The sequence below is a fragment of the Takifugu rubripes genome, chromosome 15, assembly GCF_901000725.2.
Source record: "Takifugu rubripes chromosome 15, fTakRub1.2, whole genome shotgun sequence".
In the NCBI taxonomy this organism is placed as follows: Eukaryota; Metazoa; Chordata; class Actinopteri; order Tetraodontiformes; family Tetraodontidae; genus Takifugu; species Takifugu rubripes.
Window position 1 is genome coordinate 13369170 of NC_042299.1, and position 66328 is coordinate 13435497.

The window sequence follows — 66328 nt, forward strand, 5'->3', positions numbered from 1 at the left end:
TCAAGCAGCACGTTGTCAGCCTGAGGCCTGAGGCCGCTGTCTAAATCCTTGGTTACTTGATGACATTAGAGCTCATGCAAATGATCTGTCCTTTGACTTTGACTTATAGATGCAAATTTATAATCCAACAGTCTTGTCCACAGCACGGTGCAAGAAGTTCATATAGGTACAGGAATATAATCTGGAACGGAGGAACGAGTGTTCAGACATTCTAAATGGGCCAAAACGTCCTGCGTAAGGCCTTCCAGACGTACAGTGGCCTGACAGATGTGTCTGGGGAGTTAAGATGTGAACTCTGGGAGGATCATTCCAGAATACTTAAAAAAAAGAAAGCTCATCTTCTAGAATTAGTGATAGCTGGGGACTCTAGATACGACCTTCAGAGCCTTTAATTTTGCATCTGCTCCTGCAGCCCCACCAGGATATTTGTGATGAGCTGCTCACTGGAGGGCTTCACTTTTATCCCACTGAAGAACAATGAATCTGCCACCCCCCCACTCCTGAACACACACACAGGCACACACACATACACAGTTGGCTGCTTCATCCCCTACCACTGTAAACACGGGGCAACCTTTGACACGCTTGACAGAGCTGCAGTCGACCCACGATGACCATCAAAGAGTTCCTGGTCTCCTTTTTAATGCCAGAGAAATGTTACGAGACATTTTTTGTCGAGTTCCATCCACACGGTGAGACTTTTTACTGGGAAATATTGCTGTGGTATGAGTGAAATGTCCTTGCTGGTGAAAGACACCTAGATGCCGAAGATTGAGCGTTGTGACTAAAAACATTCCAGTAAGCTGGGTGATTGTAGCGGAGGGGCCGAGCATGTGTTGGTTTTTACATCACGCTGTACAAGCAAACATACAAGCCAAAAATGTGCTCTGACGCATGTAAATAGTACAAATGTTCTGTAAATGTAGGTAATAACTGTCTTTCACCTCACTGAAGGTTAAAGTTGATTACCACCAACACTGTATGTTTTAAAATCACTGATCGCATTAGCTTAGCTGTTAGCATTTAACCAGAATTTACCAGCACCTCGAACATCTGTGTTTGTGTCAGTTACAGATGGTGTAATAAATGTGGTACTGATGAATGTGTACATATGAATCCGTATCTTCTTCCTTCATTTTAGGGTTTTAACAGTAATGCTAATTATGGCATCAATTTTCAGAGTCCACAGGGAAATGCTAAATATTGAATGCGCGTGATCGTTTGGTGTGATCCCGTCTCTCTTGTGTCTCAGTGGCCTGCTTTGTGTTTGTGCTGAACAAGATATTTGGATTCTGGATCTTACTGGACGCTCTACTGGGTGAGACGTCTGCAAACCTCTTCACCCCTGACAGCATTTCACAGCACGGATCTTGAAATGCTTGAGTCTATCATGAAAGTCCTTCTTGACCCCCCTCCCCCCGCAGAACAGCTGCCTCAGCTGCTGAAGATCCTGTGGAGAAGAAGCGCTGCGGGTCTGAGTCTGACCTCTGCCCTCCTGCAGCTGTATGCCTGCTCCTGTCCCGTCCTGTACGCCGCAGCCAACAGCTTCCCGCTCTAGTACGCATGTGATGAGCATTCAGTGTTGCTAGTGGCTCATTTTGATGGCTAACTTTGTTTCACTGGTCCTGCTCTCCAGTTCCTGGGGTGAGAGGCTCCTCACGTTGGTCCAGAGCGTAGCTATCGTCTTCCTCATCGTGCACTATCGTGGCAAAACCATGAAAGGTATTTGGATGTGACGAGAACTTGCTTATTTTGACTGTCTCCACTCAGAGGTTTTCCTGATTCATCTCTGCTGCTTTGCTGTAGCGCCACCCTGTGGCGATTATACGTAATTGAGGATTACATAGAAAAGAACCTGCTGAAGGTCTCTGGGGTGTCATGTTCCATCTTGTTTTCTTCTTCACTGGATTTTCTTTTGCAGGATTGTGGCTCCTCTCGGCCTACACCGCTGCCATGTTCCTTCTGGGTTCCTACGCAGCTGCAGCAGTCGTCTCACTGCTGCACGAGTCCAGGTTGGCTGCAGCAATTGCCAGCAAGGTAATAATTTAACCTGTCGTGCCCTAATTACTCTATCAGTAGCAGGTCCTGAGTAATTATATCTGGATGGACTGGTTTCATTTCCAGGGTTTCCAGGCGAGAATGAACCACATTAACGGCCACACGGGCCAGCTTTCCAGTGCGTCTGTGCTCCTGTCATGTGCGGGGTCTCTGGGTCTCACCTTTGTGACCCTACAGGTAGTACACACGGTTTTGCACACCACTCCAATCCCCACATCCTGAGGGGTGTGAGGGTGATGTTTGGTCACCCGCGCTGTTCGTTCACTAGACTCAGATCAACCACACAAACAACAGGAGGCCTTGCAAGGGAGAGCTGACGAGCAGTTCAAGCTTCCTCTCTCAACTCCGTCCGTCTGCTGCTCGCTCTCCTCTTTTATTTGGTGCACACAAGATTTGTATCAATCTGACCTCATGATTCCTTCTCCTCCTATCTCTACGACTTCCTCGTGTCCTTGAACATGATACCTCCCAGTGCTGGGTACATAACAGCTACAATACTTGATTCAAACACTCATACATTCCTTTTGATTAAACATTCTAAATCTACTTACTATACTTACTATAGCATTGAAACGATAATAGTAATAACAACAATAATTCTTCTCACAGGGGTAACAGGCTTCCCTTTATTTACTTTATCTGTTTTTGAAGGAGAGAGAAAGCTTCTTTCTCACTGCGGCTCACATACTGTCGACCTGCGTGAGCTGCGTCCTCCTGGCTCAGATCTGCTGCTACAGGAGCAGGAAAACCATCCTTAAAAACCGGAACAGATAGACGTCTACAAAACCTTCCCAGTCAACTCTGGAGTCGAGGGGGAAAGCCGACAGCTCCTTTTGTGGATTCACTTCAGTTTAAAAAGGCGTCAGGATGTGTAAAAATCAAAGTTTAGTGAAAAAGATCGGTGTTCTGATGTTGGTGACGGAGGCGGACCCAGGCACCACCAACAAGCTGTCCAGTGTTGCCTGGCAACACCTGAGCCTGGATGCAGGAACTCCGCCAGGACAAACTGAAAGGCGTCTAACACCGTCCACCGGCACCGGCCGCCTGTTTTTCTGCCACCCTGATGTAAAAGTGCCTGTCTGTCAAACTGAATGATATCACTAGTTGAGTGTTTAACTACTTTCATCAATTCTAAAATGTCTCTAAGGGCATGAATTCAGAATTGACTCCCCTCTAGAGCGACCGGGGTAACTCCAAATAAGTGAACATTTCCTCAGCACAAACCAAGATCCTCCTCATTTAGTGGGTGGGCCATCTTTACAGCACCATTTCAGGCAAAAACACTTTTTAAAAATGTTCTTAATGATCTAAGTCAATGTAAAAATGTCAGAAAAGATATAAAAGCTGAAGATGTTAGTTTGGCTTTTTCATCAGTTGGTGGAAACCAGCAGAAATATTTCCTACTGATTTGTTCCAACAACATAATGTTGCAACAACATAGTTCTGAACAACATCTTTAAGAAGGTAAGGAAGCTTCGGGTGTGTTGATGCAACTCTGCCTCCAACGGGCAGCACAGGGAACCATCAGAGTCCACCAGAAATTGCTTGGAAAGTTTATTTGCTTTTTCAGCGCAGTGCAGAAAATAATGCTCAAGATTTGGAGTGTATTACATGATCATTACTTCAAAAATTAAAACTCTATTAATTAGAATCTAAGATTAACAGCCACCGTTTATCGTGCAACCAGGTTGTTGTAGCTACCATCACAAAGCAACATTTGTTTTCCCTTCCGAGTTAAACTCTGAATGAGAATAACCAACGTATGTGACCTGTCAGCGTCTGAACACAGTTCGGACCCATTTTGACCATTGGACATTGCAAAAACAAAGCAGAAACATGAACAATCGCTCACAGGCATTTTAGACCAAATAAACATGCTAAATAAAACTGGCATAAAATATGAAAATACACTAAGGAAATTACATGTGGAAGAATAGATGGCTATTTGGAAGCATGATCCTTAGGCACCAGATCCTCAAAAGTAGGTCTTAGCTGACTGCAGAGTTCTGTGTACTTAACAAAAAAAAGTCCCTCATTGGCCCATAATTACTTTTTTGGTGTGCTACCAACACACTTTCCACAACCATGATACGTTTTAGTGTCTCACACACTCAGAGTTCGTTTGAAGGTCATACGGGTTTTTCCCCTGTCTAAGTGATGCTGAAGACGGCAGTAAAGTTGTTAAAAATTAGTTTAAAGTCAAACAGATCTCCACTACAGTTTATTGTGGATGAGTGATTAAGGCACACAGATACAAACTAGAGTGTTTTCAGCCAGGACGTCACGCTCGCTGACCAACTGCTGCGTTAGTCCAGTGTCAGTGTAAAACATAATAAAATAAAGGCATTTTAAATAGGCAAGCTAACCATCAAATGGCTAAAAAGGGTCGCAGCCTTTGGCGTTTTTTAGCGGCATGACAGAATGGCAGTAAAATTTAGAGTAATAAAATAAGCATCAATGAAGTTTTTAAACTACTGTACAACTGGAGCTGTGTCCCTTGTTCCCTGTGTTATAAATGAAGAGTTAATACTCAGGCGGAGGTAGTTTTATCCACCAGAAACACAATCACAACATGTCGTTGCCTCTTATTTTTGAAACCACCAAACACATCACTTCATTCACCCTTCACTTCTTGAGCAGTTTCACTGCATGAGCGGCTCTTTACAGTGATGCTAAAGAAGGAAACCTTTCCTTTATCTTTTTGGTTTGTTCCCCAAGAGGAACTGTTGAAAAAGCAACAGAATAACCTGCCGTAATAATTCCGTTCATTAAGAAAAGTCTTTCTTTTCTTCTTAAATATCTGCCCTGAAACACGCCTGGCTTACCTCAGTTTGGAGTGTAATTCATAACTCAGTAACCGTGATAAATGGTCTGTTGCATCGACTATTGACATTAAAAAGCTATGTAACGTTTCTAAACTTCAGTTAAATAAATAGAGGTCAGTAAAGGTCATTAATAGGACTTCACAAAGTTAGGTTTTACTTTGCTAGCCTAGTCAGTGATCCTCAGTTTGCTTCATTTACATTTCTATCCTTTAAATACTTGACACTTTCTCTTGTTTGGAATGGCATAAACGATTGAACGTCTGTGTCTGCGCGACCTGTTCAGGCACCATTTCATATCACATCTGAATTAAAGTCCATTAAACAAATCCTGAAGCACGTCTGTCAAACAGAGGACAGAACTTCTCCCACTGCATCTATCCCATAATAATAATTAGGGTCTCCTTCACAACAAGACCTTTCGCTTACACTCTTCAAACCTACCGAGTTACCCATTTTTGACCGTGGTGATCCCAGGTGCTATCTGACCTGCTGGTACATCTTACGAAGCTCGTGCCAGAAGAACAAGGACAGGATGGTGTGAGGGCCGAGCCGGAAATACGAGGCCCCCAGGCCTTTGTAGAGCCCCACCACGCCCTCCTTCCTCAGCGTCTTCGAGAAGCAGTCGACGAAACCTTTATAAAGCTGCCCCTGAAATCCAAGTTCAAGACCCATCAGACAAAAATAAATAGAAAAACATCGCCCATTTAAAACAAAAACAACCAAAAAAACTGCTTGCCTTTCCCAAGTGATCCACGGGCTGGTTGTAGAGTCGCGTGCTGACCACATCGAAGGGTGTCATGGCCATCACCACCACCACGCTGCTGATCATGCCGGCGGTCAACCCCACCAACCAGCTGTCCTTCGGGAACACCTGAGCAGAACCAACGGCGTGAGAACAACAGTGCACGTGCTCCAGCCGCACACGTATCCTGAGAGGTCACTTATGTGGGTCGGGGGCGTTGGAAAAGGTGCTTAAAAATGAAACATTACGCACGCGTATCCTGCTCCTGAACTGATGTTACAGCTTTCTAAGTTATGTAACCCACATGTTTTCAGGGGGCCCAGCGAAAGGTGTCGAAATTCAATTCCAGAACAATGTCTGGTGCTTTGTCAGTGTCACAAGTACTGCCCTGTAGCCCACCCACTCACTCGAACAGCCAACCAAATTACTGTATTTACATATAAAAACTCTTGCGTCATGGTGCGCCCTCCAGCGTTCATTCACATGATCCTGTAAATGTTTCCACCAGGAGCGAGCAAGAGTGGAATGTGTGGTTATTTGACCCTGCTTTAAGTCAGATTCCACTAAGAGGCCCTGACTACAAACCTACACACGCAACTAGCACCAAATAAGTGTTTTAATTTGAAAGATGGCCTCGCTGTCCCGGATTGGTTGCTTGTGAATATCTAGAAGGTCAGACCATTCTAACCTGAAAGTCAACCACCATCTCCTTGGAGGAGGAGAACGTGGAGAGCTGTGCCGCTGACCCCACGCTGACCCTGGCGACGGCCGCACTGGAGCCTCTCCACAGCCCGATGACGCCGTGTTCCTTGTAGATGGCTCTTAAAGCGTGGATCATGCCCTATCCCAAAGTGGAAGAACTGGTTATTTTTGCGGGCCATTCCTTCTTGAAATCCTCTGTGTTCCTGTACCTGATGTTTATACTGATGTCCCACTGCTATGGATGAGGTCGCCTGGCTCTGGAGATGAGTTTTCACCTGACAAAAGTTACATTTGGGGTTAATTCATCTGCAAGTACTTAAAGAAGCCGCAGAAATAGGCCACTGACCAAATATATGGGGCTGCCCATCACGGCTCCCACCACACCAGCCACCGACCCAGCGACGGTGCTCTTCGCCGCGCTGACCCGGCCATTGGTGTGGATGTACCCGGACGACTCGATGATGGCGTACGAGCCCAGCCGAACCCCGTTCATGAAGAACTGGTAGACTAAGCCCGGTGCCAGTCCCTTCTGTAAGGCTGCCAGTCCGTCCACTTTCCCGATGGTGTAAAAAGCGTGGAACACGTTGCGGTAGTAAACCTGGTAGGAGCCGCGGCTCTGCAGCTCTCCCTGCAGCTGCATGCGGGTTTTGACGACCTCCAGCGGGTTGGTGAACAGACACGCTCCGCATGCCGCCACCCCGCTTAGAATGAAATCCATCGCGGTGGGTGGGGAGGACAAATGCGGGGGAATTCAGGCCTTCTTCCAGACACGACTGCGATTCATAGCGGGGGAAAGTCGGGAGGGCGGCAGCTGTGTTGGCCGGGGTCGGTGGCGGCACTGAAGACAGCCGCGGTGTCCTATTTCCGTCTGCTGGCTCCTCAGTGGTCAAACAGCAGCGCATCAAGGTGTGGACGTGGTTACTTCATGACGTAACGTGAACTTGGTATTCAGAAAGATTTCAACTTCTTTACTGTACAACAGAACAGAGAGCGGGGGTATAATCAACGTTAAGGTCGTTTATTTGTTTATTTTGCTATTTTAACATCTAATGGCTGTACATTTTTATTATTCTTTCGTTCCGGGGATCTTGTCCGATGTCATTTAACTTTGAATTATTTTGTGCTTATAACGTCTTCAATATTAACTTTATACTATTATGTATACCATTTTACAGGAGAAAAACAATAATTCATAATAAACATCACTGTAAGGCCCAAAAATGAAAAGCCGGAACGAGTGGAAATCAAATTTCCCTACACTCTAAGGGTGCCGTAAATGTCCCACATTCAGCCTGGTGCTGACACCGGAAGCATCGCGTGTGACGTGTCCTCCTGTCAGCCAATAGAAAGTCTTTGCGCCGTCAAGCCCATCAGCGCCGTCATTCATTGGGTAGATCTGCTGTCCCCTTGGGTTCGATTCATATTCCTACAGATGCAGTAACGACATTTTGGATTTCCTGGCAACAATATAAAAATAAGCCTCAGGTGTTGAGCAGTTGTGCTGAACACCAACAGTTGTTCAGATGATCACTTGGACCGGAAGTGGCGTCATTCTCAGCCTCATCACCGCAACCTTTATTTAAAGAGAGATAAAATCATGAAATAAATGACAAAACTAATCAATGCAATCGACAATTTGAGATTAATTCGTTATTAAAGCTGAAGGTCTCCAACAAGGTATCTAACATAACCTACGTAAATATGCTGCTCTTATGGCCAGAACAAATATGCATTTTAGTCCGCCTCCAAAAAGAGAATTTGTTTTTCTAAGCGTGGCCACAAGATGGCGCCGATTTGTATATTTCCAGTCCCGGTACAGCAAATCTCGTTTATCAAAATTAAAAAATGTTTCCCAAATAGAATTTCAAAGGGAGAAAGAGAAAATTCCATAACAAAATGTCCGTTAAAACTTCTCCCGTCTGTAGTTGAAAACGCAAATTTCCCTCTTTTATATAATTAACTTATTCCCTGAGCGTCCTTTATTGCGCCCCAGTGTGCCCCCTCGTGCATGTTTAAGGATTGAGAGCAAGGGTCAGCTCACCCGTCCATAAGTTGTTGAAGAAACTCCTCATTTACGATGACAACATGAAATCTGATCTTACGTTCAGAGCGTCACCTGCTTCAGATGTGATAATGCAACTTTAGCGTTGGCACCGCAATGACAGCTGATCTTCTCCAAGCAGTGGAACTGAAGTATAGTAGGTCAGCAGAGCATTGCTGTCACAGTCAATTACAGAGTAAAGGATTCCCAGCACTGCTTCTACCCACGTCTGCGTAATCATCTGAGCTTCACTTATATCCTGCACTAATAAGGCCAGCAAATAACACATTTCTATCTGAACAAACTAAACCACACAGAAATGTATCTAAAAACCCTGACGCATCACTCATCAGGCTATTGTGGAAAATGAGGAACTGCGGAGGAGGAATGACTCCAACACAGATCATTTTTAATGTTTTCTGAGGTGTTGTCGTTATTTCTGAGGGATAATAAACTCCCTGTCTGGATGGGTGGGTTTGCTCTTGGCCACTGAGCTGGATTAGACTTGAAAGAATCTGTTTCACCTCCAGCTCCTTTAAATAGGATTTTAGCTTGTGATCCCTTTAGGTTTAAATAGACCTAAGCTAAATTACTTTTTCTTTCATTTTTAAAGGGTTCTTGCATTACTTTTGTTAAATAAAACCATTTTAAAATGTGACTTTCACCATTAAGGTTGTTGCTGTGCTACTCTGATTATCTCCTATTAAGGTCTGTTGACCTACTGTGAGTTTTTTGTGGCCACAAAATGCAGTTTTCAATTCTTTCTGGTTAATAGAGAGCCTATTTAAACATAAAAATAAGAACCACAATGAGCTACAGTTAACTTGGTCATTCCCTCCAGCCCCCTTTTAACTCATTACATGGTCCATTTTTTGCAAAAAACTTCTTGTATACTTTGATTCATCACTATCATTTTTTATTTTATTCTTCTAATATGACAATAAAGGTATGATGTCTTGCAGAACCACTGTCAGGAGCATTTCTGTGGTGTTGGTCACAATTATTCTCTGCAGTTTGACACAGTTTCTGTCTGCTTAAGCTACGTGATCCACAGTAAATCCTTCTCTTTCCACCAGTCGTCTCACCTTAAATGTAGCTACAGATTTAATTTATCCCCACCCACAGTAATGAATCTTATAGGGTGTATATATTTCTCTTTTTCTCCTCCAGACAACAGCATTGAAGTATTAGCACATCTTAGAAGTTTCGCGTGTCACCAGACAATAAAGATGACTCAGCGCTGCAGTTGCCCACGAGACACACTCACGCTCTGCATGTGGTCAACCATCATTCAAAGCCCTGTCGTGAATATTTCTGCCCATTTCCTTTGTCAAAATGCAAATGTGAGCAGATGTGGATTTCAGTGTGAGCGGTCGGAGCTGCCCTCTCTGTTAGTGCAGGAGTCCTCATTCAGTCATCCTGCTGTCCAGTTACACTAATAGCCTCGCCCAGGTTACTCCCTCCAATAATGTTAGGGTGTAATCCTCACCAGCTAATGACCTGCCAGGGATTTCATGTGATATCACAACCTTTTCAGGAGACCACACTGTAGGTAGAAGGGGGAGAGGAAGGACAGACGGAGAGAAATGCCACGACGTGGACAGGACACGTGTTTGCTTTGATTAATGGAGGGAAAACACAACAAGATCTGATTTGGACGCTTCTGCAGGGTTTAACTTAATGCCACTGGATTTCCATTTGTCTTTTTAATGCAGTAAGAAACTACGGTAAGTGCTATTTTATCAAGGCTGTGTGCAGCTTTGGTTCCTAAATGTCAAAGATTCTGCAGTTGCAGATGTTAGTTCGGACCACTCCACCTAACTGGGCCAGTGGGCACATTTGACAGATTCTATTAATCAGGAAGCTTTTTGCTCATTTGACACAATCTAAACAGCCAGATTAGATTTTTCAAACTAATAGTAGATTGTTAATTGTGTTTTAGTCTTAGCACAGCTCTAAAATTAATTACCGGTAGTTAGCATTAAATTAATTAGTTAGCGTTGATGTCCTCTCAGATTAGTCTTCAGGTATCAACAGTCAGTGTTAATTGGGTTATGTAAATCAGGAAAGCCTGAGCAACCAGGAGTATCAGCTTCAGCACCGGGCATACCAGGTAAAGACGTAGCAGCTTATTCACATGAAATAATTACACAGACTTAACATACTAATCCTTAGATCCACTTTGCATTTCCTGTCCCATTTTTTTTTAAAGCAGCTGCCATTTTTCTACACCTTTCACTACACTTAAGAGATCTATAGCTATTGTCTCTTAAGTTATTTAAAAAAAATCGGTGTTTTAAACTACAGGAGAGGTCGTTTATCCATTATAGTTGAGCAGGAATCCAGCAGCTGCGGTCAAAACGTCTTGGAAGTCAACACCTTACGCGGCAGTTATAGTTCTGGCCACCGGGGTGCAGTATAACAGCTTTAATCTTCTCACGTGGAACGTTTATCTCTTATCACAAATATTACTTCAATAAAGGCAAATGAGTGGAAGTAAATAAAATAAAAATAGTATGATAGTCATCATTTTACTGTGGCTTAAATAAATCATTTAAAGAAGGATTTTCCTGCATTATAAAAAGATTTAGTAATAATCAGGGACTTCGCTCACTCAGGGTCACAGTGATGGAAAAACTTTGAGAGACCAGTTAATTAAGTTGACTGCTTTGCTGTTATAACCTGACAACTAAAAAACAATGACTAAAAATGGATCTGCCTGAGTTTCCCATTTAGTTTATTGCATGGCTCTACAATATTGCGAGCTCTATGAAAGCCTTCACTCTGTTTACCATCCATTCCTTCTTTCGTGCATCACAGGTGCAGCCATGGACATCGGAGGTTTAGAGACGGTGGTGGCAAACTCTGCCTATGTTTCAGCCCGTGGAAGCATGGATGGAGCTGCCGCGGCCACCATGCGTGACAAGAAGATGCGCGCCAGGCTGAATCTCCCCCACATCAGAGATTGTCAAGCCATGAAGTCCACCATAGACACGACCTTTGACAGCATCTGTATCAAGCAGCCAATCGGCAAGCGCCTCTTCCAGCAGTTTCTGAACAGCGACGCGGCCCATAAAAATGTCGGCGAGCTGTGGAAAGACATAGAAGACTACAACGTCTGCCAGGAGAAGGAAAGAGGTCAGAAGGCCCAAAAACTTTTCAATAAATACTACGAGTCCTCGTCAAAGAGTTTTTGCAGCTTTCTGGAAGAAAAGGCCGTAGCTCGAGTGAAAGAAGATCTTAAGAACGCCCGCAGCGATCTGTTCAAGGAGAGTGAGGTGCAGGTGCTGAAACACCTGGAGAAGACCTCCGTGGCCTCCTACAAGAACAGCATGTACTTCCTGAGATTCGTTCAGTTTAAATGGCTGGAGAGTCAACCTATCGACGAGGAGTGGTTCATGGACTTCAGGGTCCTGGGCAAAGGGGGCTTTGGGGAGGTTTTTGCATGTCAGGCCAAGGCAACGGGCAAAATGTACGCCAACAAGAAACTGGATAAAAAGAGGCTGAAGAAACGCAAAGGCTATGAGGTAAAGTGGATTTTGTTGCAACAGGTTCCAAATGATCCAAGTTCTACTGACTGTGACTCCATGAAGAAAGGTTTACCTGCATTTTTTGCACTTTATGTCTGCAAAATGCTACATTTCCTCTCTTAGCTGGACTAGATGCTACCTGACGGACCATGTCCCGCTGTGACTTGTGCTCATCACGTCTCTTGTTCAGGGGGCCATCGTGGAGAAGCGCATCCTCGCCAAAGTCCACAGTCGCTTCATCGTGTCGCTGGCGTACGCCTTCCAGACCAAGACCGACCTGTGCCTCGTTATGACCATCATGAATGGCGGCGATCTCAGGTGCTCACAGCTACATATTTGTTTCTGTGCTTCGCAGTTCCAGAACTCTATCTAATCTCTCCTAAGCGGCCTCAGGTAGATAAACCTCACAACTAACATATGAACAAGGCCCTCAGGAGTAACACATGTGGCTATCCCTTGATAACTCGCTGCCACCTTTCATACAGGTTTCACATGTACAACGTGGATGAAAAAAACCCAGGCTTTGATGAGAAGAGAGCGTGCTTCTACACCGCCCAGATCATCTGCGGGCTGGAGCACCTCCACCAACACAGAATCGTCTACAGAGACCTGAAACCAGAGAACGTTCTGCTGGATGATGCAGGTGAACAGCTCCCCCTGCAGATATTTAGCCACTGTGATGTCGTCAGGGCCAGAATATGCTGTGAACCTTTCTGATCAGCACTTGCATCCACTTGTGCACCTCTGATTGGTGGAAATATGTCTCCTGAAATCATCTGTCAGAACTTCCTGTGCAGGCATGTTCGCTAATAACGTTGGATCTTAATAAAGGGGGTAAAGCACCAGCTCCGGGTTTGGGGCAAAGCACAGTACTACCTTGAAAAATAACTCCCAAGAATGAAAGAAGAATTGTTTGGGTCAAGTCACAAAGATCTCTGTATGGAATCCTCCACTGGGGTGTGATTAGAATCAGTCTCATGCCTCTTTCCCCACAGGACATGTCCGCCTGTCAGATTTGGGTCTGGCTGTAGAACTTCCACCAGGCAAAGACAAAACCTCTGGATATGCTGGAACCCCAGGTGAGTGGAACACTCCGGCATTTCAGGACCACCTTCTCAAGTCGACACATTGTATGTTTAAAACTACGTGGCTGCAGGTTTCATGGCTCCAGAACTGCTGGAGAAGAAGGAGTACGACTACACAGTGGACTACTTCACTCTGGGAGTTACTCTGTACGAGATGATCGCTGCCAAAGGCCCCTTCCGAGTGCGAGGAGAGAAGGTACCGGATATATGTCCACGACCAACCGCTGTCCTTCACATGATGGAAATGTTGTGTCCCTTTGTTTTCATCCAGGTTGAGAATACGGAGGTAGCTCGCAGGATCCTCAACGATGCAGTTTCCTACGACCCAAAGTTCACCAAAGAGTGCAAGGACCTCTGCGAGGGCCTGATGGAGAAGGACCCGGCCAAACGCCTCGGCTTCAGCAACAACACCTGCGACGTGCTGAAGAGCCAGGCATTCTTCAAGGAGATCACCTGGGGCCGCCTGGAAGCAGGTGAGCAACCAAAGAAATCCGCTCCTCCACCATCTGCAGTCTGATTGCATTAAAATCCTCCCGGTTCTCTGAAGGAATGCTCCCGCCGCCGTTTGTCCCGGATCCTAAGATGGTCTACGCCAAAGACATCGACGACGTGGGCGCCTTCAGCACCATCAAAGGCGTGGTCTTGGACAACAAAGACACCGAGTTCTACGCTGATTTTGCCTCTGGCAAAATCCCGATCCCCTGGCAGGAGGAGATGATTGAGACGGGCGTCTTTGGAGAGCTGAACATCTGGGGAGAGAACGGCAAACTGCCCAACGACCTGGACCCAAACTACGTGGAGGCCAAAGGTGGAGGATGTGCGATTCTGTGAGCGGTAGCAGAGAAAATAATCCAGATTAGACAGTGCGTGCGCTCAATTTTTATTCTGTGAAACCTGTCAACCCTGTAATTAGTGGGTATTTATTATTTATCTATGGTTGTGCATGTTATTACCTGTACATAGATGTATTTATAGTGTTCCTGGTGAAAACATAATATACATGCAGACCTGGTCAACATGGTACCATGGTAACTGATATCAGATCTATATGTTCATATTTTTCTATAGCAGCCACATATTAAACAAACACACGTACTGTTTATCAGGCAATAAAACCCCTGCTGGCATTGTTACATTATGCAACACAATGAATCTTATAATATTTGCTGCACGTGTTATAAAGGACATCATGTTATTACTGTTTAACAATGTAGATGTAAACATGAATAAAGTACTGCAAATATGAATCTCTGAAGTTCCTCTGTTCACAAATAAAAGAAATATTAATAGAATTATTCTCAAAATGCTGACTGAAAATGTCCTTCCTGAGAGTGGTAAAAGGTTTGAGTACACTATCAGCCAGACTAATAGCTGTCAATAAACTGTCAATAAACTTTCAATAATTAGGTAAATGAGGCAGTAAATCAAGATCAACAAGAAGCTGGATTTAGCTGGCAGAGCCAGTGGATACAGGCTGAGCCTCTGACCTATGACCCTGAGCCAGGCGCGGCCAACCGATCTTTCATTTACACATCTCGAGCTTATCCGTCCACCTCTTGGTGCGTGTAAATCCATCAATGTCAAACGTCTTGACGTGGCCTCTCTTTCTAATTCCAACCCCTGCAATTATGGATAAAATATCCCATAATTACACCTGCCAACTACTCAGCAGGTGAACCATTTTCAAAGACCTGTGTGATTAAGAGAGATACACGGATCATTAATCTGGTTATCAGTCCTAATGATTAATGGAAACATAATGAGGCATCGACTTCACCGAAACTCCATCAGTCATAGAACAAACACCCACGCCGACTGTACAAAGTTGATCAAATACGTTGTTGTTTGAACAGCTTTCACTGAGAACACATTACTGAACCCAAAATGGGAACTAAGGTCTAAATTTAGCTTATAGCCTGAAAGGCTGCATAAAGTTATTTTTCCAGTGATGCAATATTTAACTTTATTTATTGATTATTGACCAATAACAATAATGCAAAACTACATTATTGAGAAACCGCAGCTGAATAATAGTTAGTATATATTTATCATTTTATCTGAGTGATAACAATTATCTACTGCTACAACAGCAACAACAACAACAACAACAACAACAATAATGAGCAGCATATTGAATGACTGGAGATTAAATCTGTAGGATCTGGTCCCTTCTGGGGTTTCACTGCCTGTTTCGTCCCACTGTTTAAACTCTCTTTTCTTTTTACATTTAAAAAAATAAATCAACATTCTATTATTTTCTGTTAAATTGTCCTTAATTCTTCCTTTCATTGGTTCATCTCTCTGCTAATTAACAGGTTCCGTTTGGTCCCTGTGAGCACGTTTTATGTCACCGAGCTGTTGCATTGTTGTTGTGGTGTAAACACGGCTGCCTTCTTACATATATAGATATAATATACATATTCTAAGTTTCTATTCCCATGTTGTACACTTTAATTTAATTTAATTTTAATTCTTGTCCAGTGTTGCTGCAATAATAGTTCAATTAAATTCTGTGTAGGAGCCTTTTCTAATGTTCATTTCTGTGTGGTAACGAACAATGAACGCAGTGAAAACTGTAAACCCGGGAGGGGGTCAGAGTTAACAACGCGGCCATCTTTGCTCATTGACATCAATGTTGTATCTATCTACGATTTTTCCAAGACTTTGTTTCCAACATTCACCGTATATTGAAAGTGAAAACAGCAGTATTGACATCTGGATGCAGATGGAACCAGGAAACCACTTCAGGCGTGTTTATCACAAAGCTTCTCTCTGAGCAGGAAGGTCAGCGCGGACACCAGAGAAAAGGAGGGAAGGGCACAGGAATAAAATATTAACAAAGGATTATGGGCTCAAACCACAACAGCGCTTTAGTACCGATAAGTTCATGACAGTACTTTGAACCATGCTCGTGATTACAGTCGAGAATGCGCATTTGATAAGATTTCTGGAGAGGTTCTCAAACACACATCTGCAATATGAATACACACAGCTGCACAGTCTATGTGCATGTGATGGTCATCCATTAGAAGAGCAGCCAGATGTTTGTCCAACTTGTCTTGGTTGACAGCTCTGTACAAAGTCAACGCCTCTCCTAAGAGCAGCCGTCGGCGTTAATGTACGCGGCATAAAAAATGGACTTGCAAAGAAAGGGGATTTCAAGGCATCTTTTGTTTCACCTTTAATGCCTAACCTGCACTAAAGCAGAGCCTCTCGGCCTTCAATCAGTCACCCTCCTGCAGCGTTTGCTCACGGAACTCGAGATGACCTCAAAGTCTGAGGCTACCAGTTCCTCAGAAGATGACACAGGCCAGGCAGGAGGATGAGGTGACAGTCGTGGCAGGATTACACCCCCATGATCTGTGTCATCCTCATCTTTCAGGGATGGGTGGACAATTAAACTCCAATAAATCGAGTTAGATTGGAAGGTGCTGACTCAGCAGTTAATTCATCCGCGACAACTCAGGCTACATCTGCCTCCAGTGCCAATCAAAAAAAGAGGGAAAGGGGGAGGCTCATTGTACACTTTCATCTCTATGGCAACGTGTCAGCCATGTGAAATCGATTTTGGGCGGGAATAGCCGACATAATAAAGCTGCAGCCTTTAAAACAATATTCAAATTGATGCAGGTTTACGTTTAACAGGTAAAAGGGAAGCTGGGAACCTGCAAGTGATTAGATAGCAGAGGTTGCAGGCAGAGCTGCACAGGCAGGGATCACAATCATCTGTAGATGACTTGCACAATGAAAGATGTCCTAGAGGTGACAGCACTTTTCCTCGGATTTGCAGCGTGGATCATGATTTTTGTGTCGCTGCAGGACCAGTACTGGAAAGAATCCACCACGGACGGCAGTGTCATAACCACCTCCACAATCTACGAGAATCTTTGGATGTCGTGTGCGAGCGATTCAACGGGAATCTATAACTGTCGGGATTTTCCGTCCCTTTTTGCTCTCCCAGGTGGGTTAAAACAGAGTTAATTATCGTCAACTAGCCTATTTGTAAGGAAAAAAATGTTTAAAAGATTAAAAACTATGGTAAGGTAATTATAATATAAATACAATTAAAAGGTATAATAATGACTTAATTACTTTAGTTCTTTGCACAAAATTTGGTTATGTTTAATAAGACAGCTTTTTTTTAAAAAAATCTCTAATTTATCATTAGAGGGAGAAAAACACCTTTGACTGATATTTGCATGGCATTTCTAACTTTATTTTCTGAATATAACTGCAGCTTATTCTAAAAAAATACACATGAAAATCCAGTACAGACGAGAGATGAATGCAAGAAAGGTGCAATTGCACGCGACAAAATAAGTGAAACAGTGATTGAAAGGCTGTTTTTTTTGGGTGTAGTTTTTTTTTAAGAGTATAAAACCAGTTTTTGATGTTCGAAAAGACAAAATTCTCTTATAATTCAAGGAAAATAGTTTTTATTTAAACACCACTGAACTCACCAAGAACTGTGCAAAAAAACAAAAAACAAAAACCCCAACTAACCCCTCAAAACATCACACAAAAGGTGACAAAAAAGGTGCTTGTGTAGGTGCGACCCGAACGTTGAGGTGGTCCTTCACCGGGGAGATAAAGCCCTGATATCAGCCTCATTTGTTAAAGCGGTGACGTCTTCTCAGGCTCAGGTGTTGGACGAGCAAACAGCTTTTACTGATAGGACGGCGGAGAATGGTCCTCTGTGGGTCAGTGTGATGCTCCCTCGCCACCCCCTCCCCGTTAGGCCGCTCCATCCACCATCCCTGGGGCGAAGCGAGAGACTTGAGGGCCATCAATCATAGTTTGATGTTATTGATACAGCGTTCAAAGCGCAGGTGTCAAGTGGTGACGGATGGCTGGAGGTCGGCGGTCATTAGCGAGCTGGAGGGTTGGACCTCACCTCAGTTTGTTTAACACTCCCAGAAAATAGAATTGAGAATAATGGGGGGGAAATCACGAGTAGGTGCTCAGGAATTAATCATTAATTCGTAGATTTCTATAGCATCAGAGCGTTAGAGTTGGCCACGAGTGTTCCGGGACGTTGAACCTCTGGCGCTGACGGTCCAGGACGCCAAAGTCTTCATTCTTGGGAGAAAAGCTCAAAGGAAGCATGAATGCGATAGTGGAAGCCCTCGCCTTCTTTTTGGGGTTTATTGCCTGGCTGATGGTTGGAGTGGCCCTCCCAAACCGATACTGGAAAGTCTCCACGGTGGACGGTAACGTCATCACCACCTCCACCATCTATGAAAACCTGTGGATGTCCTGCGCCACGGACTCTACGGGGGTCCACAACTGCCGCGACTTCCCCTCTCTGCTTGCACTTAATGGTATGTGGCCAACGCCGAGACGGGTTAGACTATTTATGGATGATGGGACGCAGGCTAATACACCTGCTTTGTAGTTTATTTAGTATTGAGAGCTTCTTACCTGGCGGAAGCCCATGCTGGATCCATACAAACAACCGAGGGAACGGATTTTAAAACCAAAACTAGCTCAATGTTAGTTTCTCTGTAAACACACTGTTTACAGAGTTTGAGTGTTGGCTCAAATGTGGTGTTTATCTTGATGGGATCCTGTTTAAAAGGCCTGCAGCAGTAAAACAGAGAAAGTTACAGATAAGAGAAGTAAACTCAGTGAACCCAGACAAGTACTGTATCATTTATATTCCAACAATAAATCTGAAGAACAGGCCAAAAAAAGATGGACATCTTTTGGGACTAGTTGAGGTGGAGGGAGCGTCTGCTTGTCGTTTCAAAGGGAGTGAAGCATTTTTAACTAAAGACTTGAGCCGATTTGATTCAAAGCTCGCTGAAACCATCCTGACTGGTGTAAGAGAGACCTGCCAGGGTGGACAGGCGTATCTTTCAATCTCATTTCCCCCCACAGGGTACATTCAAGCCTCCCGGGCACTCATGATCGCTTCGATCGTGTTTGGGTCTTTCGGGATCGTGGCCACCCTCTCTGGGATGCAGTGCTCCAAGATCGGAGGGGAAAATTACCTTCTGAAGGGGAGGATCGCTGCGATTGGAGGCGTGTTCTTTCTACTACAAGGTAATGGCGCAGGACCGGGCGGAGCGCAGGGCAAACATGTTTTTAGAACGTCTGGGAAAGGAGAACAGCCTGTCTGTAACACTAAACACCTCGAGAGGTGGATCAGGTGTTGCTCACAGGTCTGGGTGGGCTCCATGAACCGGAAGACCACTTCTTTGCATCTGCATAGTGTTTTATAGGTCATAGAATCGACTTTACAGTGAAAACAGAGACCCCAGCAGCATCTCTCTGAAGATGCCTTGTGTTGCAGGCATCTGCACCATGATCGCCGTGTCTTGGTATGCAGCCAACATCACGCAGCAGTTCTTCGACCAGTTTTACCCCGGGACAAAGTAAGTCTGCACAAACCAGACGGCACATGCTGCCTTCGGCCGCGAGCTCACGTGTAACCGTGCCGCAGGTACGAGATCGGCGAGGGCCTGTACATCGGCTGGTCTTCAGCCACGCTGGCCATCTGCGGAGGGTCGTGCCTGGTGTGTGCGTGCAAGCTCACGACACCCCAAGAAAAAATGTAGGCATCGCCTTTACCGATCCCCTGTCAACGAAGCCAACGGTCTAACCTGACCTCTTGTGTTCTAGATCGTACCCATATCAACCATCATCTCGAGGACGCGTGCTGACAGCCACACCGACATCGTTCTCCATCCCCAGCAACTACGGGAGAAACGCTTACGTCTGACAGTCACGTGCACGTTCACAATGGTTTATTATTGCAAATGGAATATGAGAGCGCAGCAATAACGATGAAACACACTATTGTAGACTAGATAAGAGCTTTTACTCTAGTAAAAAGCTCTTAACTCGACCCAGTTTGAACTTTAGTCTTTCGTTTTCATTATATTATATATAAAGGCTTTATTTTTATTGTGTAACGACACTAAACTTCTTATTGACTTAGCAAGGAAAAACTGCAAGATAATAAAGAGCAGAAACAGTGTATCTATTATAAACTGAATACTTACATGGTTACATTTACAGTGATTACATATATACTCCCTTTTTCCAGCAGCAATACGAGCTGGCTAATCAATCACCTGACCTGGAACAACAACTACGAACACACAAAACTATGTTTTTCAGTTAGGACACAACATTGTTATCTTTTACTGTACATTTGGTGCGTGTGGATTTTTAATGTCATTCAGGTTTTACCTGGAAGGCCTTGTGTGTCTTTATATGTTTTTTTACACAAATTAATAAGAGAAATTTATTATAATTTCATTGTCTTGCTCTTTATTTTATCATTAGAACCTCTGGCCGTTACCATGGGAAATAACCTTAAAGGTGGAGCAGCTCCGTAACAGAAATAAAACTAAGAGTTTGACAGCAGCTGACACACACACACACACACACACACACACACACACCATATTTTATATCTTGCCATGTTTGAACTATAGGCCCAAGGGATCCAAATATAGAATAATGATCGCTGCGACCTGGAATGATGCTGAATACCTGGAAATAGGAAAATGGCTTCAAACTTTCTGAGACAGTTTTTAATGGACAGAGTTGCCTGAAATCTCCTGGAAATGTGCAATGAGTAACACAATTATGGAGATGAATAAGTAACAGGATACACAGGTTACGCCCTTCCAAGAGGAACAAGAAAGATCCCCAAACATCTGGTCGGGTTTGTGTTTCATCAAACTATTCGGGTCTGGTCTGTAACTGTTGACCAGTTATTGTTTGTCAAACACCGTTTATCTCCCCTCTCATTGAACTACTGAGATATGAACTCTGTACCCCCCCTCCCCACACACACACACACACACACACACACACACACACACACACTTTTATTCTACATGATCGCAAAAAAACATTTAACATTTATTAAAATTGATTGTGTCTTATTAGCTTTGACTCTCTGGCTGCCAAAAGGAAAGAGCAATGTGTTGTATTTACATACTCATTTTGATACTGTGCACAGTCTTGACAAAACTTAACCACTTTGAGTTCTACATTATACACTTTAAAAAAGGGGACACACAACAGTCGATGAATCAGAAACGTAAAGTTTATCTACATTCTGTGCGCCACACGTGCGTCATAAGGTGCATCGAATGAGCAAAGCTGCCCCCAAGTGGCGCTAAATAGTACTAAAGCAGGAACTTTCAGGTCAAATCAGTTCAAAATATTCAGAAAACTGGTTGGATTAGGTACATTTTAAAACCATAAAATGAGGAGAAACATTTAATGACCTGACATTTCCAAGACAGATCTGTTCTATGGGAAACATTCCACTTCAAATAAATGTAGGACAGATTTTAAATACATTTTGAATTTTACAAAAAAGGATTTTAAAGGACTGGAAAGGGTTATTTCTGAAAATTCAATATCGATTATCTTGGGTCACTCTTTAGGTGCTTCACCAGCTAAATTATCCAGGTGTTGTCCTTCGAACCGCATAGCGTGCCAGCCCTCGCTGACGGTCAGATCCTGCGCTCCCTTAGATGCGTACAAATTCTGTGCTTTAGTATTCCATTCCAACACAGACATCTGCAGCCGTGCACACCCCTTCTTTTTAACCACCTGAAGAAATATTAACCACTCATAAAGACAATGATCTGTCTTGATGTTTAACATTAAGGGGATTAAAACCCGTTCTTACCTCAGCGACTTTGGACAACAAACCCTTGCCAATGCCCTTCCCTGCACAAGGTTGGGATTATTTGACTTGGGAATCAATTTCTGCCTTCACATTCATTAAGTGCTGTATCAATTTACCTCTGAATTCTGGCATCACGTAGAGGTCTTCTAGATATGCTGAGGGTCCTTTCCATGTGCTGTAGGTGTAGAAATAAAGAGCATATCCGACGACTGCAAAGCCTGAAAGAGAGACAGCAGACGACAGTGTTGAACAGAGATCTGTGGACTGAAAGTGAGGCATAAGAAAAGACACCTGACCTCTGGATTGATGCTCCTCTGGCACTTCTGCAACGATGCATTCAAACAAGGGATTCTGGCAGAATCCGTCCCGCTCCAACTCTTAACAAAACAAAAGAGACTACTTACTTACAGTATGTGCAAAGATATAGTTGCAAAATTCAGAGCAGAATTTGTAATCAGCAAAACAATGAAAAATCTTCAGTTCTAAATAACCGTTCAAATGGATCAGCAGCTCTCCAGCAGCACCTGGTTAAAACTAGTTTCATGATTAAATATTTATTTTCCCTGCAGCGCATCATGGATGACGCACCACGTGACTACTGTGCTGCACGATGGTGCTTTAACTTCCATTATAATGAGATGTTGAAATTAAATATTTATTATACACATTTTTATAGCATTGGAAAACATTAAGAATGTTTGTCATGTTTTTCCCCCTACAGAAATTATATTAAAACAAAATATATTCACACCATCTTTTTCCAGGGGAGCCACTAGGGCGGCTCTAGGGCCGCCGACCCGTGTCAGTATAATGTTGACTCATTATGTAAAGTTTCTTCCTTTGTTTGCTTTTTTTCCCCCATCACAACAATGAAAACCTAAGCTGTCTTTAATCGTTAATTAAATACAGAAAATAAATCAGCGCATTCAAGTTACTAATAACACACATTCTGCAGTTGTTCATTGAATCAAAACGTGGATATTTTTGTGGAAGTTTTGACGCAGCATGAAGTGAGCAGTTACATTTCAGTGTAAATGTGACAATACCTTCGTGAGAGATTTTCACTTGATCTGGCATTTTTTCAAACACCGCCAGCTCCTGAGAAGTGCACAAAACAGGCCACAAAGTGGTCAGAGCGTGCACTTAAACGTTGAGCAGCATGAGGAACCTCTAGAACCCGCTCACCATGACCATCCTGCAGATCTCCCTGCAGTCCTCTTTCCTCGCCGCTCGCAGTTTGACATCCATGTGTGCGGAGGAAACGTGAACGCTGCACTTCCGGTTTTTACGGTCACTTTCACGGGAGGGCCCGCCCCCGCCCCCCTCACGCGCCAATCATGCAGTTTTAACAGGGAAAACTGTCCGATAAGAAAATATCTCACAGAACAAAATTTTTTTTTAAAAATGAATCATGTAAGTTAATAATGGCTTTTCTGTTTTCACACACGCTGTTTGCATGTCATCAATGTGAAATAGTTCAAACTGCTGATTACAAACGGGATCCATTGCAGTCATTGAAGCCTTTAATACATTTTAATACATATATTTTACCAGGGATCACTTAAATGCAGTTTTCCCCAAGAATTATAAAAGAGCACGAGCCAATGAACAGATGTCATAAAAAATGGGATTTATTTTAGAGTACAAAAGCACATGGTATCAATAAGAATATAAGCTGAACATTACAGTTTTTACCGACAGACTTCCTCTCTCATTGGGCATTAATATATTTACATCACATTTGCGCTTTGTCACTAAAATGTTTCGATTCCTTGATACCTCCTCCTGAGATTACTGCTTAGAGTTCAGCCCAAACACTCTTGTTCAGCTTCAGAACCATGATTTTAAAAAAAGAAAAAAAACAACCACCGTTTCTGCTCAGTCTCAGTGTGGCGACTGTGTGCTGGCTCCGGGGGACTCGGACCTCTCCAGCTTCATCCCCGTTTCCACCGGGGTTGAAACTGAGTTTGGTAACACAGAGCTCTTTGACTCTAAAGAGGAGGAGGCAGACGAGGGGAGAGATACGACGATGCACTTCTGCATCGGCCGGGAGGCCGTCAGTCCGGGGCCACTGGACTCCAGTTTCACCAAAGGCTGCAGGGTTGACGTGGCACTGGGAACAGTGCTGGTGACTGGTGAGGCAGACTGGGAGGAGCTGATGGTGATCACCTGGAGGACAATTTAAATGACCCCAAATAAGTGCAATTTCTGAATAAAGGGCGCCATCTGCAGTGTAATTAATGTACCTGTTGAGTGGAGGCGGGCCCTGCACTTGTTGCCATGACGATGTATTTTGTTGCTGGCGGGGAGGGCTGCGACGGGGTCCCAGGACGTGGCGACATCAGGGTGAGGAAGCTGGGAACTTTAATGATGCTTGGCGTGCGTGGCCCTGATGAACCGCTCAGCCCACTCTGTGAGACTGTGAGGGTGGGACGAGGCTGTGACAGAGAGATCATTGATAACTGATCAGCTATCTGGTCAATTCCACCCAGCAGATGATTGACAGATGATGTACCTGGGTGATCGTTAACGTGGTTCTATTGACTTGCTGCGCCTGCAGAGCCGCTTGGGTCCTGGCCTTGATTACATGGGAGCAAAGCATGGGTCCCAGATAACCGTAGTCTGTCCGATACTGTTCTACGCTGTCAGGTGGGGATCGGACCTTGGCAATAACACTTGCACAGTGTTTCTACGACAGGTAAAGACATTTCGAATAGTAGAATCCTCAGCACCACTGTAGAAAAATGGTTTCTTTAAATCCAGTTCCTTTATTACCAGTAAGAGGCTTTGAACATGTTCTGCTCCTATCTTATCAATATTGGAGACCACCTGTCCCTCCGTCACTGCTTTGATGCGAGCACCCTCTACAGTAAGCCGAGGAAGGATCAATGTCTTAATCACCTGAAAAAAAGCAGAAAAACAAGAGGTTGGTGAAGATCCCAACGATACAGCCGATGAGGGCTGGGATATAAAGACAGCAGCAAACTCACGTCAGGTCCGAGTTCAGCAAGTCCAGCGATGCAGCCGTAACGTGTCGTCCACTGGGTTTTGTCATCCAGTAAACTCTGCAAATTAGGATTAGTGACATATAACAAAGGATATCATCAGATCACTGACGATTTAAACGCAACATTTGCTTCTGAATTCCTTAACAAGGAAAGCCCACCTTAGTAAAAGTTTTGGTGATTCGGGACTGGATGTTGTTGGTTGTGGTACTGAAGGTTTTGCAGCTCTGGGCCATGAGGCGAGCAGCAAAGTCGCGCAGAGCCCAGTGGTTGTCGACATCTGGCCGCAGGCACAGCTGCTTACTGACGATGCACGTCACCACAGCTGGGATGAGCTCATGCAGCTGTGATTAAAACAGAAAAATCAAAGATGGAAGTGAGCTCCGTTAACAAGGAGCACATTTTGATTGCAGCACTCACATATTTCTCCAAATACAGGGTGGGGTTGTCCATCAGAGCTTTGACCATCCGCATCAGATAGATGAGTAGAGCCAGGTTGTTTTGCACCACATTAACACGAACCTTTGAGGAGAAAAAAGGCAGGACCTTCAGCTTATACTATTATGTATTAATGAAGCGGAAAAAGAAAATGAAGCTCACCCCTTCAGATATAAAGGTGCTGAATCTTGGGAGCATCTGATACAATCCAGGATCTGTAGCAATACTCTGTAGAGCTTCCTAAATAAAGCAGGTATGCACACTAGTTAAACACGTATCACACCGATAACAATGCTTTTTTTTTTTTAACAGTTTTTCTGTTATGTTTTCATTGTACTGATATGTTATTTTGATAAGAAGGTACATTACACCGGTACACTGAGCACAGTATCCAACACAATGGAAGCAGCCAGACAGGCATGACTTACAGCTCTCTTGGCTTCACAGGAACCAACACACGCTTCCGTGATTTCCTTGTAGTAGAGCTGCTGTTCTACAGAAAGCTCGTGAGTGCTGCGTGGCTTCAACCGTATCAGCCCCTTATCCTTTCCTGTATGAAGGAGGGAAAGTCAAAAAAGAAAAGAAGGATGTATGGTAGCAGGAGAGGAAAAGATTTTTCCATTTCACTCTACCAGAAAATACTGACCTTTGCCATCTGCAGCTGTTGCCCCCTGGGTTTTGCCTTGGATGGTGCCTTCCTCCTCCTGACCAGGTTTGACAACTTTGAGGGGCTCCGTTGATTCAACTTTTTGTTGCTCTTTTGGGACTGAAAAGAAATAAATAAAATCAACAATTTTATTTTCGGACACATCTGGTCTATTTTCAGAGAAACGTGAATAATCAAGACTCACCTGGTGGTGGATTTTCTGGAATCGCAGGCTGCATCCCCTCAATACTTAACCAGTGGGCTGTGGGTTGACAAACAAGCAGGTGGTATAAAATGCATACGATAATAGTAATAAAACCTATAGTAACAATATCTAACATCATACAAAAACCTGAATTATGGTCGCATGTAGTGAAACGCTCGATGAATATCTGTGAAGGGTACAAACCTTTTAGAGACACATCTAGTGGAACTCTGGGAAGGGGCGTGTTGATAATATCACTTAGGTCGACTTCCTTTTCCTCATAAAAATGAAGCTCTCTTCCACCACCGCTTGCAAAGCGAAATGGGATAAACTCTTGCGACTGAAAGCCATAAAGGGGCTTGAAGGAGAGGAATCACACAGAAGACAGAAGTTAGACCGACTCAATTTCATCGGGACCATTTTTGTTCTTTACGAGTGTAGCTTCCCCTTTACCTCCACATTTTTTAGCTTGAGAGCATTATCTATGTCGCTGGTAGTTAATTTACGCCTCTTCCCATGACGCATGAATTTGAGTGCATCCTATGGAAAAGGGAGAAAGACAGGACGTGGCCCCGTTTAAAACCCACAGTTTCATAGGAGTTTACAGACAACAAAATATATCCATACCTGTGCAATTTCTTTTATTCGGTAGCTGACTTCTTCACTCAGAGCAACACAGCTTTCTTCCTGTAACTGTCCCACTCCAATAGACTCTGCCATGGCCTTCATGGACTCCGTGGGCAGGACGACCGAACATTGTTTCTGCCGTCGTTCTTCCGCCATGGCTAACAAAAGTGAATAGGTTGGTGAATGTCACGTCATACAAAGATGAAGTCATCTTCTATAGTGTTTTTACTACAGCCTTTGTTGTTGTTAGGCCACACATTTCTTTCAATTTCGCAATACGAGAAGACTAAAATATTACACAGGGTTGATCTTTTAAATCAAGACTGGAAAAGAAAATATTATGCTGGGACTATTAATGTAATCACTTAATATCCTGCTAATGAAACACATCTACCTATAACGTAAAGGAAAGGACGCAAAACACATCACGTCAAAACTGAAAATACCATTGCCAATTATTTCATAGCCAAAATAATTTAGGATTGTAAACACATATTCACCATGAAAAGAAAAACACAGACAAAATGCATTAACACAGAAGGTTTAAAATCTATATGTGCAATGGAGGGCTGTTATTGTTCTGAGCACCTGTAACATAGAGGTGAATATCAGTTCTGTAAACTGGGCACAAAAATATACAGTGCTGACAAATAATTACTAGTACATTTTTAGAAGCTTCCATTTGAAATGCTCATGTTCTTTTAAAGTGCACCTAAATATTAGCCAACAGGATACAAAGTAAAAAAATTTTTAAAAAAAACTGAATTGACTTATAATTTCAATAAAATGTATTTTAAATGTGTAGTGTATCAAAGAAATGGTGGGGAAACATTACAATATGATTGCACTTTTGGCTTGGTTAAACTTGATAAAAAGTATACGTCTAAATATGTTACACATAACTTGAAGGATAAACAATGAATTATACATTTGTAGGCCGATTTAATAAATGTACTCATTTATAGAGGATGAGCATTCTGCTATCAGTATCAGAGCAATGATTGCAACCACTGTAACTCAGAGTGGTTGATAAATACATCGAAAATGATCAAATATAAGAGAAAAATGGGATTTTAGGGATATTTTAAACCTAATATTTAAAAAAGCCTAAGAGCGGGTTCACAATCTGACGGGCGATAAGTCACCAACAACATATAGCGCACATGCCACAAAAACATATTTTAAATCAGTGCAAGAGCAACATAGTGAAATTAAAACTGCATTAGTTTTAAGTCGTTTATGGATTGCACTTTTGTTTAACGTATCATTACAGGAATTCAAATATGTTGAATGGTAGCGGTTAGGCTAGTAAGTTAGCTGCCGCTGAGTTGACGTTTGTACCTGCGTGAAGTTCCCCTCCCTTCCGATGTTGTCTAGGTATTGCGAATTCAAAACAGTCAGTGTCGAGATTTGCAATAATAATTTTTGTGCATAGACAATTTTTCTTTAAGTATGTCCATCTCTTAAAGTAAATAACTAAACTAATCGAACGTTTGCTGCTGAGACCTCTATTAATGAATTAGCGCTTGTGTTGCTCCGCCATTTTGAGTCACGTTCCGGTTGTGGTCTCGCGAGACTTTAACGAGGCGCTCGCCGCTCTTTTTTTTCGAATCAAGAAAATACAGTACTTACAAATTTAAATGATTAAAAATCAAATGTAGAAAAAATAATTTATACGATTTCAATTTTCGACCGAATTTTCCCATCAAAATCTAATAAAACAGATTTTTATAAAATTATCCATCTTGTTGGCCGGAACCAATGTCATCTCCGAGTTTCCAATGGTGTCTTTTTGCCGTACTAAGGAAACGTCAGGAACGTGGAAGGACATTGCTACAAGCAAACATGTATAGATATTTACTTCGAACTTTGCGTATTGCTAAAAAATATCCTCTCGAGTCATCAGAGTTATTATCTAAATTTGACAAAGGCCAAGTTTGTTGGTAAGTTTCACATGAAATCAACGTTATGAAACAGTGGATGTCACAGCTGACTTGGGTTTTCAGAGGAGGGTTACTTAAATCATTTTATTATATTTTTTCCGAAATATGTGCATATTAAGAGGGGTATTTTAATTAGGATGCACTTCTGACGCATCATTTCTTTTGCAACATACCCCGTCTGACATTGCAAGAGTTCTAAATGACCCACAGGAGTGTTGCAAAAGGCTTATGGTCTGTTTTTGTGTGTGAATAACATTACAACGTGTACTGTCTGATAATATTTATTTTTGCAACTGCTATGCTATTTTAAATGCTTGTGCTCAATAGCAATTGGCATATTTTACTATTTCTTATGAGATTCCTATTGACAGCTCGTCTTTTGCTCCTACATAGGTTTGCAGATGAAGTTGGAGTGAGATCTCTCTGCACTACATCAGTCAAGCTGTGTGAAAAGCAAAGTGGTGTCGCTTCGTCTCATCAAAATGACATACCAAATGGAAATGGAGAGCGTGAACCAACAGAAACTCCCCTTTCAAATGAACAGAAAGTTGAAGTTGCCAGTAAAGGCATCATAATGGCCGAGGAAAGTAAAGACAATGGAATCAGAACACAGTCACAGCCAACTGTTATTACTGAGCAGCACACACAAGTGAAGGCAAAGAGTGGAAAAGAGAGTCTCCTTGACCTTCTCGGAGGCATGAAGGTGGAAGTAACAAATAAAAGGAAGGTCAAAGGTGTAAAATTTAGGCAAAGTCCTCAGTCCATACCCATGTCAAAGCCAGCTGCTATGGAGAGCACCATCAGTATGTTTCAGCAGGCAAAAGGGGAGGCTTCAACAGAGAGGTAAGCTTGTTGCTGCATTCTTCAGCTGTGGGGTTTTCAGTTTGGTCCTTTATCATATCATTGGCAAGGACTCCCAGGTTGCTTATCTGATGCTGATCCAAAACGCAACACCTCAGAAAGATGTGCAGTGTCTGTGTTTCTTCAGTTATACTCAAATCCTCTTTACATTCTGTTTTATAGTAAAACACTGGACCCTGAACTGGTTACAGCTGCATCTGCTGCTGCTTCCACTCTTCCAAACAGCAGCCAGGTGGAATCTGAGCTACTCAGAAAACTGAGGCAGCACGAGTCTATAACCGAGTCTCAGAGGAAAGGTGACACTCAAAAGCTTGGGTATGTGCATAATATATCCAGCTGCTGTATTGGAGTTTTGAGTAGAAAAGTATTTACCGGTAATCTAAGTTGTGACTTCAATTCTGTGTAATTTTAAGTTTTTATGTGTTTTTTTTCAGGGGACTTATTGCTGATATGAAAGTAGGAAAGAAAACCAACAGACAGAAATCTTGGGCTACAAATCCAATCCGGTTTGATGATGATGGGCGAGGATATACGCAAGATCGCTCAATCACTGGTGAGCTGGAGGGTATTCGGAGAAGGTAAGTGCTTTGATTTCCTTCCCAACCTGATGTTTTGCAGTGGGGACAAAGTTTTGAATAAATATATTCTTTATTAGGAAGAGCTTTCACTCAGGGAAGAGACTTAACATCTTCTCCCCAGCCACCAGTGAAGAAGCTGAACTTGCACCAGGTAATGAAGACTTTTAAGTTTCCCTTTTGCATCTACAACTGATTAGTTGGAGCTACAGTTCCTTAGAGTAAATGATTTATGGCTATTTAGCCACTCAAATCCTGTCAACACTTCCTTTGCACAACACAAGTCCACACAAACTGCATAGTTTAAGTAATCTGTAATGCTTTCTTGCATCTTGAGTGTTTGCTGCGAGTTGCCGAGTTAGAGGATATGAGCTAGATAAATTGAGTCTCTTTTTAGAACTCAGTTTGAGAGCGCTGTGTAATAAACTCAGTTTCTCGCGGTGAGAAGGCATGTGTGTCGCTTTATTTGCTTTATATGTGAGAACCTCAAAATGATTAGGACCTAATCGTTAGGCGGATAAGTGGCATTGCATGGCAAATTAAATATGCTTTTCTATTAAAAAATAATACTGTAGTTTGGTCATGTGAACCTAATGCAACATTTTTGTTTTACTGCTGTCTTTTTTTATTTAGCACGACCAACTCTTTGGGACGTCGAATTCGCTAATCAGTTGTCCGTGTCAATCAACCACCAAGCCCGCAATGGACTCGAGGAAATGATTCAGTGGACCAAGGAGGGAAAACTGTGGAAGTACCCGATCAACAACGAAGATGGTGATTATTATACGACACAAGAGCTTGAATTCTGCTTGATCAAGGCACTGACTGAAGTTGTCCTCTTGCTCGGTTTCAGGTCTGGAAGAGGAAGCTAGCGTCTCCTTCTATGAACACGTCTTCTTAGAGAAACACTTGGAGGAGGGATTTCCACGTCAAGGGCCAGTTCGTCATTTCATGGAGCTCGTGGTGGTCGGTCTGTCCAAAAACCCTTATCTGACAGTTCAGCAGAAGAAGGACCATATTTTCTGGTTTAGGGATTACTTCAGTGAAAAACAGGAAATTCTAAAAGGAGCCGACGTTTACCTCAATTAAGGGTTCGGAATTGTTACCCTACGAAAGGTCTGGGAAGAACTTGGTAGTGTAGCACCTCTGGCTTAATAAATTATGTTAGAAAATGTTAGGAGACATTACAATGTTCCATTACTATAATAAGCAGCCAAAGTACAGTCATCAAGATTGATTTAAATATTTCAGAAAATCTATAAAAATGTATGTAAAGAAGTTTGTCTGGAAATACACGTGTTTCAGAAATAAGGAATAAATCTGCTGACTTAGACACAGTGTTCCTTGATAATTCTAATGTGTTAACTTGATTAAAAGTTTTTATTTAAACTAGTTTTCTGTCATTGTGTTTAATAGTAGATTGGTATAAAACAACAGGTCAGTTTAAATTTAGACAGAAATATTTTCTTCATTGTCTTTAAAGGAGAAAATAAACATTTGTGATCATGATTAAATGGTGTTTTCCCAGTGGCTCATGGGAAAAAAAAGAAAACTACGTGCAGCTTGGAGGACCCAAAGTTTACAGTAGAATGAGACCTTGAACCTCACGGCCTCTGAAAGGGAAGTGCTTTTAAAGTTAAAAAACATGGTAACAATGAACTGCAGATTCCTTTTGGTCTAAAAACACCCGGACAATGTGTTGTCTAAGAAAAGTGTGTAAAATGAGAGTGTGACAATCAAGCATGTCTCATTTCCACATTTTGTTCAGTTTTCCTTAAACACTGATGAGATTGGCATGATAAGACTTCCAGCCGTACGTGAATGGGCTGAGTAAAGTACAAAAAATACAGTTGGCATGGAAAGACACGACACCGAGTTTAGAATAGCCTCACAAATATGCAAATGCTCCACTAGATGGCACCACCAAGATTGTAGGAATCACCGATAGGCGTCAGAGTCTGTGGATTTAAAATAATTAAACACTTAAAATATACTTACTCAAAATCTCACTAGTTTGTTGATTTTAAAAAGTGTGTGTGGGGGGGGGGGGGGGGGGGGGGGGGGCGCGGAAACCCCAAACACAATATATGAAGTTGCTCTGTAGTCATCGGGTAGACGTCACAGAATCGATCCTGTAATGTGAAAAACCCAATTTCTTTACATATCAAAACTGATTAATTCCCAGCAATCGGCATCACACAAGTTATTGTTTATATGAGTTAATTATTAAACGATTCGTTATTCACATCTCCCTTCACGCTATGAAGGGAGATTCCTGTTTTGGAGTTGAGAAAAACGAGCTGGCTGGCGGGCCGTGAAGGCGTCACCGCAGTGAAGCAGCGGTATTATTGAAGGAGCAGCAGACTTGAGAGTTGAAGGAGTCACAGCAGGATGTTGCCAACTTCGTCCAAGAAACTTAATGAAGACCAACCCTCGCCTTGAAATACAAAACTCTCCGACCGTCACTGAAAGAAACTTTTTTTCCTCCTTGTCACCCTTGGGGTTCGTTTTAATTTTTTATCACTTTTTTCTTGTTTTGTGTATGAGCGTCTTTTTATCTGCAAGGATCCGCTTGACATTGATATGGCTCAGATTCAGCTGGCACAGGTCGAAACTGACCCAGATTTTGAGCCCCTCTCCCGTCCACGGTCCTGCACCTGGCCGCTCCCTAGGCCGGAGCCGAACGAGCCGGCCAGCTCCAACACGTCCTCCCCGGCCCCGTCTGTGCAGCAGGAGCCTGGAGCAACCACCGACTTCATCTCAAACCTCTGCCTGTTAGAGGAGGACTATGAAGAATACGGGCAGAAGCCACCTGTGACCCGCAATGATTTCCAGGAGGGCAACAGCGTTCATTTACACCATCATCTTCCTCATCCTCATCCTCGCCATCATCATCATCAGCAGCAGCAGCAGCAGCGCCAGGCGCCGCAGCTGCCGCCTCAGCAACAGGTGCCTCCTCCTGGTGTTGCACCGCAGAGGAAGAGCAGCTCGTCCCGCCGTAACGCCTGGGGCAACATGTCATACGCCGACCTGATCACCAAGGCCATCGAGAGCTCACCCGAGAAGAGGCTGACCCTGTCGCAGATCTACGACTGGATGGTCAAGAGTGTGCCGTACTTCAAGGACAAAGGAGACAGCAACAGTTCCGCGGGCTGGAAGGTAAGTGACAGCGTGCGTGTGAGGGCGCGTGGGTGCGCGTGCACACGAGCGAGCGGTAACCGTTGTCACCCTTTTGCACGATCCTCAGCTGTTGCAAAGACGCGCGTGGAAAACGGCCCTTGCAGCGTTCGTGTCAGTGCTCCGAACAGCCCGAGTTTGCAGTTTTGCATCCAAATTTACTGCCATGCGTTTTCAGTTACCAAAAACAAGAGAAAACTTTTATGTTGCATCCTGCAATAATCTAGTGCACAAGAGGACTGCGGCCGTTTTTAAGTGGGCAAAGAATTAAATATGTGTTTAATCAATGGCCATAATGACGTGACTGTCGAATGGTTTGCCATCTGAGTAGGCTTTGATGATTCCGGAGCGGTTTCCTCTCGGTGGTGCAGCAGCATCGCTGCTGTGTCAGTGAGGAAATGGCTCAGAGGCAGCAGATGTGTTGAACATTTGGAGGAGCCCGACGAGAATCCTGCCGCACACGTGTCTGCAGAAGTTGCTCAGAGGAGTAGAGGAGAATGTTGGAAGTGGTGTTAGCGGTGGGGGGTCGTTTGGGACACTCATTACCATTTTTTATTCTTATTAAATCGCACACAGGAATGTTGCAGAAGAGTTTTTACTACATATTCCCAAACATGGGAAAAATCCCGTCCACTCTTAGCACGAAACATACTGAGTCATGGTCTGTGTGGTAGGGTAACACGGAAAATTGAACAATGGAATTTGAATGTTTTCCAGCCCCCTTTTGGAAACAGTTAGCGGACAGCAAAGCATTTGGGAAAAGCGTGTGCATAATACCTGCACAGACGGCCTGGCTGAGGGTTAATTTGCCACCAAGCACAGACTTAAAAGGTTTATCAAGAAATCAGACGAGTCACATTAGAACTCTCTCACATTCTACTGGTATCATTTCAAAGTCAGGAAACTCTACTGGGAACCTCAAACGGTTCCAGGTTTCATTGTTCGACACCCAAACATTCTGAATTATTGCCCTGCTCAACCTCCCTTTCCTCCTTTTCTTAATCGTTCTGCCGCTCCTTCGCTTCACCGCGTTGCATTAGCACAGTGGGCCCTGACAGGGAAACAGTCCGGAGCAAACTGGTCGCAGGTCTCGCAACAATAACAGGAGACCACGCAAGCAGCGCAATCAGTGTCGGGAGTGCGGTCGGACAGGGGAAGGGGCTGGGAGACGGGAATACTGGGAACAACGTCAAACATCCTCCATTCCTGAGCTGTGTGTTCATATCTTTTTGTCCCTGTCTTCTAGAGTTTCCTCAGCGGATGCTACAGCTTGGAGGAAAGGATTGCTACTCTTTTTCCTGTCACTTCCTCTTCTGGCCTCCCTTTGGCCTTTAGCTTTAGGTGTCTGTGTTTGTAGTAGCTGAAGATGAGCCCTCAAATCCAACGAGCACGTCTGCTTTTCTCTACGCCCTTTCTGTTTTCGCACAGATGTTCCCTCCACTGAACATCAAACACAACTTTCTTCTTGGAAATGTGTGCGGTTCAGACACGTCTGGATGAAGTGGACGAGCTTAATTCTAAAATCAGGCCCAGACTCTAGGTGTGAACTTGGTTCCCCACTGAGCAAAGTGATGGAATTCCATTTAACTTCCAAAATGGGTCACGCTGAGATGCAAATGAATCAATTTAATGACTTGGATTTTTTAAAATGCAGTCACTGGCTGGAGCAGTGGGTTTGAATGGGAGGAGGCCTCTGCATGGTTATAGAGTCTTACTGTTTGCTGGTGTCGTAGCAAATGAAGCTTCATAACTTACATCATATTTATATACACCATATTCTGGATACAGTTCTTTGTTTCGTGCGTGCTCAGCTGCCGGTTGGTGAGATTGTTGAGGGCGCCGCGAACATGACGAAGGAGCAAATCTGTAACAAAATCGTTCATGTCAGTAACTTGTTTATCCTCACATCAGCACACCTCTGCTTCAACTATTGCATTCCTAATTGTTGGCACACTGGCTGGGCCCTGTAGCCAAAGGCTGATAGTTATTTTTACACTTTCCTGTTAAAAAAAAAAACTCGCCCCCCACCACCGCCAACAGCACCACAATGAACTATGATGCATTTCCTGCAGAGTGGATGGAAAAACATAGCCATGTGCTAACATCCCTCCTCTGCGAGACACGAGGGTCAGGGCTGGAAAACAAGGGGGAACCAATAGCTGAGGCCACATGTGAATGTTTTTTTGATTTCTCATCAAAAGTATTTTATTCCATTGCAGCTATCCATATCCGGAAAGAAGGGATTGTTCAGGTTTGTGTATTCACTCAATGGTCCGAATGTGTGCACGTTTCTGATCGCAGCAATAACTAGATAGAGCCGAGGCCTCGAGGTGGGTGGAGGGCCTCACGCCTCACAGGTCCACCTGGAAACTGAAGGTAGGTGGAGTTTGGGGGAATGCTGCTGCCAGTAGAGCTTCCTGTCTCTTCTCCTATCAGAGGGCTTTTTTTTTTTGCTATCCCTGCTCATGTTTTACTGATCCCAATGCTCACAGGAGAGGCCCCAGCTCACTGGGAGGACTGGTTCACCCTGGAATATTGTTGCATTAATATGCATCAAGTTTACAGGTATATCAGGGTTCTGGGCAAATCCTGATTATAATATGACGTCTACTCTGTGGGGATTCACTGTAACTGTGTAGCCAGACTTTTCTTCATAATCCACCTAGTGATAAAACATGAAATATGTCAGATGGTGAATTTAGAAAACAATCCTGGAAATGAAGCGTTGTGATTATTGTTTGATATTTAAAAAAAAGCATCATCAACAGTACTCAGGCTAGTTTATGGATCTCATTAACACGATGGTGCCCTCACCATGGGTATCACATATGGTTTATTCAGGTCTGGCCTGACAAGGAGGGTAAAGCTCTTAATTCCACATGGGGGCACAGTGGGGGCAGGACTGAAATAGATCCTCACATGAATTGAGCCTAAAATTATATCCCAGCCACTGAAGGCCCCTCGGGGGATTTTCATTAAAATCAAACCAAAAGCTTTTGAGGAACATAAAAAGTCTTGTGTTTAAGGGTTTATTAAATGCCTGGAGCTTTCTTTGAATAATAAAGGTAGGAATTATCATGTAGTAATGTGTAAATGCGGCTCTTGGAGTGATTTATCAGCACCGTATCAGCAGCCCTTTGGCTGTGCTGTCAGCTCCTCGGTCTTTGCTGGTGAAAATGAACTGGATTATAAATTGGATTTTACCCCAGTGTGTGCGGGGCCTCAAATGCCACCTGAACAGCCTGAGTGTTGCAAGTTGCGTGAGTACTTTTCGGCGGTGCCCTCAGTTTGGCACCTGCATCAATGGCTTCGGTCATTCCGAAGCGCCGACTGATGTGAATCAAGTGCCTCAGGGAAACGGCTTATCAAAAAAACGAAACTTTATCAGCGTTATCAGCAGCAACTGCACTGACAATTATTGAATAAGCTAATTAGATAAGTATGTTTTTTAAGTTCTGAGAACATCTCTGCTAAGATCTGAGAGAATCCTGGGAGCTTTTTAGACTGGGGCCTGTCACCAGCCAGTTTGCTGCTCATCACCCCAGTCTGCTGTGGGATCTTTGGACGCAGTCCTCCCCATACTGGCTTAGCAAATCCCGCGGCCTCTACATCATTGTGAGACCACCTGTCAACAGTGTCTTCCAGACAATGCTGGATTTAAACCCAGCGTAGCCTGTAGCTGCAGAGAGCTGATATAAAGTGGTCGGTTTCATCCTGCAGCCTCCACCTCACAGGTCCTCCACCTTTAGAAGGTCGGGGACTTTTACATAGTTTTTCTTTAGACTATGGCACCATGTCCCTCTAAGGACAATTTGTGCCACCAGGCCACAGCTAATAAGGGAACTGGAGATAACAGGAATCTTACAAGTGCGTAAGTGTTGAGATGGTTTCAAAAGAGGGAAATTACAATTTATGGATGCCGTAATGTGGATCAGATTTGGCTTTTGCTTTTCTGATCCAGCACCAGGATGTTGGCTGTGGGGTGAGAGCTTCAGAGTCCGGACCTGCTCCAGCATGTCTGTTTAAATGTGGTCAAAGTTCTAAGCTCTTTGTCACGGCTCCAAACCACAGTTTCAGTCCGGCAGGGCTTACCACTCCACACTGAAGTATTTACACAATTTATTGGCTTTATTGAGATGAAATGTGGCACACATCCGTCTCAGCCTCGGTAAATTTGAGTAACCTGTCCAAATATTTAATGTCACAGCACAATGAGAACAAATGCCGTTAATTTTTGACTCCATTCTGTTGTTGGTGATAAGTAATCAACGTCAGTGTGGACATACTTGCTTTAGCTGAAGGCATTGTTGCTTCGTTAGGTAGAGACTACAAGTTGTTACGAAGAGATGCTTTAGAAGTTGTCATTAAAAGGAGGGAAGAAGTTCCTGGAGATTTGGAAGATTTACTCGTGTAAACAGTTGAGTCACTGTGGATGCCGCAGGCCCGAAAAAGCATCAACCGCTATTTTTAAAAGCAAGAAAATTGAATTACTGCCAGTTATTAGTCTTAAGATCACAAGGTTAAAAAGTAAGGCCGGACCAACACTCAAGAGGCCCTCTGAAAGTGACTCCAAGAAACCCCATGAAGAAAGGCAGGCTTGAGCGCATGGCTTAAGGGGAGAAGGGGAACAGTCAGCTGACTGGCGGGCTGTGGACCGAGATGTGTGTACAGTGTGTATCTACACCCATGAGTCTGAGGAATCTGTGGCATGTGGCTTTCTGCATTGTCCCATAACCAGAACAATTATCTTGCTCCATTAAATGTTGCAACCTGTCCACAAATCCTTCCTGCCAAAGCCAAAGAGACCCACCATTATGACATGATGGACACATCCAGTCCGGCTGCCGGTGCTTTAAAATTCAACAGACCAGGCGAGAGCGGTGTGACCATCTATCATCTCATTTTGTTGTTTACATCGAGCCCAACTCCTCACACAAGGCTCCCTCTTGCTTTTCACCGTCCCGCTTTGAAGCCGGCGCACAAGTAGGTCACTCATTTAGCTGCTCGGCCCTAATGAAGCAGCCTGCCTGGTGCCACCGCTCGCGAGGCGGGGACGAGGACGCGTTTGATTGTTCTGCCGCTTTTCTGCCGTCAAAGGTTCCACTTCCTGGGTCAGAGAAGTAAAGGTGGGAGGGGGGGGGATGGGTTCGCAGGAAGATGCTGTCAGGAAGTGGCTTGTTGGCTTACTGTAATCTCTGCAAGTGCGGTGCTCTCTTAATTACAGCAGATCTGCTAGCGCTCTGTAGTGGTAACACGACAGCAGCTATTAACTGACAGCCATCTGCAATTTTGGTTTTGGATGCGCTTGTGAACAGAGACGGGCAACCTTTGCCTGCAAAATCATACGGTGCAACATGCTGCAGCAGTGTTTGGCGATACACACAAAGCCCATTACATCAAGCGAGACGTTTCTTTTAATTCTCTTTTTTTTGCAAACATGTGTTTTATTAATCCACCTGTGTCAGAATACACATTTCTGATGCCCGTTTGATGTGTGTGTTATTTCTACTTAGTCTTTCAGCGCCGTTCGGGGATTATGATATGAAAATGTTGCCCCAATATTCTGTAAAATGAATTTTTCTGTGTGTCTGAAACAACATTTAGACATAATTAATGTTTGGGTGGCCCGTGCTTTGTCTGTCTGATTTGAAATAATGTCACAATAATTAAAACCTGACGACAGGTGAGGATGCGCGATAACAGTCGAGTAGCTTTAATGTCCGAAGCAGGTGAATGCTGCAAAGACAAAGGTGGTTCATAGAGATTCAGCTTTTTATATCACAATATGTAATATTTTTGGTAAGATTTATAAGCTCATATTTAATACAAATGATAAATGAAGAGCTGTTACTAAACCCCTACTCTGAACAATCCGAAGTTTGGGGATTATATTTAAACAGGTTGCTGTTTGATTATTTTACAGTTCGACTTTTTTACTCGAGCGGCAAATCTTCAGAAGCAGATTATTTTTACCCTTTATTCTCTGAAATACCTCCCAGGCTGCCGAATTGACATGAAACAAAGTTCCTGCTTTGAGCGGCAGCTCCTCTGGCCTCCTGGGAGAGCCACCGTCCGCTCTGTGGCCGCGTCTGCTGCTGTATGTAAAACATTTTGCAGCGGTTACCAGTGATGCCACTTTCACTGTGGCTGCACCTGTCCCTGCGACTGGGCCCTGTTTGTTTACTCGCCCTGCGACCGTTACTGCAGCCCTCATGCTTCGGTACACAAGGCTAACAGCAGCTGTGTCAGGCTGATTGTTTTCGAAGCCCAGGAGGAGGAGTCACTTCATGGTGGAGCACTTTGTTGTGATCGCCACAGATGATTGACTTGGAGATCCTTAATGGCGGTTTGGTAGAAACAGTTGTAAATGATCTATAAGCTGGCGTCTGCTTACCAGGAGGCGACTCGAGCAGGTAGACACCTGGAAACAGACAGACAGCTGCCGGCCGCTGCTGCGTCTTCATCGCCATGTGGACCACTCGAAATAGATTTGGTCAGAAGCAGAAGGTTCTCTCAAATGTCTGGCACCAGCCGACCCAGCGAGGGAATGTAACTGATCCTCAAATTCTTTACACTTCTTTCCTGTCCATTTTCTTGTGGTTTTATTTCTATTCTGCTACATTCTAGCAGCCAATACAGCTCAACTACATTTATTTGGTGTTTCATTGTCAGCACTAAAGCACTGGATGGTAAACCGACTTGATTTGTTGTACCGGTATTAGAGCTCTTTCTTAGTGCATCTACATCATAATTATGCCTTTACGCTTCCTCTCATAACGCTGGCGTTCATCATGGGGGAAAAGGGACTTCAAATAGATCACAGCTGATGGGAATCAAATAAACCTCACGAGAACTGCTCCAATGAATCCTTTCATATAGTTATGGTTGTTTTTACTGGAACCTTTAATCCTTTTCTTCAGGTAAACATTGAATGTATATTCAACAGTGATCAAGCCAAAAAAATGTGCTTTACTGTCCTCTTCCTTTAGATTTACTCTGTTTTAAATGTAAAATGTTGCCTACATTTTTTTTTTTTATCAAAGTCTCTTTGGCTTTATTTTAGAGCCGGTTTGCTTGCGACGCGACAAATAAACTTTGAGCCACTAAAGCCAAGAATGCAGATTTTTGACGCTAATGTTGTGTTCTATTCCACGAGCCCAGAGCAGCAAAGGCAAAGCAGATTTGTAGTACAATAGATGACTCAATAGATCTTTCAGTCTTAAAATACGTCACTCCTGAGCCTCATTAGTCTGGCCCTGGGAAATACTCTGGTCCCCAAGAAAGGTCAGTAAAGGTCATGTATATTTCTTGGTTCCCAATATTCAGGTGCACATATTATACCACTTCAAAGTTGCTTAACTGGCCGTGACAATCTGCTTTATGCAGAAGAGTAGCGATCATGATATATATAGACCACCTTGAGTCAGGATTTTAGAGACACAATGTGTGATAGGGGTACCTCCTGAATAAGTGAGGCGGGGGATGTCTTTTGTTCTCCTCGGCCCGAGGTGAGGTCTGTCTGAGACAGGGATTATCCCAGGCCGAGCAGAGAATAGTCCTGGCCGACAACCAGTCATGCAGCTCGTGAACCATTGTGGCCTTGAGTCAGGCTCACAGTCATTTGCATATTGACATTTATCTCAGCACTGTGTGAGAAAGATCAGCGTTTGGTAAACGGAGTGAAAGTGCTGCTCGGATATGAGGGCCTCTGCTAATGACTCATTTCCTGTCTTCGCTTAGAGATTTAAATCAGGTAAAAAAGGTGAGGGGAAAAAAAAAGGTCACCAGCTAACACGAGTGAGATTGAGCATTGCATCTTGTAGCTGTGTGGTTAGGTGTTGACTCCGCCTCCAGCCTCTTCAGGCGACATGTGCAGGATGTCCTCTTACACAGGAAACCTTATTTAAAAGTAGATGGAAGAGCGGGGAGCAGTCCGGTTCAGGAGGGAGGGAAGGGGTGCCTTCGCTCCTGTCATGGTGATGCGTACAGTCGGACCCAGCACGTCACATCTGATGCTTCTCCTCCCCTCTCTCTGCTCCTGCCTGCAACCTGTTTGCAAGTCTCTGTCAGCGCCGCCCGAGCAGCTCATGTTAAGTGCAGAGTGAACCCGGTGACCCGAGCTCTGCTGGCAAAAACATCCCATTCTGTCGCCCTCCCCAGCCTCAATTCGAACTCCATAACCTCCCCTCGCTCTCTTTTTCTGTTTGAGAAAAAAAAAATGACATTCATAGACAGCCTGCTGTCTCCAGTCGAGGACCAGGCTTCACAAGGCTGTTATTGATGTACAGTCTGAGGTCGGATCACTGTGGTTCTGCACGTATATTTGGGGAAGTTCCAAAATACTTCTGACTTCTGAACCGTCATCATTTATGACACTACGGTCCACGAGAAGGTTTCCTTTATCCTTTGACCTTCTCGGACACCTTTGGATGATTGTCCTGTTTGGTTCGCATGCGTTTCTGCGTTGTACATATACGTTGAATGCTGTGGTTGGGGACATCTGGCTTCACTAACTGCAAGGGAGCAGCTTCACCATTCACATGGGTATTTATGGGAAATCCCCACGCTGCTTTGTCTCATGTTGTGCTTCTGATTTTACTGCACGGTGCTGAATTTAAAGTCAGGATAATTTTATCCGGCTACCACTGACCATATAAGACCCCCCTTTTCCTTCCTGAGTGGCGCCTCTGCATTATTTTCATGGCTCATGACATAACTTGACATGTGCTGAATGAGGCTTTAGGTGAATTCGTGTTAGTACAAGGAGCCACGCATGTGACCACATGTTGGGCGAACCTTAAGTAAAAGAGTCTTTTCTCAGGGGCGTGGATATGGTGTTGAAAGTGGCGTTGTTCCACACTTACTCACTCATGAGATGAGATGAGGGGGGACCGATTGTGTTATATAGTCAGGACCTAATCTTGGAACATTTTCTGGTCTGTATTTTGATTTTAGTGCAGCACATCCACGGCCAATGGAATGTAGGATAGAGCTGCACAGATAAACCGTGGTGGAAATCACCGGAAACAAACTGTATATTTATGCTGTCTAGTGGAAAAGGTGACCACCCAGGACCTTGCAAAGCAAGTCACGCACGAAATAGGGCTCTTTTTATTGTTTGAAATCATTTTTTATAAAAAAAAAGATTCAGTTACATACAAAAAAAACCCTTTTAGATATATTCAAAAGAATCTTTTTAATTAACTGTTGAGATTTTAGTCTCTCAATACTAAACTTTACTGTCTATTTTGCCAGCACATTCTTCATTTCACCCCCAGAACCAGTGTCCTTCGCTGGTGAATGTGAGGACGGAGTGGAAAAAACGCTCAGTAGACATAATATTGTTAACAGAGGATATGGACGTATTTCCTGTTAATTTGCTGGCTTTGACATCACGCTCAAATACTAGCTTCTCCACTCTACTTGGAAAATGAGACACATTGGCCCTTGCAGAAATATACCTTCTCATTTAATTCCCACACGAAAGCAACCACAGTTAATTCAGGGTTTCTTATTTCTGCACCGCCATTTACGCGCACAACAAGACTTTACATTAATGCAGTTAAGCAACGTGGAAGAACAATTTGAGTTCATTTATAGAAAAATGGCTATTTATTTGATGTGGCCTCTTAAATGACTGTAATTCGTTTTATTTTACACTGACTCCCTTTTCTCTCAACAGAACTCTATCAGACACAACTTGTCCTTGCACAGCCGCTTCGTGCGCATCCAGAATGAGGGAACAGGAAAAAGCTCTTGGTGGATGCTGAATCCAGAAGGGGGAAAGAACGGAAAGTCGCCTCGTCGCAGAGCAGCCTCCATGGACAACAACAGCAAGTTGATCAAGAGCAAAGGGAGGGCTACAAAGAAAAAGGTACCTTTACCCCCTGTGCTCACTCTCGTTAATACGACTACTGTGTAATGTGAAGAAATGAGAATACGTTTGCTCATTAATGCTTAATGTTTTCAACTTTCTGCAGATGGCTCTGCAGGAAGCGGTTGAGGGTGGAGCCAACAGTCCTGGTTCCCAGTACTCAAACTGGCTTGGAAGCCCAAATTCCCACAGTAACGAAGAGTTTGAACCGTGGAGCTCCTTTAGAACGCGGGCCAGCTCCGATGCCAGCACGCTGAGCGGTCGCCATTCTCCTTTCACGTCTGAGCACGATGACCTGACAGAGTCTGAAGGCCACATGATCTATGCTGGAGTCACAGGGACCAAGATATCTTCCACCCTTCCCAGTGTGTCTGAAGTGGCTGGATCGATAGGTCAACACGGCTCCGAGAATGTCATGGGGGGTCTGCTGGAAAACTTGAACCTGGTGTCTCCTAAGCCCTCTCAGTTGGGTTCTGACTCCTTGCATTCTTCAAATGCAGCTATGCTTCAGGGTGGCCCCTACTGTTCCACTGGCCTGACCTTGTGCCCACAGCAGGACTACCGTAAATGCATGTACAGCCAGATGAGGATGAACTCTTTGTCCCCCGCTCATGTGCAAACGCTCCACGGGAACAAGCCTGTCTTTACAGCTTATGAGAACCAGTACATTTGTTCGGCTGGTCTCCTCAAAGAGCTGCTGACCTCAGACGCCGAGGCCAGCAGGGACATGAGACCCTCTATGGATTCGCAAGTGTCTCAAATTAGCAGGGGAGGTCGCCCAATGCCCGCTTACACCAGCCAGAGTCATCCAGGGGGTCACAATGGAGTAAAAATTATGAATCCCTCACAGACTCACCCAGTTCCTCATGTCAACCCACATGTTATACATAGCCAAGGTCCTTTGACCTCACATAATTTAAAGGGCTGTAATACAATTCCCTTGACTAGTCTGACTAGTCTTCCAGGGGCCCCTACTCAAATGTCCAGCTTGAAGGCATGTGTGCAACTGTCCCATGGTCTCCCAGCACACACAAGTTCTGTTTCTTCAAGCTACAGCTACAGGGACCTGAACTCAGTTCATCCGCACAGCCACCATCAGGAGCGGCTGCCCAGTGACCTGGACAGCGTGTCCATCGAGGGCTTTGAATGTGACATGGAGACCATCCTCCATGAGACTTTCATGGATGGTGGCGCTCTGGACTTTAATTTTGACCCCGCGACTGCCGCTCATGGGTTTCCTCAGCGGGTGAAGCCCACTGCACACAGCTGGGTGCCGAGCTAGGGTCCGCATCAGGTGAGATCAAGCGCTGCTTTGGAATTATGCAAATTCATTAAAATAAAAATGTCCATGTATGATTGATTGCTGAACCATTTGCGTTCTCGTACGCAGGTTTTTATTCTTAGCAGCAGCGTCAATTCGACTGGAAGCTGAAGCGTTGAGAAATGAAAACATCGTCATTCTGCACAAGTCATGTGACAAATCTCAAGCAACAGTTGTATGTTTGTCAGTGTAACGTCTAAAAGGCTCAAACCCATGAAAATATCCTTGACTGCAAATGTCTGTAAAAAGCTGAAATGAAAAAAAGACATTTAGGACACCTGAAGAAAACCAAAGCATGGTAATTTTGTTAAAATACCTGATTTCTTTTTTTTTATCATCAACTGAGCCAGGACTAACCATTTCCTTATACTTTTGAAGACTCAGCTTGCAGCAGCCCAAATGAGTTTAAACATCCAGTTGCACTGAAAACATAGAAAAGCTGCGTCTCTATCAAGAGGTAAAGTTCAATGGAGTACGTTTTTAATTGGCAGTCAAAACTAGTTTCGGCGATCCTCAATAATACAGTACGACAAACGATAGACACTTCGTCCACTGATGAGTCAACAAATGATACTAAATTTTAAACTGAATTCTCACTCCAATAAGTCTATATGTGATGAATAATGTCAGTGCTCATTGCAGCATGGACGACCCAGCAGGACATAACTGTTCTATGGTTCTATGATGGATTAAATGTGGCTATCACCACCTGGACTACATGCCCTCCAGTGAAAAATCTAATATTCTCACCACCTGGGACTCATTTACGCTTCATGTTAGCAACTCTACTCCTTTTTTAGAGACGTGGCTTAACTATGTTAGAAAGTTTTTACTGTTTTGGTTTTGACCAACACAGTATCAGGCCCTTCAGACCAGGTCATTGCTCTGGGCCAGTTGATTTGGACCGAGCAGAGCAATAGTTAACAGTCACTCCAAATCTTTTAAAATAGCTTAAACTACCTTATGTAGAGGACCAAAAGCCATTACAAATGTGACATTCTGTACGGTGCCATCATTAACATAAACACTTGAGTCATCCGCATAGTGGAACATTCCGCACCATGTAAATATGAAGATTACAGACTGTTGTCATGGCACTCACCCATCTCAGCCACCTCTATCCTCCAATTCTGCAAACTGAGCTGGGTTTCTGACTAACATGCATTCTTCACACATTTACAGGTTTTTTTTTTTCCTCTTCCTGGAATCGTATAAGTTGCATTTGGCTTTGAGCTTTCTGGGTTTGTAAAGATGCTTTATACTTGGTGCCTGCTGTGAATAATGTATATACAGTTTATGATATATTATTGCTGTGTTTTATTCCTAAATCTACAAGCCCTTCAACTTTCGCTCCTTCAGCATTCAATTTAAAAAACATCTCACAAAGAAATGAAGGAAATTTTGTTACTTACGTTATTAAAGGAAGCTGGAATTTTTTTTGCATTTTGCAGATTTTATGCATGAAAATGATGAAGCTTAACCTGCCTGAAAAGAAGCCTTTAATAGCTACACCTTTGAGTGAACCTTGAACTCCATTCTGCCCTACAGTGCAATGCACACACCCGTTTTGTGTTCTGTTCATATTCCCCAACACCTGTGTCAGTTCACATACCCGTGTGTACTCAGAGGCCGAAGTGTTGTCTGTTTATTCAGTTTACAAGAACACAATGCGAAAGAAAATGTGAGCAGTTAGCCGGAATGGTGATCTATGATCAATCAGGAAATAACTGCTAATTAATGAAGCATTAAATGATGAATAAGACCGATTAATTACTCCCGAATCATCATTACCATTTGTAATCTAAAGATCATATAGATATGGCCGAATTAGCTGTGTGCATAAATAAAAAGCCTCATCGTGGGCCTGATGTTCAGACGACTACTGTGTTGACCCGTCCCTCGTATTCTTCTCGGTAATGTTACATTAGTCATCCAGCTATTCCTGATTCAGTCCATTCTGAACAACTGTGCACGTGTTTGCATCCTAAAGTGCAACCTGATTGTTGAAAATGGCTGTTTACATATCTCGCTCCACTCTGTCTTTAAATATCTGAACACTCATACCTCAAGATATTTTACCTCTGAAGTGTTGAAGGGATTTTCCTTTTCCTCAAAAATGTTATATTTTGGATGAGATTGTTCTTTTGTAAACAAGTATTTTTTTTTTTTTCTAAACAAGTGAATATGATTATGGCTGTCTGGGTCTATTCAGAGCAGTTTATTATCTGCTCCTTTTATGTCACAATATTTCATGTTTTTGAGAAATATACATTATGATAAGTGTACATTTAAATGTTTTTAAGGTGTTCTCAAGATCAGAATAAAGGAGCCCAATATGCAGCATCCATTTAATGAAATTGTGTTTTTTTTCTGTAATTATAAATTATAAATATTATTATAAACTTGTTTTCAGGTTTATGTACCTTTGCTATTAAAAATATTAAACAGATGGGATGGCATTTTGTCAGATGTATAACTCCTTTATAATGCAAAAACAACATCAACTTGGAACAGTTTGAAACATTAAAATCCCAGTTTTCTGGTCGGAGGGTCCTCAAGACTGATCCATTCCGTGTGTCAACCTCCATCCAGCCCAGATTAGATGTCTTATGGTTAATAACCTGAAGTGGCTCCCTCCAGCCCGTCCTCCAACGCTTGATTTGCCGGTCAGGTAGAAAGAGGAACCTTCATCATGGAGGACCATCATGAACACGCAGAGGGTCACGTCTCATGCCTGCAGAGCTAATGAAATGAATTAGGAGATGCTTGTTTGGGGGCTGACAAGGATCGATCAAACGAGGTGAGTCACCGCCTCCATGCTCACAAACACAGTTAAACCGAGAACTTCAGAAGAAGAAAATGACTCATGAGGGCTCAGATTCTGGGGTTTTGTGGCAAATGGATTTTTAGGTACATGTAAAATTGTAAAAAGTCTTTTTTTAGTCTTTACGTCCAACCCATCTTTTGGTAAACTTATAGAAACGACAGGCGTTTTACGTCATGCTATAAACTAGCATTGATCAACCCAGTCCTAAAAGGCCCTCATCCAGCCAGGCTTTCTGACATGCTGTCACCTGGGACCCCAGTGTTCTTTGGTAGGGCAGAAAACCCGGCAGGATTTTGTGTCTGGTTGAAGACAACTGGTATAAACTGCTTGAATGAGGAAGCAGAAGAATCCTCAGCAACCCTTTTGCCATCAGGAGGAGGGAGAAAAACCTCTGAATGACATTTTAGTGCCTGCAGGCGCGTGTATATCCACATTCTTTATATTAAGGAGCCATGCTAGGTTAAAGATGTGGTTAATTTCAAAGATGATCTGCTTTTGACAATAAAACATGTTGCGTGATGAGTCTGTTCTGGGTTGAAGCTCCTGTCTGACGAAGCCTTTTCCTGCTATTCAAACCATTTCGACCACCATTAAGTGATAACTTGTCCTGATCAGAACCGGGGGGGCCTGCAGAGGCAGCACAGCAGGGGATCAGCTAATTTATGTGAGGCTCAATCACAAAGCCAGGAAATTAGCTGGGTTGGACCACTGGAGCTGTGCTAATATAAAGGATGATATGTGCACGCACACCCGGCATCAGACCTGCAAGGCCTCTCTGCAGCTCTCAGATGGAGGCCTGGATGAAGATGAATTCGTGATGAGATTAAACTGGCAGCGGCTGATCAGCCCCACGCGATGGTCGAACAGGAAGCAGAGGAAATCAGGTTGAACATGCGGATGCAAACCAGTGGAATATAAAACAGTTGTCGTGTGTCATCCTTTATTGGACACAATCATTTTTAAAGGGGGGTGAGGGTGAAAACCATCAAGGAGGAATTCATATTTCAGATGTAGGAATTGTGACATGTGAATGTATTTTTGGCAGCAATTAATCACAATCTCATTATGCTTGTTGATATTGTTGCAACTGCTGTTCTTCGTGGTTCTTTCAAGGCAGACGTTGACGTAAATCACAATTTAAAGTTCTTTGTGGAGACATACAACCCACATAATTGCCGTTAATGTTCGCTTGAACGCAGTCTGTGTAATTTCCATGTAGACATTATTTGAGCCATCTCCTCTGATCTGCTTATTATGACAGGAAGTGACATCAGCGGCCTCATTTTTCTTGTTTTGATTCTGCTTTGCGTTTCGTACTTATTTCACCTACATCCTGTCCATCAGCACTTATAAATCAAGTTGGCTCTATCGAAAACAGCTGTTTCTCACAGCTCTTTGTCACATAAATGGTTTCAACAATTGCAACTTTTTAACCACATCGCAATTCAAATTTGACTTTTGTGAATTTGGCTCTAAAGAACTTCATTTTCTTTCCATTTCTTGACATAAGTGGTGGTTGTTCAGTTTTCCACAATTCACAGTCTTCATCATCTGATCAGTTTTACCTCCTGGGACCCTCTGTCCGGAGGACATACTGTACTGTGAACATATAGATAAAGTTAAGGTCTCAGGGGTCAAAAGAAAAAAAGGGGGAAAAAAGCAAATAATGTACTTGAAAATTCTAATTAGCAAATAGATAATCAGTCCAGTTTCAAGTTAACCTGAGGCGATAACATGATTGAATAGAGGATTAAAAAACAGGAAAATAATTATTATGGTGTCCCACAGGGGTCTTTCTTCTCCTTTCAGTCACATTGTGTACATTTATCAATTATTTATTAAAGTGCTATAGGCAATTCAAACTCACTTCATTTTGAAATAGCGAAAACATAAAATTAAACCGCTAGAAACAGACAATCGAGAGAAGAGCGCAAGAACTGACGGGCTCATATGAAACACAATATGGAGTCGAGTGAAAACACCGCTTTACATTCATGTTACTAATGTGTGAAGACGTACAGGACGAATCCACATTAGTCCACTTAGAAAATTACAAATGCTACAATGCGGCAGGTGAAAAGTCATGCCGAGGAAATTGAGGCCACCTCCCATGTACTGTTATATGACATTAACCACAACTTGTCTGTTGTTTTCTATGAAACTGGTACTTTTGAGCTTTGTTCATGTTAAAATGCAGGGGTTTTTTTTCCACTAGTGCTTTCTCTGGGTTTCTGTAGAACTTGGAAAAATCTTGATTGGAACTACTAACACTATAAAGTTATAAAGTTACAGTTGATTGATGTCAAAACACAGAACATTGGGGGGAGGAATTGCTTATCTCTATAGTCCTTCCTATTTTTTCAATCTACATCCTGATTAAAAAACAACAATAGATCTGCAGTAGCACAGTACATATAGAGCGACTGGATGTGGTGAAACAGCGCACCCTTTTGGAAGAATCCTGGATTCACTAAAAAACAAAACAAACGGCATTAATGACCTCTAGTGTTCCTAAAGAGCAGTGCACTTTGATTTTAATTAAAAAGGATTTATTGAGTAAAACCAATGCAAAGGAAGCCTTTAGTTATTCAATATTATAGTCTTTAATAAACTTTGGGTGGTAGAATAAAAGAGATAAAAGAAAGTTGACATCGTACAACTGAAATGACTGCCGAATATGATACAAAATTCAGGAAAAACAGCAATTGCGGGTTCCAAAAGTCAGACAAACAATATTTAAGGGGTTTTATCGTGGGAGGAGTATCTATGTCATTAAAGATGCTTTTATCATAGGATATAATGTGAGATTTAGATGTGTTCATTATAGTGGATATACAGATCAGACAAGCGCTAGCAATAGCAGGCAGGGAAGGCAGTGTTTAGGCATTACTCATCGCTGATATCCTACCTACCACTTGATTACCTAAAATACGTTCTCTGTGTGATAACTGAGTTGTTGTGTTGTGTTGCTATTCCTAATACATTAACTCTTTTATGACAGGAATTGAAAATAACACATGTTCACAACAGCAATATGGTGCAATAAAAATCCTTTCTCTTCAAAAATAGAAGCATCATAAAAGTAGCATATTACTTATTTTCAGTGAAATGGGTATTTACAAGCATCTTATAATAAACCTTTTGCCCTTTGTATTTTTTACTCTGACAATAACCTGCTTCCTAATCACCTGTTCTTTATCGTTATGATATTCCTCCAACAAAATTGTTTTTAAGGTCCAGAGGGAACTTTTGTAAAAACTAATTTGTGATTGTAATCCAGTTGCACTAATTCTAACACCTTTAAGATTGAACTTTCGAATTATCCTGACAGAACATCAAGACATCAGAGACAATCAGAAGTCCTTGTGAGAAAGTTCCATCAAGCCGATGCGCTGTCACAGTGGTTAAGGTGCGTTTTCAAGGACAGAGGAGACCCACGGCCACAGGAAGTGACATCAGCAACGATATCAGCCACGGTGCTGATTTGGCCATTACGCTGATTGCGGAGCAGATGGGAAGGAGCCCTGCAAACAAGGCAAAAGGTGTGTTTAGATGGTTCCTGCTTATGTCTGAGGGACAAAATAAAGTCCTCACTGTGATGGACGGCCATGCTGTTCTCCTTAAAGTCTTCACCCTGGTAAACCCTGCAGGTGTAGGTGTAAGGCCTCTCATCGGCAAGTGGGGCCCAGGTGAGGCGGCACAGGTTTGGAGCCACCAGGCTGACGTTGCTCCTCCTGCGGTCGTCTATGGACACGTAGGTGACGGTGACGGGGTAAGTGCTGCCCACCAGGCGGCTGTCCTGACGATACTCGCAGTAGGGGCCGGGACTCGAGTCGGTGGCCGGAAACTCACAGTCCACCCTGACGTTTCGCTCCAGGTACGTCAGGCATGGAAACATCTGAGGCCCCCGCGGAGGGAACAATAAAGTGGTCATGGAGTTCACTGGAACACGGATGACAGTACTTCAACACATAACACCTCTCAGCATCACAAACTCTGAGGATTCGGGTCCACGTACTGTGAGTCTGGTGCGTCATCACTATCCTACCAAAGATGAGGCAGACCGTGGTGAAAAGGTGCAGCTCCATGGCAACAGAGATAACCAATCCTTAGCGGAGCTGAAAGATTTCAACGTGGGACATCGTGAGACAGTGGGACATGCAGGACCGGGTCTTTAACCAGTTTGAGCTGGTGACCTGAAGCGTTCTGACTGCTCCTCTGACAGCCTTAATGGAGGTGCAGGGTCAGTGGTTCTTGGGCTCTTATCGCCTCTCTTAGCTCAAGTATGATGCTGTTGCTGACAATGTGCAATTGTACCTCCCTCTGAGCATGGACTGAGAGGACTCTCTGCATCCTCTGCTGTCTCATCACAGGGACATTAAGACTTGGCTGGGAAACTATTTCCTAAGTTTTAAAACTAAAAAGACGGAGGTCAAAGTGTTCAAATGACCAGGATTATCCTGCTGGTTTTTGGGGGCCCTACATAAAGAAATGGTGCTCCATAAAGTTATTTGCATGCAGTGAATTGACAACAGAACCGGAAGCAGCAGTCTGAAATCACTCCCTATTTCCTAAATAGTGCACTAACTGGGGAGTTCGCCATTTTATGGGGCGGCCCGAATGCTAAATAAGGATCATTATACCCTTTTCAGTGGATTTCAATGTATCCCATGATGCAGTGTGAAAAGTAACGTCAAGCAGATGGTCTCTGTCCAAAATATTTGTACTCGGCATCGTCGTGTGCGGTAGTTTTCCTCGGAGGGGGTGCAGCGTGTGAACGTTCTTTACTGCAGTTAATCACCTGAATTTGCAGATAACAACAAAATCTACCAGATCTTTATTATACTGTCACTTAAAAAATGACGAATCGATGGTATTGTCAGAACTGCCAGTCGGAAATGTCGGTTCTGCGCCCTCATGACTGATTCTGAACTTGGGGTTTGGCGCCGCAGCGCAGCGCAGCGCAGCGCCTCTGCGGCGCCTACGCCCATGCAGAGCCAAGCGCTGCGGTAAAACTGCTGCATCGTCCCGGGCGCCCGGCGCGTCCTCACTATCGTTATCTGCTGGGACATTCTGGTGTGAAACGGGCGGCGGCTCTTACCTGATGGTGGGAGAATGCCCGCAGACTCAGGGTCACACGCTGGTGCATCCACAGCAGCGCTCAGTCTCCGGGACGTGCGCGTCTCACGCCTTCAGTGGCGGAGCCAGAACATTTTCACAGGGGTGGCCAGAATGAGACCATTGCTCACACAGGGGTGGCCCACCAACGGATCTTTAGGTTTCAAATTGATGTGGATCTACTTGTGTTTCTTGGCCATTAACGTATTTATTTCTCCAGTGACTCGAGTGCAGCCATGTCATACAATAAAGTTTCTTAATCAGCTGTTTATGATAGAAATGTTAAATGATTGTCATTTCGATTTGTGAAATCTCAGAGAGATGATTTTCATTTTGCAAATAGAGTTATTTTACAAATATCTTCTCCCAAGACTGATCCCATGTTACAGAAGACAAAGAAGACAAAGTCATTTTCACTGTTCGCTGTTTTAACGCAAACTTTGTGCACCAAATTCATCCATCTCGTCCACATTTAATCGTTGTCAGTATTGAAAACTTTGTTTCACAGGGAGTGAAAAACCAGAACACAGCAAACTAAACCGAGCAGCTATTTCACAGACATTCTGCAGGGATATTTGATCATTTGCCTGCCAATTCGTACGAGCTGAATCTACAACTTACGATACCAGAACATGCCAGTATGAACGCATGGGGACAAATGGACGGTAGCTCCGCAGCCCTGCCTACACAGAAACACACATCTACACACACATCCTGTTTTGGTGTAAATTAATTTTAGCCATTCCAGAAAGTCAGCCAGCATGTTACAATTGGCATTTAATTATTGTGTAGTTCTGATTCTGAACATTTTTTATCATCCAGATATCAAACAAATATGCACCGCTGCTGCATTGGCGGCAAGATTCGTTATTTCAAAAGATTTTCGGGTTGGCGCTAAAGCAGAGCTCCCTCTGCAGGAAGAACCGGGTACAACCCAACAGTCGCACGTTGAAAAACCTGTTCAACCTGTAATTAGGATTAGCAGTAAAATAATAATTAAAAAAAGAACAACAAGCTTTAAAGCTCAGAGAAATAGCAAGTAATTTGTATTTTAAATAGAAGGACAGAAAGCAGAAACTGAAGCATTCCTTAGTTGGAGGTGACAGCAGCCTTTTCAGATGGACACCACAGACCTCACTGGAGTCACATACAGGACACGTCAACAGCATCTGCAGCGAGTCCAGGCGCACGAGGACATGCAGGAGCTGATGGTCTGTAGAGATGAAACAATATTGTCAAAAGAGATAAAGTAAATGCAGCGTGACGGGCATTATGGCCCGGTTACGTATCGTCTATACCGGGGCTGGTGAGCTCCAGAAAGCTGCATGGCCGACGCTCCTGTCAGTGTCCTGGGAGACTGCCTCGCTCTGATTATTCAGCGAAGGCCCAAAAATGACCTTGATGGTGGGTGAGTGTGGATGAGCAGTGTTGCAGAGAGGATACAGCCTGGAACATTCAGTCCACGTTCCTTATATATATACTGTATATATATATATATATAATATTATGACTGTGTCCATGCATTTTAAGCCCTCAGGTCTGTAATTGGAAGAGATAATGAAAGCCGTTTATATTTCCTACATTTGGACTCGTGCGCTGAATTGATTCTCCAAGAAAAACTGTTCAAAATAAATACTGTTATTAGTGGATGGTGCTAAATGTCCTGAAAGTCCAGTGGAGCAGCGGTTTCTCTCTCCTTTGCTTTCTCTCTCTCTCCCTCCCCTCCTTCTTCCTCTCCCTCCCTCACTTCGTCTAGCTTCCCCCGGTTCTTTCTGTCAGCCGACCTCTACTGTATCTCGCACTGCAGAGCAGCGAGGAGAGCTCAAACTGCATCGGACAAGGTGAGAACCGTTCGCATCCTCTTCTTTGTTGAATCTCAGCCAGAAATTGTGCTGCACCCAAAATGCTTCTCTTCAAATGTGATGGGAAATTAGTGCCCAAGATGACCGGTGAATAAATGTGGAAGTGAAGCCAAAATAAAAGAACGCAGAATTGCTTTTTGTGGTTGTTTTTTTTTAAAACAAAAACTACAGTACTGTTTTTGCAGCACTGAGCAGTTCGTCAGCTAGCCTCTTGGGAAGGGCGAAGCCCTGAAATGTGTCATGTTCGGCCCTCCACCGCTGAAGTTTGCAGCTTCTCGCCGTGCTGCTGCGTCCGTGACAGCACGGAGTCGCCCCTGCGTGTTGCACTGACAGCACTGCTGCTTGCTCAGAATTCTGACCCCGCTCTTCATCGCACAGTCAGCGTCATGATCCAATCTGGCTGGTGTGGGGCGGGCTCCCGGGCCCTCTGCTCACCTCTGCTGTCTCACTCCACAGCTGTCCTTCTTTTCAGGAAACTTGGGAGAAATGCTCTTTCTGACAACTGTCTTACTTTTTGGTAAGATTGTTTGTCCTTTCTTTTTTTAACATTACCGTGCTTTTTTTCCTGTCATTGGGAACATGTTTTTCAGTGTCAATCCTCATTCCACACTGTGACACCCCACACACACACACACACACACACACACAGGCTTGGTATCAGCCCAGAAGGTGATTCGGTTGAACTACTGCTCCATTGCTGAGGACCACCTCCGCATCGATTGCAAATACACGCTCCCCCCTGAGTCACCGGAACCCTTTTGCAAATACACAAACGGCAAACGGCTCTTCGACACCACCGACCCAGACGAGGAGCAGCACGCCCCTTTTAGGAACCGTGCCAAGGTGCGCCTCTTTCCTGGCAACATCTGCCGCCTGCTGTTCAAAAATCTGCCCAACGGCAAGTCCAACTTCACCTGCAACATCAAATATGGCAACTCGAGCACAGTGTCGAAGACATCAGTGGTGGAGAAAAGTAAGATGGCCTTGTTAGCGTCTCCGTCAGGTGTCCGCCAGCATGTGCGCATCCTTTTCTTGCTCCAGCTGCTGTATTTCTGTGATTGCAGAGCTGCTCCTCCCCTGCTCGGCCTGGAGTGTCCTGTTACAGAGCTGCAGCGGCCTGCTGCTGACCTTGATGACACTTCGTGTGCTGCTGGAATGTCACTGGCTGTGATCGCCGTGCCAAAGCTGCTGCGTACGTTACCCGTACTCACCTGGTGACTGCTGCTGGATGTGTACACGCAGCGTCAAAGGAGCTGATCCAAATGTGCAGTATATACACCATTTATCTGCAACGTTATACACCTGCTTACGCTGCATATTTAACTCCAAATACACGCAGTAGCTGCACAAAGGCACGTACCCGATAGCCTACAGTACTCTCTGAGCACCAGTCAGACTCATGTGTCGAATAGATTAGCAAAATGCATGAAAGTTTAGACCTAAAGCATAAATATCTATATTCTACCATATGTAACATCTACTGAATACTAATTGGTTTCTTTCAGTATAATTAAAACAGTTAAAGCTGATCTTAAAGGAACAGTTCAATTTGAGCGACGCTATAGCCAAAAGGCATCCCACACTACTTTGCGTCAGCTCAGTAAATGAGAAGTCCGGACAGAGACACAAGAATATTGATTTTGGGGTGGACTGGCCCTTTAATAACAGGAGAGAAGGAACAAGCAGCCAGATGATGAGAACAGATAGAACCAACTCAGTACATCAGAAATGTAGGCAAGACAGTCAGGATGGGTAATAAGTATGAGCAATAAGGTTTTTATTCTATTCTGAAAAAGTGTGTGAAAGGATTTGACTGTACGCTTCACTATTTTTGTACAACAACAGCTGATCCATCTCGATCTGAGTCATGTCACACAGACAGAATTCTTTATAATCTAAATTTTTGTTTCTCACTTTAAGATTATTCGTTTGTTTATATGACTAGGGGTTTTAAGGTATATTTCTTCAATAACTTCAATAACAATACTTCATTATTTAAAAAAAAATAAATTAGTAGGTTCTCTCTATATCCTGTAGAGGGCAGCACTGGTAACACACGTACCAGAAATTAAGACACTGACATAAAGAAATGATCATTTTTAACTTATAGCTACATTAAAAAGCATCCATCTCACATCATTGCTGCTTTCATTTTAATATAATTAGCACAGTTTTCTAACACAATATAATTACACTGAAGTAACTATGCAGTAATAACTTACTGAGCTTGAAATGACTGCATACAACTACTATTTATTTGTTTAATTAACATTTCAGTCTTGGTAAAGATACAAGCCCCTTTAAATAAAAAAGCATTGACATTGCACCAGATTTGCCTCATTCATCTATTTTTAATCGTTTTCTTTTTGCTTTGTCATGAATAAAGATGTGAATCATGGTGTGAAAGGAGAGCACAGACAAACACGACGTGCTGGATAAGAAAAAGGGAGGAAGATGGATCTCAGGACTTTACGGGAATCTGCCCTGCTGTATTTTATACTTTCACTTCCGGGAATCAGTCTCATCTGCTGACGCTTATGAACGGCATGAGAAACCTGCTTATCAGATATGATAAGATATATGAAAAAAGTCATTGTCATTCGCTAACAAAACATCAACCTATTTTTGGTAGTTATTATATTTATAGTGACTTTTCTAAATGAATCGATCTCGCTTGTCAGTCCTTCAAATAAGATTCTTAAAAATTCAATGGTTATCTTACCATTTTTGTAACCAAATAAAAGTCATTATATGTAAAAGTTCACAAATCGGTAAAGAATGTTGCAAAGGTGGTATAAAAGTTTTAGAATTTGAATAGTTGGAACTTTAAAACTGGTTAAAAACAGGAATGTCAAAGATCAATTTTTTATGATGTCAAATATGAGAGTCATTTTAAAAAAACCAAAAATAAGCAACTTCCTGTCAGACTTCCTGTTAAGCTGTTAAATTTCCAGACAGATTCTTCAGTACCGGAAGATGATATCTTGACAGATAAATTGTGAGTTTAAATAGATTAGAATGAAAAGAGAACTTTGATTGATTTATTGGATGTGGCAGCCTGATGACAAAAGGAATATAACATGGTTTCTAGAACCTTTCCCGTTGATTCAGCTCATTCAAATGTTAATCCTGTGATACCAAACCAAGCAATAAATGACTGAACCCAGTACAATTTGGGGTTACAAGTGTCAAGTGTGGTTAAAGTGCACCCTCCTACCCAGTGTAGGTTGTGAACCATTGGAAGCCATTTTTGTTTCATACCCTGTATCAACAAAATCATCAGAAACTGGACATCAGTGAAGGTCCTTGATATTCTGACTTTTAACTTTTCTTATATTCCTTTTTTATTTGGGCGGACTGAACCCAGCCGTGTCTGATATGGTAAATGTGGTACTACACGAGGGTAAATATCCTATTCGTGGTAGGAAATGGTGAGGCACAAATCTTGTTTTTTGTTGTTATTTTGAGGTCCCACCTTAAGTCCCAATACATGCTGAGACATGAGGACTGACCTCTACATGCCCACATGTATTCTATTTTATTTTATTAATATATTGTTGTTGTTGAACATTTGACTACAGTAGTACTCTTGAATGATGTACTCTATACTTTTTTCCCCCGTGTATTCCCAATAAATGGATTAAATAATGCGTTTAAAAACCCTCTTTTGTCAAACCGGTCTTTCCAGCCTCTGAGAGGATCCTGTTACCGGAAGTGAGACACTTGTCACCTGGGCGGATTCCTCAGGTGATTTGGGACACAAACGCTGAGAAGAGGCGCGTTTAAAAGTTTGGGATTTATACACCTGTGTCGTTTATTCGACGCCAGAGCAACTTTTGTGCCCGGATTATTATTTGGTGGGATTTTGGAGAAACTCCGTCGTGCAACAGCGAGCTGAGCGGGTCGACATGTCGGTCAGAGTCTTGGTTTCGGCGGCTTTGTTCCTGCTCTCGGCTACAGGTAAGTCACGCGCTGCCGACAGGTTCGGAGGTTCTTCCAGACTACACTAGTTCTAGATTAATATGTTAATAAACAACGACTGTACATTCAGGTTCTTTTTCTTTAAAACGTTTGAACTTTTGTTGTTATTGATTAACAAGAAAGCAAACTGGGGCCTGGGAACTATTTTTTTTTCCTAAAGATTTTGGTATCCTTGGTAATAATTATTTAAATAACCACAGTAACACATGGTAAATATATCTAAAGATACCAGCATTTTATATTATCTGCCCAGTAATGTTTGTAATGTTTCCCTGCTCCTAATTAGCCGAGCTGGGGCGCACAACAGGTCATGTTTGTGCCGCCATCTCTCAGAGCTCCAGCGAGCTTCAGACTTGGATGATAACTGAGGAGCAGATCCTGGAGCTCAGATCTCCATCTTTTTTTTTATTCATATCTGTTCCAGTTTGATGCACGACTTCAGTTGGTATTCAAAGCAGACCTGCTTTAAATCCCACTCTAGCAGGATTGTTTCAAGGCAAATGTGGAGTGTTTCAGACACGTCCTGAGTGCTGGAGCTCCACTAGAGATGTTTCTGTGGTGATGAGATTAGTTTTCCACAGCATCTCCTGTCCTGTCTCCCTCTACTACTTTGTGGTTTTCACTCAACCGTCAGATTCCAGTTTATGTGATTACAGTATATATTAAAGTCTTGGGGTCAGAGGTCATTTGAGACAGTTTGCGTTAGCATCATTGAGTTTATTAGCAACCAGGCTGTATGTTGTTACTGCCCTCATAGCTAAAAGATGTATAGCAACAGACAAGTATTGATGTTTTCTGGTTATCAACAGTTCATTCAGCAAAACCACTGAAATATTAGCCCACAATGCTAACAGGGGATTCTAATCTCACTAAATACTTCTGTAATAGGAAGTGTGTGTGAGCCTGTAGGAAGCATGCTCTTACACACTTTATTAACATTCACTGTTTAGCATTGAGTTAAGGTTCTCTTTAAACTCATTATCACCCCAGCCCCCGAAACTCGCAAAGTATGTAAATAAAGCCTGGTTGTCTGGTTTCACTTGATACTGGGCTTATCTGGGCCTGACGCACAGCAGCGTGTGGAGACTGTGAGACGCAGCAGCAAGGTGTCGAACGTGTCATTGAGCCGCTGTAAGGCCGGTAGAAGGGACAAGGTGCTGTCATTTTCATGTTAAAATCTGCGTAAGTGAACAGCGGAAGGCCCAGTTTGCAGACAGTCAATGATTGACTTGTGCGCCTCTGTTGCCGTGTTTAAGGCTTCAGAGTGACACACATCACAACAATGAAGTGAAGTGTGTAGAAGAGGGTGTGTGTATTCCTTTCTACCAGATGCGGCTTTAGAAGCAGCACGACGACGTCTGAATCATCAATTTCATCATTGGCTGTTGACAGTTTCACTGAAAGCCTTCTGCTTATGCAGTGTGGAATGAGCAACTATTTCCCCTGTTGTTCCACACCCTGAAGGCTTAACACTGCAACAACTGGTGTCTTATTCCATATTTGTTCTCAAGGGATTGTTGCAGTGCAGTGCATCTTTTTACCCCAACAACAAAGCAAAAATAAGACACTTATTGAATATTATTGTTTTCTTCAGTGTTTTTAAGGACATAAACAGTAGTCATCTCGACTGTGCACCTGCCCCTTTCATTACCCTCTTCTTCCCCACCTGCTGTAGAGCAATGTAGACATAGTCGCCTCGCTGAGGTATTGAGCATTTTATCTGCCATATTTTCCGTTTGAAAATGATTAAGGAATATTTGTGTTCTGCTGGGGTATAAAAAATATTCCCCTGCTGCTCAATTTCAGAGTTTTAACCTTTCGGCCATCTTGAATTGGATCCGCGTTCGTTGCATTACTACTGTTATCCAGTAGGGGGCAGCGTGTTAAATACAGTGGCGCATATTTGGCTCTCTTACAGATTCTGTGAAAAAAAAAAAAGAAGCTTACAAATAGGTGTCCATTGAAATGTCTCGATGTCTGTAAATTTTCCCATATGTCCATCAACATAAGGGTCTTTTGTTTTCAAATAATTAAAATGTTTCTAATGTGATAACTAAGATTAATTATTAATTAAATAGTCCTTCCTGGGAATAAGGAAAAAACTCACAGACTGACAGTGACATATATGCATCCCAATGGCCAAATAAGGACACAAATTGTAAATTGAGATATTGGCCAATAAACTAATCCATGAATCAGCTCATTGTTTCACTTTTGACCACAGACTGCTGCACCCTCAGAGAGATCTGAAATCTCACATAAGTTTCAACAGTTCTGACAGGAAATGAGATTTTCACTCTGCAGCTTTTGAGACGCCAGCTGGCGAACGTCCGATACAGTTTAGGTGACAGACATGATTGTCAGGCAAACTGAAATACTGCAACCACTGTAAACCTGCTGCATTCACTACCCTCGCTACAGCTGTGGTCTTGGGGCCTTCTGATAATGAGGAGGATGAATATATGTTATTATTGATGCATAACTGTTTATCTTTTATCTCTGTGCGTAGGTGTATTTGGCTTTTCAGTCACTACCAAAAATAAAGAGGTGGAAGTGAAGGAGAATGAAGGTGAGAATTAAACTGGAAATACGAGAATCTGACATTTTTTAGCGCTGATGCCTTGGTTTGTGTGTCGTTATGACATGATACCTGCTTATCTGTGCACTGTTCCTGTCTCCTGTGCTGGGAAATTTCACAATATTTCCTATAACTGTTGTTTAATCTCAATCTAGAAGTGAAGTGCTTCCTCATTTCCTTTTTCCCACCAACTTTTCAATGCATCCCTACCATTTATGCCAGTAAAATGGTGCGGGATTAAACTGACCACTTGATTCCGTGATTTCAGGGATCGATCTCACCTGCTCCCATTCGGCCGACTTTGGTTCAAATCCCAGAGTTGAGTGGAAGTTTAAAAACAGGATGGGCTCCCAGGTTTATGTGGTCTTTGATGGAAAGCCCACAGGTGAGTAGGCTCGTCTTTTGACTTCGACCTGAAGATGACCTGTAATCCTGGGGCTTTTCTTGGTTATTATTATTATTTTCTGTTACAGACCCGTATTCCAGCAGGCTGTCGATGTATTCCGGCAGTAATGTGAGATTCTCCAAAGTGACCCGTAAAGACACAGGAGTGTACGACTGTGAGGTCTCTGGAAACAGCCAGTTTGGAGAAGTCAGAGTTACACTGACGGTTCTGGGTAGGAGTCCTCCTTTATTACAATAATAATAAGAATTATTTACATTAATGAATCACATTGTGCCAGCTAATATTTATTTATCCAGGCTACGCAGCTGACATGAGATACTCTCTGCTCTCTCAATCTGCTGATATCTGAACATTCTGTCACGCAGTGCCTCCATCTCCACCTGTGTGTAAAATTCCATCTTCGGTGACGACGGGAAAAACGGCCATGCTCAGTTGCCATGACGGTGATGGCTCACCTCCGCCCACCTACACGTGGTACAAAAACGGCGTGCCTCTACCAGCTGAACCCAGGACGATCTCCGGCTACCAGAACGCCACCTACAGTCTCAACACCACCCACGGCAGCCTGGTTCGTCACGAGTCCATGCACGTTTATGAGTGACAGCTGGGGTATTGCCCCGCTGCACGCTTTTAAAGGTGTCTTTTCTGTCAGACGTACGCCAGAACATCAAGGTCGGACTCGGGAGAGTACTACTGCGAGGCTGCCAATAAGGCCGGGCCCGTCCAGCGCTGCAGAGCTGCTAGAATGGAAGTCCGTAAGTGCTGCTCTGAGCCACCATCTGAAGTGAACCGTCAAGTGTTGCAGGTCTAGACGAGACGCGCCTGACTTCTCCACCTTGTTCCTTCAAGGTGACATTAACACGGGCGGGATTGTTGCTGGTGTAATCGTGGCTCTGCTCTTGCTCGCTCTGCTGGGATTTGGCATCTGGTATGCCCACAAGAAAGGCTACCTTCCCAGTGAGTTTTCTTCATTAGCTTGAATTTCCTCATTTGGTGTATGAAATAATGGCCTTTCGGACGGATTGTTGTGTTCAATTATGAGTCTACCAGCACATTTCTTAGCATGCAAGCAACATGTTTAGAATTGGACAGTGGCGTTTTTATCAGGTGGATTTTGGTTGTGAGTGATCTTACTGACGTGGGTTTAATTTTGTCTCTTTACAGAGAAAACTGAAAGGTAAGAGGAGTTTCTTTCCTAGGCTTGGTGCATGATTTCCACAGATTATCCACAACTAGATTGATACAGTCCTACGATCTTTTCTAACACACGGTGGCTTGTTCTTTTTCTCCTCTCTCTCTCTGTACAGCAAACCCAGACCCAATGTTGTCTACCAGCCGCCATCACTGTACGGCGATGAAGAGGCAGATGTAAGATAAAGCATTTCACTTCTCAATTTTAAACCTTTGATCTGAAAGAAAGTTGTTCAGATGATTTCTGGTCCTTTTTTTTAGGGGGATTTCAAACAGAAGTCGTCATTTGTGGTATAGTCGTGAGTAAACCCAACACATTGGGACCAGTGCTTCAGCGGTGGATATTAGTGACAGTTTGATCAATTTTTTTTTTTTTTTACCATCTATGAAGTTTCAGCTTTTACAGACCGGTACAATTGTTTTATCTGAACCTAATGGGGTTAACGGTGTCAGGGGCACATCAACTGGTACCAAGACTAAATGGACCAATGTTCTAGAGCCCAGCAGTGGAATTTATCATGGTTGGTTTAAGTGAGTTGTCAGTGCTGACATGTTTGACTTGTGTCCCTGTGTGCATCAGAAGCTTCTATAACAGCAAACTTTGAATGAATCCAGCAGAATACAGATGACCCAGATGAGAAATGACCTGTTTTTTTAAAAGTGGCTAGTGTGAGTGGACATTTTGTGGAGTTAGAATGCCACGTCTAAATGCCCCGATTCTTTTATTCTCATAAATTTTGCTGTATGGTGTTCTTTTCTAATGCAGTTTGTGTTTTTTGTTTTTTTTTGTTATTGTAAATAACAAAGTTGAATATCTGTAATTTAAATGTAGTTTCCAAACCTACTTGAGGACAGCAGTGACGCGTTAAGTCACAAGAATCTGTTGGTGTCAATTTTGAGAGTAAGCTTCTATATTGTGAAGTTTGTTGAAATTTCTCAACCTCAGCTGATAGTTGCTCTTTTTTTAAATGAATAAAATATTGTGAAATCACTTTTCTGTCCTGCTTCCAAACCAGTTAAGGAAATCAGGCTAATCGGTGTTCATCGAGCTCATGTCTCCGTCCTGTCTAACTTTTGAGATGTTTTTGGAGATTTGTCTGGAAAAACTGGAAACTATAAATTCTTCATATAAAAAGAAATTAAGTTGTTCTGGTGTGAAGACAAGGTGCAGTTTGATTTTGATGATCCCTGAAGAAAACAGGCATAAGCCAGAAAAAGCCTCTTGCCATGACTGCTTCTCTATATTTTTTGTAGACTATATATATTTAGATATTAACACTGGTTTATAAGCTTATAAAGCAGGGAAACTTCTCCACAGTAATACAATTGCAGAATCTTCAACTTTTATTTGCTTTAACATTGACACGATCACACCGCAGTCAAAAATGAAACAAGGGTAAAAGTTTTCTTTAAACCAACCACGTTGCTGTGGCAACGGATGATAGCGTGCTGGCCCCTTGGCGCACTGCGCATGCGCGGGATGTTGACACCCTTTTTCTCAGACAGGAAGTGTGACCAACTTTTTCCCCCCGCAGAAGCTCCACCTCGCCGCTTTCCATCGAACCTTTTCTGCCCTCTATTTTTTTTTTGTTTTTCCCCCCACATATATATCAAAGCGAAATCACACAGGAGGTAGAAAAGCGCGCGTCGTTCCGCTTTTAAGCCGCCCAGATTTGCGTTGGCCTCACGGAGACGTACTGTCCCTTTAACTGCCTGCAGCCGTCCGCCCCGCTCTCTCCGGAGTACGGGCTCATTCATTTAGTACACACCGAAAGTAGGCTCCGAGAGTCGCGGCAGATTTTTCCTCATTCAGCCTGACCGGATGCGAAGGGCGAGCAGGAGCCAGACATATCCGCCTCGGTCAGAAACGGCGAGTCTGGGGCCCGGCTGAGAGCGAGAATGACTTCCCACGGCTGACCTCCCCGCTGATGGCTTCACGTTCGAGCCGTCAGGAAGATGCTCTTTTCCCCGGGTGCTTCAGCGTTTAATGCGAGCTGCCGATAAACGCGAGTAGTTCTCATTGCGACGGGGCACCACTTCCATTCTGCTCCCCTTTTCTCTCTTCCGTAACTAAATGATAGACCGGAGGAGCCCAGGACCTGACGTACCGATTGGAGCACTGAGTCATGGCCGCCAAAGAGGAGCTGTATGCCAAAGTGACTCCGCGGAGGCAGCGCCAGAGCCGGCCGAGCACCGTCAAACATGGATCCACTCTGGACGTGCTGCTGTCCATGGGTTTCCCCAAGACCAGGGCGTGAGTACACACACACACACACACACACACACACGTTTTAGAATGTTGGCCCCAGGGAGATCGTTGGAGCCACATCATGAGTGGAATCACAAAGTGGAGAATTAACAGATGTGGAACACACACACACACACTCCCTCTCTAATCTTCATCATCATCATCATAATGACCCTGAGTAAACCCGACTGCTGTAGTCTTTCCTCACGAGACCCGGTGGTCCCGGAAGGGTTTGCAGTTGCAGAATTGTCTCCGATAAATGTGAACCTCCAGGGGTGGACAGCTTTGGTTGACCAGGGCTCAGTGACTTTATGTCTGTTTTTTTTTATTTTAGTGGGTCCAATATTCTCAAAGAGAAACCCGGAAGAATCAAAAAGGCAAGCCCTCTGTCCTGACAGTAAAATCCAGTAAGGTCGCCAGTATGAAGCAGGTTTGGTCTGTTCAGTGGACCCCGTCTGCGGGACTCCGCGTCCCCCCGTCTGCTGCACGGTGGACGTCCATCTGATGCTTCTGCGCTTTTCCGTTAACACATGTGAGGGTCAAGTCAAGCGACCCGCAGCTTTTTCTCCTGTGCTCACAGCCATTGTTCCGCCGCTGGATTATGTAACGGGATTGAATGGTTCTTAATGAGATTTGGTGCCACTCGGTGCAGCCTGGCCTCTTTATCACAAAATAAATAACGGATCCTAAACGCACAGGTCGCGCCGTGTGTTGGCCTCCGTAGCGAACGCTGGCGGACGGCGCGTTTATGACAACCAGAGTCAAAGGATGTACTTATTGGAGCGGAAGCTGTTACCGTCATGTTCAGTGCAGCCTGTAAGAATAATGTAAGTAAGGTAAAAAGATGCCAGCTCAAGCCAATGAACTCAAAACGTCATGTTTTCTGGATAAAATCATACAAAAGCCAAATAAACTAAACTTGTAGTAACCTACGTGATTTAATTCCTCATTCATCGCTGTGTTATAATGCATTTCGATGCTGAATTACTCAACATTTAAAAAAAAAAAAACTCAACGTTTTTACATCTTTCACTCTCTACGTGACCTCAGCAGACCTGATAACATAACATAATCACCAATATTTATCCAACCAGCAGCCCAACGGTCAATTTCACTTCGAATCTTGGAGAGATTGTGTGAATGTTCAAAAGCAGAGAAGGCCGAGGCGTTTCAGCGCTGCGCACCCGTTCTTTCCCTTCTCCCACCCAGCAAACCACTGCGGAATAAACAAGCGTCCTTGACTATTGACGGACTCGCATCTGTTATTGGTGCCAGTCAAATCTATTTAGGTTTTGTATGACTACATTAGCATTTTTACTTTTGAGCTTGTTTTGGCACAGCAGCAAAGATAGGGAAAAAAACCAGATGGTTGCATCGTGTAACCTCTTTGCGTACAGTATTATGATATGTGATCATCGAGTATGATCAAACGTTTGGTTGTTATAGGTTTAATCCCATCTTTAATAGTGACCATTGACCATTTACCTTAGAAAAGTGGTGACGTGTTTTTGGGGCTAGTCTCGATAATCTTAGTACGGTTTCATGAGAGTTCCTAAACATCTCTGTTTTCTTACTCCAGGTTTTTAATTTTCCACTCACCTTTATCATTATTTCTTTGCACTAAAGTTCATTATTTTTCACCATTCTCCGACCTGATGATTGGCCATTAAGTTGTGTTTTATGTTGCATGAAATTCATGCAAAAGAAGGCAGCTTTTTTTTAGGTTTTAAATAGGTTTCATCTTTTCCACGAAAAACAAAGCAGCAAAAGGTGCAAAGAAATGCTTAAATGAAGTTTGTGTTT

General features: G+C 43.4%; 11 protein-coding genes across 17 annotated transcripts in view; 8 read left to right on the forward strand and 3 right to left on the reverse strand.

The window, feature by feature from the left end:
* The window catches only part of LOC101073235 (mannose-P-dolichol utilization defect 1 protein-like), a 4976-nt gene extending 1717 nt beyond the window's left edge, over nt 1-3259 (forward strand). The window contains exons 1-7 of one of the 2 annotated variants that reach the window (XM_003971240.2): nt 94-692; nt 1253-1318; nt 1425-1557; nt 1637-1722; nt 1922-2037; nt 2125-2235; nt 2710-3259. In XM_003971240.2, the coding sequence (XP_003971289.2) occupies nt 611-692; nt 1253-1318; nt 1425-1557; nt 1637-1722; nt 1922-2037; nt 2125-2235; nt 2710-2832 (717 nt within the window). In that variant the 5' untranslated portion in view covers nt 94-610 and the 3' untranslated portion in view covers nt 2833-3259. Of the gene's footprint in view, nt 1-93; nt 693-1252; nt 1558-1636; nt 1723-1921; nt 2038-2124; nt 2236-2709 lie in introns of those variants that run through there. The other variant, XM_029848194.1, reaches the window with a different exon arrangement.
* Nucleotides 3260-3595: 336 nt separating this feature from the next.
* Nucleotides 3596-7243, reverse strand: slc25a35 (solute carrier family 25 member 35). The gene is made up of 5 exons (XM_003971241.3): nt 6674-7243; nt 6537-6602; nt 6314-6466; nt 5620-5754; nt 3596-5531 (listed from the first exon to the last, which is right to left on the reverse strand). The coding sequence occupies exons 1-5, from the start codon at nt 7043-7045 to the stop codon at nt 5361-5363; spliced, it is 897 nt and encodes a 298-aa protein (XP_003971290.1). The 5' UTR covers nt 7046-7243; the 3' UTR covers nt 3596-5360.
* Nucleotides 7244-9227: 1984 nt separating this feature from the next.
* grk1b (G protein-coupled receptor kinase 1 b) lies at nt 9228-14215 on the forward strand. Of its 3 annotated transcripts, none has more exons than XM_029848759.1 (7): nt 9228-10095; nt 11189-11895; nt 12089-12216; nt 12384-12541; nt 12894-12977; nt 13055-13456; nt 13531-14215. In XM_029848759.1, the coding sequence occupies exons 2-7, from the start codon at nt 11197-11199 to the stop codon at nt 13812-13814; spliced, it is 1755 nt and encodes a 584-aa protein (XP_029704619.1). In that variant the 5' UTR covers nt 9228-10095; nt 11189-11196; the 3' UTR covers nt 13815-14215. The 3 variants fall into 3 exon arrangements, with proteins under 3 accessions (XP_029704619.1, XP_029704618.1, XP_029704617.1); XM_029848758.1 differs by lacking the exon at nt 9228-10095 and having other exon boundaries at nt 10116-11895; nt 13055-13179; nt 13255-13456; XM_029848757.1 differs by lacking the exon at nt 9228-10095 and having other exon boundaries at nt 10116-11895.
* A 2405-nt stretch (nt 14216-16620) lies between these two features.
* Nucleotides 16621-20821, forward strand: LOC101067711 (claudin-15). 2 transcript variants are annotated; one of them, XM_011611659.2, is made up of 6 exons: nt 16621-16944; nt 17980-18304; nt 18864-19028; nt 19279-19360; nt 19429-19539; nt 19608-20821. In XM_011611659.2, exons 2-6 carry the CDS (start codon nt 18088-18090, stop codon nt 19705-19707), a joined length of 675 nt encoding a protein of 224 aa, XP_011609961.1. In that variant the 5' UTR covers nt 16621-16944; nt 17980-18087; the 3' UTR covers nt 19708-20821. The 2 variants fall into 2 exon arrangements, with proteins under 2 accessions (XP_011609961.1, XP_029704620.1); XM_029848760.1 differs by lacking the exon at nt 17980-18304.
* Nucleotides 20822-21002: 181 nt separating this feature from the next.
* sat2b (spermidine/spermine N1-acetyltransferase family member 2b) lies at nt 21003-22942 on the reverse strand. Its single transcript, XM_003971136.3, has 6 exons — nt 22828-22942; nt 22689-22740; nt 21939-22019; nt 21759-21860; nt 21643-21683; nt 21003-21563 (listed from the first exon to the last, which is right to left on the reverse strand). The coding sequence occupies exons 1-6, from the start codon at nt 22888-22890 to the stop codon at nt 21384-21386; spliced, it is 519 nt and encodes a 172-aa protein (XP_003971185.2). The 5' UTR covers nt 22891-22942; the 3' UTR covers nt 21003-21383.
* Nucleotides 22943-23251: 309 nt separating this feature from the next.
* taf6 (TAF6 RNA polymerase II, TATA box binding protein (TBP)-associated factor) lies at nt 23252-28135 on the reverse strand. The gene is made up of 15 exons (XM_003971137.3): nt 27905-28135; nt 26564-26721; nt 26390-26476; nt 26141-26294; nt 25937-25993; nt 25732-25851; nt 25514-25635; nt 25248-25325; nt 25068-25169; nt 24809-24991; nt 24633-24707; nt 24418-24543; nt 24158-24331; nt 23889-24080; nt 23252-23811 (listed from the first exon to the last, which is right to left on the reverse strand). Exons 2-15 carry the CDS (start codon nt 26717-26719, stop codon nt 23527-23529), a joined length of 1911 nt encoding a protein of 636 aa, XP_003971186.1. The 5' UTR covers nt 26720-26721; nt 27905-28135; the 3' UTR covers nt 23252-23526.
* A 194-nt stretch (nt 28136-28329) lies between these two features.
* On the forward strand, nt 28330-31334 carry mrps31 (mitochondrial ribosomal protein S31). Its single transcript, XM_003971242.3, has 7 exons — nt 28330-28506; nt 28900-29349; nt 29530-29682; nt 29802-29945; nt 30023-30096; nt 30576-30716; nt 30796-31334. The coding sequence occupies exons 1-7, from the start codon at nt 28409-28411 to the stop codon at nt 31029-31031; spliced, it is 1296 nt and encodes a 431-aa protein (XP_003971291.2). The 5' UTR covers nt 28330-28408; the 3' UTR covers nt 31032-31334.
* A 974-nt stretch (nt 31335-32308) lies between these two features.
* Nucleotides 32309-46657, forward strand: LOC101073915 (forkhead box protein O1-A-like). Its single transcript, XM_011611544.2, has 4 exons — nt 32309-33101; nt 42802-42993; nt 43100-44287; nt 44384-46657. The coding sequence occupies exons 1-3, from the start codon at nt 32526-32528 to the stop codon at nt 44273-44275; spliced, it is 1944 nt and encodes a 647-aa protein (XP_011609846.1). The 5' UTR covers nt 32309-32525; the 3' UTR covers nt 44276-44287; nt 44384-46657.
* A 6800-nt stretch (nt 46658-53457) lies between these two features.
* On the forward strand, nt 53458-57744 carry thy1 (Thy-1 cell surface antigen). Of its 3 annotated transcripts, XM_029849033.1 has the most exons (6): nt 53458-53470; nt 54016-54100; nt 54578-54638; nt 54771-55094; nt 55186-55313; nt 56508-57744. In XM_029849033.1, exons 3-5 carry the CDS (start codon nt 54608-54610, stop codon nt 55290-55292), a joined length of 462 nt encoding a protein of 153 aa, XP_029704893.1. In that variant the 5' UTR covers nt 53458-53470; nt 54016-54100; nt 54578-54607; the 3' UTR covers nt 55293-55313; nt 56508-57744. The 3 variants fall into 3 exon arrangements, with proteins under 3 accessions (XP_029704893.1, XP_029704891.1, XP_029704892.1); XM_029849031.1 differs by lacking the exon at nt 56508-57744 and having other exon boundaries at nt 55186-56474; XM_029849032.1 differs by lacking the exons at nt 53458-53470; nt 56508-57744 and having other exon boundaries at nt 54019-54100; nt 54594-54638; nt 55186-56474.
* Nucleotides 57745-57820: 76 nt separating this feature from the next.
* Nucleotides 57821-63268, forward strand: f11r.1 (F11 receptor, tandem duplicate 1). Its single transcript, XM_003971244.3, has 10 exons — nt 57821-58081; nt 60612-60671; nt 60949-61065; nt 61154-61297; nt 61452-61654; nt 61739-61841; nt 61936-62043; nt 62251-62263; nt 62394-62454; nt 62539-63268. Exons 1-10 carry the CDS (start codon nt 58030-58032, stop codon nt 62572-62574), a joined length of 897 nt encoding a protein of 298 aa, XP_003971293.1. The 5' UTR covers nt 57821-58029; the 3' UTR covers nt 62575-63268.
* A 400-nt stretch (nt 63269-63668) lies between these two features.
* Nucleotides 63669-66328, forward strand: part of ubash3ba (ubiquitin associated and SH3 domain containing Ba) — a 10445-nt gene continuing 7785 nt past the window's right edge. The window contains exon 1 of the mRNA XM_011611546.2: nt 63669-64531. Coding sequence (XP_011609848.2) covers nt 64404-64531 — 128 coding nt within the window. The 5' untranslated portion in view covers nt 63669-64403. The remainder of the gene's footprint in view (nt 64532-66328) is intronic.

Excerpts from the sequence above, each read along its gene's own strand:
- LOC101073915 (XM_011611544.2), top strand. The coding sequence starts at position 32,526 with ATGGCTCAGATTCAGCTGGCACAGGTCGAAACTGACCCAGATTTTGAG. Across the intron at positions 33,102-42,801 it reads ACAGTTCCGCGGGCTGGAAG|AACTCTATCAGACACAACTT; the intron begins GTAAGTGACAGC and ends TTCTCTCAACAG. Across the intron at positions 42,994-43,099 it reads GGAGGGCTACAAAGAAAAAG|ATGGCTCTGCAGGAAGCGGT; the intron begins GTACCTTTACCC and ends AACTTTCTGCAG.
- taf6 (XM_003971137.3), bottom strand. The coding sequence starts at position 26,719 with ATGGCGGAAGAACGACGGCAGAAACAATGTTCGGTCGTCCTGCCCACG. Across the intron at positions 25,636-25,731 it reads AACAGCTGCAGATGGCAAAG|GAAAGGATAAGGGGCTGATA; the intron begins GTCAGTATTTTC and ends TCCTTCATACAG. Across the intron at positions 24,081-24,157 it reads CCACGTTAACGATCACCCAG|CCTCGTCCCACCCTCACAGT; the intron begins GTACATCATCTG and ends TCTCTGTCACAG.
- thy1 (XM_029849033.1), top strand. The coding sequence starts at position 54,608 with ATGCTCTTTCTGACAACTGTCTTACTTTTTG. Across the intron at positions 54,639-54,770 it reads GACAACTGTCTTACTTTTTG|GCTTGGTATCAGCCCAGAAG; the intron begins GTAAGATTGTTT and ends ACACACACACAG. Across the intron at positions 55,095-55,185 it reads GACATCAGTGGTGGAGAAAA|AGCTGCTCCTCCCCTGCTCG; the intron begins GTAAGATGGCCT and ends CTGTGATTGCAG.
- f11r.1 (XM_003971244.3), top strand. The coding sequence starts at position 58,030 with ATGTCGGTCAGAGTCTTGGTTTCGGCGGCTTTGTTCCTGCTCTCGGCT. Across the intron at positions 60,672-60,948 it reads GGAAGTGAAGGAGAATGAAG|GGATCGATCTCACCTGCTCC; the intron begins GTGAGAATTAAA and ends CCGTGATTTCAG. Across the intron at positions 61,655-61,738 it reads ACACCACCCACGGCAGCCTG|ACGTACGCCAGAACATCAAG; the intron begins GTTCGTCACGAG and ends CTTTTCTGTCAG.
- grk1b (XM_029848757.1), top strand. The coding sequence starts at position 11,113 with ATGGCTCTACAATATTGCGAGCTCTATGAAAGCCTTCACTCTGTTTAC. Across the intron at positions 12,542-12,893 it reads CGTTCTGCTGGATGATGCAG|GACATGTCCGCCTGTCAGAT; the intron begins GTGAACAGCTCC and ends CTTTCCCCACAG. Across the intron at positions 12,978-13,054 it reads TGGATATGCTGGAACCCCAG|GTTTCATGGCTCCAGAACTG; the intron begins GTGAGTGGAACA and ends ACGTGGCTGCAG.
- LOC101067711 (XM_029848760.1), top strand. The coding sequence starts at position 16,716 with ATGACTTGCACAATGAAAGATGTCCTAGAGGTGACAGCACTTTTCCTC. Across the intron at positions 16,945-18,863 it reads GTCCCTTTTTGCTCTCCCAG|GGTACATTCAAGCCTCCCGG; the intron begins GTGGGTTAAAAC and ends TTCCCCCCACAG. Across the intron at positions 19,361-19,428 it reads CAGTTTTACCCCGGGACAAA|GTACGAGATCGGCGAGGGCC; the intron begins GTAAGTCTGCAC and ends ACCGTGCCGCAG.
- slc25a35 (XM_003971241.3), bottom strand. The coding sequence starts at position 7,045 with ATGGATTTCATTCTAAGCGGGGTGGCGGCATGCGGAGCGTGTCTGTTC. Across the intron at positions 6,467-6,536 it reads GACATCAGTATAAACATCAG|GGCATGATCCACGCTTTAAG; the intron begins GTACAGGAACAC and ends ACTTTGGGATAG. Across the intron at positions 5,755-6,313 it reads AGATGGTGGTTGACTTTCAG|GTGTTCCCGAAGGACAGCTG; the intron begins GTTAGAATGGTC and ends GGTTCTGCTCAG.
- mrps31 (XM_003971242.3), top strand. The coding sequence starts at position 28,409 with ATGTATAGATATTTACTTCGAACTTTGCGTATTGCTAAAAAATATCCT. Across the intron at positions 29,683-29,801 it reads GGTGACACTCAAAAGCTTGG|GGGACTTATTGCTGATATGA; the intron begins GTATGTGCATAA and ends GTTTTTTTTCAG. Across the intron at positions 30,097-30,575 it reads AGAAGCTGAACTTGCACCAG|CACGACCAACTCTTTGGGAC; the intron begins GTAATGAAGACT and ends TTTTTTATTTAG.
- sat2b (XM_003971136.3), bottom strand. The coding sequence starts at position 22,890 with ATGGATGTCAAACTGCGAGCGGCGAGGAAAGAGGACTGCAGGGAGATC. Across the intron at positions 22,741-22,827 it reads AGATCTGCAGGATGGTCATG|GAGCTGGCGGTGTTTGAAAA; the intron begins GTGAGCGGGTTC and ends TGCACTTCTCAG. Across the intron at positions 21,564-21,642 it reads TGTTGTCCAAAGTCGCTGAG|GTGGTTAAAAAGAAGGGGTG; the intron begins GTAAGAACGGGT and ends ATATTTCTTCAG.